The 72,089-nt window shown below is 34.6% G+C and overlaps 4 protein-coding genes, 1 long non-coding RNA gene and 1 pseudogene across 5 annotated transcripts; 1 reads left to right on the top strand and 5 right to left on the bottom strand.

Annotated features, from left to right (window-relative positions):
- Nucleotides 1-30,296: 30,296 nt before the first annotated feature.
- On the bottom strand, nt 30,297-32,517 carry LOC129879833 (uncharacterized). The gene is given in 4 exon segments (XM_055953554.1): nt 30,297-30,336; nt 31,072-31,347; nt 31,758-31,867; nt 32,467-32,517. Coding segments are annotated over 4 exon segments (477 nt in total).
- Nucleotides 32,518-33,520: 1,003 nt separating this feature from the next.
- On the bottom strand, nt 33,521-36,542 carry LOC129878256 (protein SULFUR DEFICIENCY-INDUCED 1-like). Its single transcript, XM_055953447.1, has 4 exons — nt 36,398-36,542; nt 35,299-35,511; nt 34,595-34,750; nt 33,521-34,166 (listed from the first exon to the last, which is right to left on the bottom strand). Exons 1-4 carry the CDS (start codon nt 36,506-36,508, stop codon nt 33,906-33,908), a joined length of 741 nt encoding a protein of 246 aa, XP_055809422.1. The 5' UTR covers nt 36,509-36,542; the 3' UTR covers nt 33,521-33,905.
- Nucleotides 36,543-37,417: 875 nt separating this feature from the next.
- LOC129873609 (uncharacterized) lies at nt 37,418-40,005 on the bottom strand (annotated as a pseudogene).
- A 3,474-nt stretch (nt 40,006-43,479) lies between these two features.
- Nucleotides 43,480-45,368, bottom strand: LOC129880948 (chalcone synthase 2). The gene is made up of 2 exons (XM_055955225.1): nt 45,057-45,368; nt 43,480-44,616 (listed from the first exon to the last, which is right to left on the bottom strand). Exons 1-2 carry the CDS (start codon nt 45,232-45,234, stop codon nt 43,625-43,627), a joined length of 1,170 nt encoding a protein of 389 aa, XP_055811200.1. The 5' UTR covers nt 45,235-45,368; the 3' UTR covers nt 43,480-43,624.
- An 18,401-nt stretch (nt 45,369-63,769) lies between these two features.
- Nucleotides 63,770-67,813, top strand: LOC129873581 (uncharacterized). The gene is made up of 5 exons (XM_055948706.1): nt 63,770-63,786; nt 64,884-65,390; nt 65,755-65,897; nt 66,410-66,772; nt 66,861-67,813. Exons 1-5 carry the CDS (start codon nt 63,770-63,772, stop codon nt 67,811-67,813), a joined length of 1,983 nt encoding a protein of 660 aa, XP_055804681.1.
- A 1,144-nt stretch (nt 67,814-68,957) lies between these two features.
- LOC129878245 (uncharacterized) lies at nt 68,958-69,415 on the bottom strand. Its single transcript, XR_008763877.1, has 2 exons — nt 69,332-69,415; nt 68,958-69,235 (listed from the first exon to the last, which is right to left on the bottom strand). It is a non-coding gene; the product is annotated as an uncharacterized LOC129878245 (long non-coding RNA).
- Between the last annotated feature and the right edge of the window lie 2,674 nt (nt 69,416-72,089).

Genomic DNA, 72,089 nt, shown 5'->3' with positions numbered 1-72,089 from the left:
TGTGTTGTCCACAGATTTTTTAGATACCGAGGGTCCAGGTAAAGTTTTCTTAGATTCTTCCTTTTTAGCATTCGTAACGACCTAGGGAATGACTCCAGTAGCCCAGTAACACTATTAACACTATTAACCTTCAAGTTTTTAAGTAGGCTTAACTGGTACTTCGGACAGACCTTCTTCCTTTTGCCCCCGAGAGGAAGACGACTCTTCTACCGAAAATATTGAACAAGGAAAAGTTCATGGAGTAGATTTCTCTCGAACCATTCCAAAGGCTTACTATGAAGCTACAACCCATAGAAGCCCCACTCTTAGTGAAATGAAACCCGATCACAAGAGAAAAGATTCTATAGGTGTTCTAACTTCTGACGAAACCTTTGTACCTAACAAAGGAAATCTTAACAAATGGTGGAAACTTCCTGAACACCAAAAGAAAGTTGACTGGTACAAAGCCACCTACTCCTTAGATCAAAGAACCTCTTTTAGAGATAAATGGTTTAGAGACATGGAAAGATTCAAGACTGAAATTGAATTTTTCAAATGGTTTGAACACTCAGGACAAATTGATGACACCCAATCGTCCCTCCAAGTCCTAGTTAACAAATGGTACACTAGAGAACAGGTGATAGAAAGTGTCACTCCCCCTCTAGAAGGACTTAGTAATCCCTATAGAAAAACTATCCTTAAAGCTTCTCCTTTCAAAAAAACTATTGAAAAGGATTCTTCTCTTCCAACAGCTGCTGATATTAATAGCATCTTTGAACAAAACAACTACACTAACCAGGTTCTTCATGTAGTTTCAAAACAGATAGAAGAATCCAAAAGCAGCTACAAAGGAATTACCCAAATTGGAAATAAACCCAGTACTTCTTACTCTGGTCCTCACATTGAGACTAGCCCCATTTTTAAAATCCCAGAATTTTCTAAGGAAGACTTTCCTAAATTAGAAAATCCCCTTAGTCAATCCAATGACATCCTTGAAAGGATTAATGACCAGCTCTCCAAACTCAATATCACCAAAGGAGATCAAGTTAGAGCCATTACTCTGAATTCCTCTGAGAATAGATATCCTAACAAAAGGAATTACTACTCCAGACCCTCCTTCCCAGATGTTCAGTTTGAAGAAGATACTCTTCACCCGTCTGGAGCCACAAACGGGCATGGAATTCAAGAATGGAATATAGATGGAATGGCAGAAGGTCAAATCTACAATAGACTCCAAGAAATAGGGATGAACATCACCGCGTATAAAATGAGAGGATGCAGTGATAAAAATGTTGTTATACGCCTTATTGTAGGTTTCACAGGTACTATAAAAAATTGGTGGGACAACTACCTCATTGAGCTAAATAAGGCTGAGATACTTAACGCAGTAACTATCAAAAGAATTGTGAAAGTAGAAAATAGAGTAAAGACTGCTTCCGAAGCAGTCGTCGAAGATGCGATGGCTACCCTTGTTTACTGCATTGCAAAACACTTCGTAGGAGAACCTAGGCTCTTTCAGGATAGAAGCCTAGAAATCCTTAACAATCTTTATTGCAAAAAATTGACTGACTTTAGATGGTACAAAGATATGTTTATCAACAAAGTCATGATCAGAACAGATTGCAACAGTGATTATTGGAAAGAAAGATTTCTCAGTGGTTTGCCCCCACATTTTGCTGAAAAGGTAAGGTCTAAAATCAGAGATAAATGCGAAGGAAAAATCCCCTATCCCCATCTCTCTTATGGAGACCTTATAAGCCTTATCAATGTCACAGCTATGGAACTTTGCACAGACCTTAAGTTAAAGGAACAACTTAAGAAAGAACAGAAAACCTACTCCTCAGAGTTAGGAAGTTTCTGTCAAGATTTTGGGTTCCCAGTGTTAAAACCCCTTTCCTCCAAAAAACTAGGAAAACGAGAAAGAACTTCTTCTAGCTACTCTCGCAAAAGAAGATCCTCCAAGAAAAGAGAATATAGAGATAAACCTAAAAGAAGGTTCAAGAAAAGATCCTCTAAAGGATCTTCTGAAGATACTTGTTGGATATGTGGTAAGAAGGGACACAGATCTAGTGAATATCCCCGAAACAAGAAGAAGAAGAACAAGGTAAATCTACTAGAAGTAGATGAAGAAACCAAGAAAAAACTCGTCTCCATCATAGAAGAAGAAGAATCTGACTCCAACTCGAACTATACCTGAGAGGACGAAAGTGATGATGAGTTCTTAAATATTGCTCATGATTCTCAGTCAGAGGAAGAATCAAAATGCAACTACAATGGAGCCTTTTGCATGTGTGATAACAAATCTATTAATGTTATATCCAAAAATTCGATAGAAACTTTATTTTCTACTATCAAACATATTCAAGATGAAGATACTAGAAGAAAGTATCTCATTGAATTATAAAAGTTAGATACCAGGCAGAAAGAAGAAAGGCCTGAAGTAACTCCCTTTAGCATGAAGCAAATCATGGGACGATTTGACTCAAAGAAGGAAGAACTTTCTATAGAATTATTAAGAGGAGAAGTCAAAACTCTCAAAAATGAAATCAAAGAAGTCAAAGCAAGACTTCATAAAATTGAGATCGAAAATCTCACTAATCAACTTCAAAAGGAGACCACCAGTCAAGAAAGATCTTCAAAGGCTATCCTCACAGAAGAAAATGATGAAGAAGATACTGAAACCGAATCTCACAGGTTTGAATCTGACGCGGGTATAAAAACTATTACAAAAATAAGACCTCAGAGTTCCCATATTTTGATAGAGCTTGTCATTAACAATGATTTCATTCTTAACAAAATTGCTTTGTTAGACAGTGGAGCTGACAGAAATTGTATTGTTGAAGGATTAATTCCTACAAAATACCTTACTAAGGGAACTACAAGGCTAATTATAAACTTACAGATGCCCATATCTGCAACAATGGTATTTGTCTTTCTAATAATTTTGTTATTACAAAAAATATTAATGAAGAAATCATTTTGGATATACCCTTTATTACTCAAATCAAACCTTATCTTTCAGATTTTGATGCTATACGCACAAATATTTTAGGAAAAGAAATTGCATTTCCTTTTATTAAAACTTTTTCTCAAGAAGAAAGTAAACTTCTTCATAAACAGACTGCTTTTAAAATAAATCTTATTTCTCAGCAAATTTGTTTTGTTAAAGAAGACATAAAAATTAAGCAAATTGAGCAAATTTTAAAAACCCCGGAAATGGTATCTAAGATTGCCAATCTCCAAAAAACTTTTGAAAAAGAAATTTGCTTTGATTTTCCTAATACCTTTTAGGATAGAAAATCCCACATGATTGAACTTCCGTATATTGATGGATTCAACGAAAAGGCCATTTCTACGAAAGCTAGGCCAATTCAAATGAACCATGAATTAATGGAAATTTGTAAAAAGGAAGTTAATACTCTGTTGGCTAGTAAAATTATTAGACCTTCAAAATCTCCTTGGAGTTGTTCAGCCTTTTATGTTAATAATGCAGCAGAAATGGAAAGAGGGTCTCCTAGACTTGTTATCAACTACAAACCCCTTAATACAGCTTTGAAATGGATCAGGTATCCAAATCCTAACAAAAGAGATCTTTTGAAAAGAACTTACAAAGCCAATGTGTATAGTAAGTTTGATATGAAATCAGGATTTGGGCAAATACAAATTGCTGAAAAAGATAACTACAAAACTGCTTTCAATGTCCCGTTTGGACAATATGAATGGAATGTAATGCCTTTTGGGTTAAAGAATGCTCCTTCAGAATTTCAAAATGTCATGAATTCTATTTTTAACCATATCAGCCATATATCTATTGTTTATATAGATGATGTGTTAATCTTCTCTGAAGACATCGATTCTCATTTTAAACATCTTAACATCTTTTATAATATTGGCAAGAAAAATGGTCTTGTAGTCAATGCTAAGAAAATTAAATTATTTCAAACAAAAATTAGATTTCTTGATCATGATTTATATCAAGGCACATATAAACCAATTTGTAGAGCCATCGAGTTCTCTGACAAGTTTCCTGATATTATCACAGATAAAACTCAGTTACAAAGATTCCTTGGAAGTCTTAATTATATTGCTGACTTTATTCCTAAAGTAAGGCAAATTTGTAAGCCTTTGTATGACAGGTTGAAAAAGGATCTAGTTCCTTGGAGCAAAGAACAGACTACTGCTGTTGTTAAAATTAAAGGAATTGTAAAAACCCTTCCATGTCTAGGAATCCCCAACCCTAGTCATTTTATGATTGTTGAAACTGATGCCTCTGATAATGGTTATGGAGGAATTCTTAAACAAAGAAAATCCCCAGCATCACCAGAACAATTAGTTTGATACACATCTGGAATTTGGAATTCTGCACAAAAAAATTATAGTACAGTCAAAAAAGAAGTTTTAGCCATAGTACTCTGCATTACTAAATTTCAAGATGATCTTATTAATAAAAAATTCTTGCTTAGAGTAGATTGTAAATCTGCTAAAGATATTTTGCAAAAGGATGTTAAAAATCTTGTTTCAAAACAAATCTTTGCCAGATGGCAAGCCTTACTCTAGTTTTGATTTCCAAATTGAATATCTTAAGGAAGAGGATAATTCTCTCCCAGAATTTTTAACCAGAGCATTTTTGCAGGGAAAACCATGAGGCCTGGAGCACCAGTAGCAAAAGGACCCTTCAAAGAGAAAGAAATAGCAGCTAAAACTACTTCGGTTAAACCCTTTAACATCCGGCCAGAATTTACAGGGCCTTCCAACCGTTATTCAGCTTTAGCCCAACTACCACCCATAAATCCTTCAGTGTTCCCTCCGTTTCCTCCAAGCACGTCTTCAAACATGCTTGTCATGAAAAAACCTTTTGCTCAAACCCCAGAGCCAAGCTCTCTCTCTTTTTCAGGAAAATAAAGATTTTCCCAGACTCAGACCAAAGACAGTTACACCATGAAATCTCCTGAGAGATTTGCTGAAGCAGTAACCCCAACCGTTTCTCCTTCTAAACCCAAAGAAAAGGAAAAAATCAATCTTATTTCTTTGCAAGTTATCCCAATCTTGGCTCTAGACAAAGAGTATGAGAACTACGAGATCAAACATCTCCTTAAACCCCTGTACACAAACAGGAAATACGTGGATACTGAAAGTTCTCTTAAAACCAGATTATTTTATGAGTTCATCTTAGTAGACACTGGATCTGTTGAGATAGAACATGAATTGACAGATAAAAACAATCCGGATAGCATTGCCTATTCTAAATTTACTATTAAAAAGATTTTAACCCCTTTTGAATGGCAAGTTGACCATTTACATACCCCCATCAATTTCTCCAGAGAACATAGGCCCCAAACTTACAACTGGTGGGACCATAAACAAGCCTGGTTTAACTTCATGTACTTACGACCTTCATCCTATACCTGGTTCGTAAAGTATAGCCCTGAATTAGCAAGATCCATCATCCCTAGATGGTTTTATGAATGGTGTCAATGTTTTGGAGGAAACCACCAAACTTTACCAAAATTATTTTCAGAAAAATTTAGTCAATTTTAAATTGTTCAAGGCATTTCTACTTTACCAAAACACATTCAATTGTGTAAATATTTTATTCAAAAAAAATAATTCATACATTTTAAGTTGGACTTTTAAAATTGGAGAATTTGAAAGGATCAAGTATTTATCCAAAGAAATCCTTATCAAAGGATGGTCCCCTGCCCCTAAAGAAATTCAGCAAACTTCTTCAAGAAGTTCCCCTTCTCTACATCAGTCACCAAAGAGTGATCTAAAGAAAAGACTTGAAAAAGCTCTATCAGATTTGGATAACAACACCAATGAAGACGAAGTCCTTCAGCTTCTAGAAGAAGCCTCTTCTCAAAGTGATGACAATAGGGATATGTTAAACCCTAAAGGAATAGCACGAGCTTATTTAAATCCTTATGATGATTAAATCCTAATTGAGTGTTTTAAAACACAGAATAATTAGTCTTCCAAATAGAGATACAAAGTATCGGAATTATTATGGAAGAAAAAGATGAGTCTCTAAAAGAGATGGAATATCTTTTGATTTAATCAAAATGGACCCCACTCCACCGAAAGTTCTCTAACTTATTCGGAAAAGAAGACTGACAGCTCCCGACAAGCCTGATAGTCTTTTTGACCACTCAAAAGAAGTGGACCCCTAAAGACAGACGTCCACCAACTAATGGACCCCTCTAAAGATAAGGTAATCCTCAGCAGCCAATCAAATGAAGGCCTTTAGGATTTTCATTACCTTGTTTAGTCTATATAAAGACTTGTATCATTTCGTTACAAGGCATCAGAAAAAATACTATTAAATTTTCTCTTAGTCTTGCTCATCTGTAATCATGTTTGTAATGCTTCCCTTTATCAATAAATCATTCAGCTCTATTATTCCAGTAAGTTTACTCTATTTTACTTAATATTCACTTACAGTATTTACGATCCGTTTTATGGTATCAGAGCCATGTTGTATTTGCTAGTCATGCATAGCTAAATAATCTTTGCCTAGATTATACTTATGTTTTGATAAGATTATAGTAGTATATAGTTCTTAGTATTGTTATGTCCTACTTATAATATATATGTCTCTTAGTCTTAATTTCATAAGTATGGAAATTATTTCTGGTGGTTAAGGTTGTTGACACCCAATTTTGACCATCCACAACGTAATTTTTAAAAAATAAATTTAAAAAAAACTAAAAAAACTACGCATATATATTATTATTTTAAAATAATTTCGGTGTATATATATATATATATATAATAATTATTGAACGTTAATATTTTTATTATATATCCCAAAAAGATTTTTTATTTTTAACTAAATATTTTGTTAATTAGCTTGACTTAATTAATAGATTCACATTTTTTAAGTTAATTCTAGCCTTCTTCAATTTTAAACAAATTAAAATAATTGGCTTTTATAAACCATGCATATTTTCAAGTGTATTGTAAATAATTTTGTCATCTTCATAGCATATGCATTTTTTGGTTATATAGTTGTTATCTTTTAGTAATATTTAAAATTGACTTATAAAAAGATTATTTATTATTATTAAATATTTCGTAAATTAATAATTAGTTACAATGAGGTTAATTATATTTTTTTTGACAACGTTTTAATTTTATATTAACAACGCTTTAATTCTTTTATTGAACACTACATCATGCAAATAATATCTATACCATCCCCCAATTTTACATCTCATTCTATCTATATATTGCACATAAATTAATTTACACATTGTTATAATAAGATAATTTCTCAATTTATGGACTTTACAATTATATTTATTTATTTTTATTTTTATTTTTTCATATATAAACACTCATCCGAATTTTTAAAATAAAAATAAATATATATAATAAACAATTCATCCGATTTTTTTTAAAATAATAAATAAATAAAATATATATATTATTATACTCATGCTTTGTCCCCCTTCCCATATCCCTATACAATTTTTTATTCCACGCTTGTCCCCCTACCCATATCCCCGTATTAATTTTATATTCATCAGATAACGTGTATATTAATTTATTTCCACGCGTGCACCCCTTATTTCATCCGAATTATTTTAAAAATAATAAAAAAAATAAAATATATATATAATAACAATCCTTCCCATACCCCTTTGTCCCTTGTTTTAAAATAAATAAATAATAATAATAATAATAATATAAAATATATATATACTCCATCCGAATTAAATAAAAAAAATATAATAAAAATATAAATAATAATAAAATAAAATTCGTCCGCATATATATATATATATATATAATATGTATATAATATATAATATAGGCACGCGTGTATTCCACCAAACCTTTCTTGTCCCCCTTTATTTATATTATATTCGTCCGAAATAAATAAAACAAACAAATAATTTTCGCCATAATCTATTTCAAAAAAAATATATAATAATATTCATTCCGTATTATTTTAATAATCCGTCCATTCCGCATTATTTAAATATTCCGCCCATTTCGTATTAATTATTATTTTTCTGCCGTTCCGCATTATTTTATATTTTCGCTCATTCCGCATTATTTTATTTATTCGTCACTCTGCATTATTTTAATCATCTATTTTCTTTCATTATTTTACTTAATCCGCATACCCTTATAAATAGAGGGATTATACAGAACAAAAGGGGGGCTTACACGGACACGGACAGGAGGAGAGAAAAAACGCAGACAAAAAAATAAACTCTTTCACTGATTTTGAATATTTCTTTCAAAGTATTTTTGAATTTGCACTTAGCTTTACTTTAAAAACGAGGGTAGATTCGTGACCAAATCACCCCGTTCACTGCCCTGCAACAAGTAATATTTACTTCATATTCCTCTCTTTTTTCGTTGTCATTATAATAAAAATATTGTCCTAAAAATGTTATCTTGCTAATTTCGTCACTTTCTTCTTGTTTGCATGAACACTTTGGAGCAAAAATGGAGTCTCGATATGATCTTCATTCCCTCACATGGAGCGGATATCACAGACTTTCTTGAATAGCAAACAAAAAGATGGCCTCACTCGGAATCATTCCGAGCTACTTATTGTTATAATTATTATTATTGTTATTTCCTCTGTTATTATTATTATTATTATTATTTTTATTACCATTATTATTAATGTTATTATTATTATTATTATTATTAATGTTATTATTATTATTAATAATATTATTACTATATTTTATTACCGTTATTATTATTATTATTTACTTATTATTATTATTATTATTTTCGTTATTAATATTATTAGTAGCTTTACTTGTATTTTTATTTTATTGTTATTATTATTATTATTATTATTATTATTATTATTATTATTATTATTATTTTCGTTATTATTATTATCATTATTACTAGTATAGTTTATTTACTATTATTATTATTATTATTATTATTATTATTATTATTATTAGTATTGTTATGAGTTGTAGTTGTATTTTATTTTACTGTTAGTATTATTATTACTATTATTATTTTCGTTTCTATTACTATTATTATTATTAGGGTATTTTGTTTACTGTTATTATTGTCATTATTGTTATTACCATTATTATTATCATTAGTAGTAGTAGTATTAGTAGTATTTCCATTTACTATTATTATTATTATTATTATTTTCTTCATCATTATTATTATTAGTAGTAGTAGTAGTATTTTCATTTACTGTTATTATTATTATTATCGTTACTATTATTATTCGTAGTATTTTATTTTACTGGTATTATTATTAATATTATTATCGTTATCTTTATTAGCATTATTAGTATTAAATTCGTTATCATTATTATCATTAGTATTTTTATTTACTGTTATTATTATTACTATTTTCGTCATTAGTATTATTATTATTATTTATTATTATTATTATTATTATTATTATTATTTACTGCCATTATTAATATTATTATTTCTATTATTATTATTATTATCGTTATTATTATTGTTATCGTTATTGTTATTGTTATTGTTGTTGTTATTATTATTATTATTATTATTATTATTACTATTATTTTTTACTGTTATTATTATTATTATTATTTATCATATTATTATTATTATTATCGTTATGATTATTATTATTATCATTGTTATTATTATTATGGCTATTATTGTTATTGTTATTGTTGCATTATTGTTATTATGATTGTTGTTGACTTGTTGTTATCATTAGTATTATTATTACTATTATTATTATTACTATTACTATTATTACTATTACTACTTTTATCAGTATTATTATTATTATCATTACATGTTAAATTTACTTTTATAATTTGAATATGTTCTTACTAATGCAATAGGTAACATTATATAGATATTTAGGTTTGTGAAACTTTAATTAAAATTCTTCATCATAATAAAAGAAACCAATATTTTTCTTAAGGCTTAGTTACTAAAAAATATATATCGCATTTAAACACTCACTTATTTCATGTGCAAAATAATATTCGCCTAATAATTTCAAGTTCGAAAATCTTTTCGCATGTAATTACTAAGCTTTGTTTTCAAAACTTTTGAGCAACCTTTTTTGTAATTTTAATTATTTAACCTAAGTTTGGCCGGTAATCGTTTTTTAACGAATCTTGAAGGATGCCTAACCCCTTCCCTTTAGTATAACTAGAACCCTTATCTAGAATCTCATAAGCTAAGTAGACCACTAATCGGAGATCATTTTTAGCATTAAATAAGTTAATTATTTAGGTATCCTAATTTACCTTAAAAATAATTAGGTGGCGACTCCTTAAAATTAAATAATTTAGGAATCATCAATATGTTGTACACCGTCTGACCTCGAGTTAAAATGGGGTATAACAAAGGTGAGGTGTAGAGACCTTGTCAAGTAGTTCCGATGCCGACAGACAGTCTTCTAGCCGAAGAAGAGGCGTTTTCAGACTGTAAGGTAGTTTATTTGACAAACTCTTATAAAATCCAAAATCCTTAGCATAAAATCTTTGTTATAATTCCATAATTATGCTTTCTAGACTTAGAAATATATGTATTATAATTTGTTCATAACTTTCCTAAGAACTAACTATTACTATTCACTTATCTTCTCACATAGTATAATCAAAGGCATACCCTCTTTAATGAATAACCATCAGTATACTGTTAATAGTGTTAATTTGTCTATCTCTAAGGTAGAAAATGATTTACAGAATTGGTCTATTCCCAAAGAACCTTTTGAAAAGATTTACCAGTTAGGAAATTTTTTCCTATTTAAAAAATATAATATTAAGACGTGTGAGTCTACTATTGCTATCAATAATTGCCTTGAAACTACCAAGTTGTTAATGGCTGCTGATATATATAGATACCAGAAGGAGTTTAAGTTCCTTCATATTGGTATTGTGCAAGTACCAGTTAAGCCTCTTTTCCGTAAAGGTCTCAATATCCCCATCTGTCTGCTTCTTAGAGATGACAGATTGCTGAACTTCGATAATTCTCTGTTAGGAGTCTTAGAAAGTAATCTAACCAATGGCCCTATTTACTTTAATTGTTACCCCAACTTCTCGGTTGATATCCATGATCCAAACATTATGGATACCTTGACACTTAATGTCAAAACCAAGACTATGAACAGCAAGACCGATACTAGAGAAATAGCTGTAATATATAGGGTATATTACAAGCTAATGAAGACCACTATAGCCCCAAAGGCTATATCTACTAGCGTTAAAGGAGTTACTATGCTCATGGAAGCAAACCAAGAGCACAGTACTACCTTCGTTACCTTCGTCCCCAGACTTCTGAAATGGGACGATATCTTGACTGACGAAGAATGGAAATTTGACTCCATTACCCATCATTTACCTATTTAACCCGATAGATCTCACATCGACAGGGTTATTCAATTTCCAGATGGATCTATTAACCTTAAGTTTTTAAGATCCAACTCTTATAGTCAAGCTTCTTCAAGTAGACACTATTAACCAAAGGCATCGCTATTAACTTGGGGAATGACTCCAGTAGCCCCAGCAACGCTTTAGAAGGGTTTAGAAATATTTTATTAGCGACGCAAAAGGAATTAAGTGATTTTACCCAATGGATTTTTAGGTGCCGGGGGTTCGGGTTGAATTTTCTTGGATTTTTGCATAGTAGCATCCGTATCGACCTTGGGAATGACTCTAGTTACCCCAGCGGTGCTTTAGAGGGTTTAGTGTCATTTTATTGGCGAGCAACAAGAATTAGGCAATTTTACCAGTTTTTCGTGTGTGTTAGCCCACGGATTTTGTATGTGTCAGGTGTTCGGATTGAATTTTCTTAGATTCTTCCATAGTAGCATTCGTAATGACCTAGGGAATGACTCTAGTAGCCCTAACGACGCTTTAGAGGGGTCCGGGTCGAATGTTCTTGGATTCTTCCATAGTAGCTTCTATAATGACTCAGGGAACGACTCCAATAGCCCCGGCGACGCTTAAAAGGTGTCTAGGAGTATTTTATTGGTGACGCAAAAGAAATTAGCCGATTTTGCCAATTTTGCGTATGTGTTAGCTCACGAATTTTTTGGGTGCCGGGGGACCGGGTCGAACTTTATTCGATTCTTCCATAGTAGCATCCGTAACGACCTGGGGAATTACTCTAGTAGCACCGCGGGTGTTTAAGAGGGGTCTAAAAGCTTTTTATTAGCGACGCAATAGGAATTAGGCGATTTTGCCAGGTTTTCGTGTGTTAGCCCATATATTTTTTAGGTGCCAGAAGTACGGGTTAAAATTTCTTGTATTCTTCCATAGTAGTGTCTTTAATGACCAAGGGAACAATTCCAGTTGCCCCGATGGTACTTTAAAGAGGTTTAGAAGCATTTTATTGGCGACGCAAAAGGAATTAGGCAATTTTGCTAGTTTTTCGTGTATGTTAGCCCATAAATTTTTTAGATGCTGGGGGTCGGGTCAAATATTTTTGGATTCATCTATAGTAGCATCCGTAATGACCTAGGGAACCACTCCTGTAGCCCCGACGATAATTTGGAGGGGTTTAAGAGCATTTTATTGGCGACACAACAGGAATTGGGCAATTTTGGTAGCTTTTCGTGTGTGTAAGCCCACGAATTTTTTAGGTGATGAGGGTCCGAGTCGAACTTTCTTTTATTTTTCCATAGTAGCATCAGTAACGTCCTGGGGAACGACTCCAGTAGCGCCAACGACGCTTTATAGGGGTTTAGGAGTATTTTATTGGCGATGCAACATGAATTAGGCAATTTTGCTAGTTTTTCGTATGTGTTAGCCTACAGATTTTTAGGTGTCGGGGGTCCGGTTTGAATTTTCTTGAATTCTTCCATAGTAGCCTCCGTAATGACTTGGAAAATGACTCTAGTAGCCTCGGCAGTGCTTTAGAGGAGTTTAGGAGCATTTTATTAGTGACGCAATAGGAATTAGGCGATTTTGCCAATTTTTCGTGTGTGTTAGCCCACAGATTATTAGGTGCTCGGTGTCCGGGTCGAACTTTCTTGTATTCTTCATTAATAGCATTCATTACGACTTGGGGAATAACTCTAGTTGCCCCGAAGGTGCTTTAGAGGGGTTTAAGAGCATTTTATTGGCGTCGCACAAGAAATTAGGTGATTTTGCCAATTGTTTGTGTGTGTTAGCCCACAAATTTTGTAGGTGTTGTAGGTTCAAGTTTAATTTTCTTGTATTTTTTTATATTAGCTTTCGTAATGACCTGGGAATGACTCCAGTAGCCTCGACAATGCTTTAGAGGGGTTTAGGAGCATTTTATTGGCGACGCAAATGGAATTAGACAATTTTGTCAGTTTTTTATGTGTGTTAGCCCATAAATGTTTTAGGTACCGGAGGTCCGAGTTGAACTTTCTTTGATTTTTTCATAGTAGCATCAGTAACATCCTAGGGAATGCCTACAGTAGCCTCGGCGGTGCTTTAAAGGGATTTGGAAGTATTTTATTGGCAACGCAACAGGAATTAGCTGATTTTGCGAGTGTTTCGTGTGTATTAGCCTACAGATTTATAGGTGCCGGGGGTTCAGATTGAATTTTCTTGGATTTTTCAATAGTAGAAACCGTAATGTCCTAGTAAACGACTCCAGTAGCCCCGATGGCGCTTTACAGGAGTTTAGGAGTACTTTATTGGCGACGCAACAGGAATTAGGCGATTTTGCCAATTTTTCGTGTGGTAGCCCACAGATTTTTTGGTGCCAGTTGTTCGGGTCAAATTTCTTGGATTCTTCAATAATATCGTCTATAACAACTTAGGGAATGACTCCAGTAGCCCCTATGACGCTTTAGAGGGGTTTAGGAATATTTTATTGGGGACGCAACAGGAATTGGGCAATTTTGCCAGTTTTTTGTGTGTGTTAGCCCACCAATTTTTTGGTGCTGGGGGTTCAGATCGAACTCTCTTGGATTCCTCTATTATAGCAACTGTAATGACCTGGGAAAACTCTAGTTTCCCTAGCGGTTCTTTAAAGGGGTTTAGAAGCATTTTATTGGCGACGCACCAAGAATTAGGCAATTTTGCCAATTTCTTGTATATGTTAGCCCACAAATTTTTTAGGTATTGGGTTTCTTTCTTGGATTTTTTCATAGTAGCGTCTTTAATGACCTGGGGAATGATACTAGTAGCCTCGACAGCGCTTTAGAGGGGTTTAGGTGTATTTTATTGGTGACGCAAATGGAATTAGGCGATTTTGCCAATTTTTCGTGTGTGTTAGCCAATGGATTTTTAAGATGTCAGGGGTCCGAGTCAAAATTTCTTAGATTCTTCCATAGTAGCGTCTGTAATAACCTAGAGAACGACCTCATTAGCTCCGACAGCGCTTAAGAGGGGTTTAGAAGCATTTTATTGGTGACGCAACAAGAATTAAGAGATTTTATCTGTTTTTCATGTGTGTTAGCCCACGGATTTTTAGGTGTCGGGAGTCCAAGTCTAATTTTCTCAGATTCTTCAATAGTAACATCCGTAATGACCTAAGAAACAACTCTAGTAGCCCCTATGGCGCTTTAGAGGGGTTTAGGAGCATTTTATTCGGGACGCAGTAGGATTTGAGCGATTTTGCCAGTTTTTTGTGTGTATTAGCCTACTGATTTTCGGTGCCTGAGGTTCGGGTCGAACTTTCTTGGATTCTTCCATAGTAGCATCTATAACAACTTGGGGAATGACTCTAGTAGCCCCGATAGCGCTTTAGGGGGGTTTAGGAGCATTTTATTAGCAATGTAATTTGAATTAGGTGATTTTGCCAGTTTTTCGTGTATGTTAGCCTATGGATTTGTAAGTGCCGGGGGTACGGGTTGAACCTTCGTGGATTCTTCTATAGTAGCATCCGTAATGACTTGGGGAACAACTTTAGTTTCTCTGTCGGTGCTTTAAAGGGGTTTAGGATATTTTTATTGGTGACGCACTAGGAATTAGGCGATTTTGCCAATTTTTCATATGTTTTATCCATAAATTCTTTAGGTGCCGGGGGTTCGCGATGAATTGGTTTTGGATTCTTCCATAGAAGAGTCCGTAACAACCCAGGACGACTCCAGTAGCCCCGACAGTGCTTTATAGGGGTTTAGGAGGATTTTATTGGCGACGCATCATGAATTAGACAATTTTGCCAATTTTTTGTTTGTGTTAGCCCATAATTTTTTTGGATGCCGGGGGTCCGGATTGAACTTTCTTAGATTCTTTTATAGTAGCATTGGTAACGACCTGGTGAACGACTCCAGTAGCCCCGACGGCGCTTCAGAGGGGTTTAGGAGCATTTTATTAGAGACATAACAGGCATTAGGCGATTCTACCAATTTTTCGTGTTTGTTAGCCTACGAAATTTTTAGGTGCCAGAGGTTCAGTTCAAATTTTCTTGGATTCTTCCATATTAGCGTCCGTAACGACCTAGGGAACGAATCTAGTAGCCCCACCAGCGCTTAAGAGGGGTCTAGGAGCATTTTATTGGCGAGGCAACAGGATTTAGGCAATTTTGTCAGTTTTTCGTGTGTGTTAGCCCACAGATTTTTTAGATGTTGAGGGTCTGGGTTGAATTTTCTTGGATTCTTCTATAGTAGCATCCGTAATGACCTAGAAAACAACTTAAGTAGCCTCGGTGATGCTTTAGAGAGGTTTAGGAGCATTTTATTGGCGATGCACCAGGAATTAGGCGATTTTGCCAATTTTTTGTGCGTGTTACCCCATGAATTTTTTAGGTGTCGGGGGGCCCAAAATGAATTATTTTTGGATTCTTCCATAATAGCGTCTGTAATGTCCTAAGGAACGACTCTAGTATCCTCGGCAGTGCTTTAAAGGGTTGTGTAGCATTTTATTGACGACACAACATGAATTAGGCGATTTTACAAGCTTTTCGTGTGTGTTAGCCCACGGAATTTTTAGGTATCGGGGGTCCTGGTTGAATTTTCTTGATTTCCTTCATAGTACGTCCGTAACGACATGGGGAACGACTCTAGTAGTTCTGACGGTACTTTAAAAGGGTTTAGGAGCATTTTATTGGCTACCCAATAGGAATTAGGCGATTTTGTCAGTTTTTCGTATGTAACGCCCATTGATTTTTTAGATGCTGGAGGTTCCGGTCGAGTTTTCTTGGATTCTTCCATAGTAGCATCCGTAATGAGCAAGGAAATAACTCCAATAGCCTCGGTGATGCTTTAGATGGGTTTAGGAGCATTTTATTGGTGATGAACAGGAATTAGGCAATTTTACCAATTTTTCGTGTGTGTTAGCTCACAGATTTTTTAGGAGCCAGGGGTATGAGTCAAAATTTCTTGGATTCTTCTATATTAGCATTCGTAACGACCTGAGGAATGACACTAGTAGCCCCGGAGGCACTTTAGAGAGGTTTAGGAGCACTTTATTGGTGACGCACCAGGAATTAGGCAATTTTATTAGTTTTTTATGTGTGTTAGCTCACGGAATTTTTAGGTGCTGGGGGTTCCGGTCAAATTTTCTAAGATTCCATCATAGTAGCATCCGTAATGACCTGGGTAATGACTCCAGTAGCTCCGATGGTACTTTAAAGTTGTTTTGGAGTATTTTATTGGCGATGCAAAAAGAAATTAGGCTATTTTGTCAGTTTTTTGTATATGTTAGCCCACAGATTTTTTAGATGTTGGGGGTCTAGGTCGAATTTTCTTGGATTCTTCCATATTAGCATCTCTATTGACCTAGAGAACAACTCCAGTAGCCTCGACGATGCTTTAGAGTGGTTTAGGAGCATTTTATTGGCGACGAAGCAGAATTAGGCAATTTTGCCAATTTTTCGTATGTGTTAGCCCACAGATTTTTTAGGTGTCAGGGGTTCGGGTCAAAATTTCTTGGATTCTTCTATATTAACATTCGTAGTAACTTGGGGAACGACTCTAGTAGCCCCGGAGGTGCTTTAGAAGAGTTTAGGAGTATTTTATTGGCAACGCAACAGGAATTAGGCAATTTTGCCAGCTTTTCATGTGTGTTATCGCACGAATTTTTTAGGTGTTGGGGGTATGGGTTAGACTTTCTTGGATTCTTCCATAGTAGCATCTGTAACGAGTTGGGGAATAACTCAAGTAGCCCTGGTAGCGCTTTTCAGGGATTTAGAAATATTTTATTCGTAACGCAATAGGAATTAGGCGATTTTACTAGTTTTTCATGTGTTAGCCCACAAAAATTTTATGTGCCGGGGGCCCGGGTCTAATGTTCTTGGATGCTTCCACAGTAGAGTCCCTATCGACCTAGGGAATGACTCCATTAGCCCCGGCCACGCTTTAAAGGGGTTTAGGAGCATTTTATTGGTGATACACCCGGAAATAGGTAATTTTGCTAGATTTTCGGGTGTGTTACCCACGGCGTTTTTAGGTGCCAGATGTCCGGGTCAAATTTTTCTTGGATTCTTCCATAGTAGCATTCGTAACGACCTAGGAAACGATTTTAGTAGCCCCGACGACACTTAAGAGGGATCTAGGAGCATTTTATTGGAGACGCTAAAGGAGTTAGGTGATTTTGCCAATTTTTCATGTGTGTTAGACTACAAATTTTTTAGGTGTCGGAGGTTCGGGTCGAACTTTCTTAGATTCTTCCATAGTAGCATCTATAACGACCTAGGGAACGACTCCAGTAACCCTGACAGTACTTTATAGGGGATTAAGAGCATTTTATTAGCGATGCAAAAGGAATTAGGCGATTTTGCAGTTTTTCGTGTGTTTAGCCTACAGATTTTTGGGTGCCGGGGGTTCGGTTGAAATTTCTTGAATTTTCCATAGTAGCATCTGTAACGACCTAAATAACAACTCTAGTAGCCCAAGCGGCGCATGAGAGGGGTTTAGAAGAATTTTATTAGCGATGCAATAAGAATTAATTGATTTTACCAATTTTTTGTGTGTGTTAGCCCACAGATTTTTTGGTGCCGAGGGTCTGGGTTAAACTTTCTTAGATTCTTCTAGAGTAGCATCCGTAACAACATGGGGAACGACTCCAATAGCCCCGGTGGGGCTTTAGAGGGATTTAGGAGTATTTTATTGGCGATGCAAAAGGAATTAAGTGATTTTACCCGTTTTTCTTATGTATTAGCCCACCGATTTTTTAGGTGTCGGGTGTCCAAGGCAAATTTTCTTAGATTTATCTATAGTAGCGTCCGTAACGACCTGGGGAATAACTCTAGTAGCCCCGACAGCACTTTGGATGAGTTTAGGAGCATTTTATTTGCGACGCAATAGGAATTAGGCAATTTTGCTAGTTTTTCATGTATGCTAGCCGACGAATTTTTAGGTGCCAAGGGTTCAGGTCAAAGTTTTTTGGATTCTTTCATAGTATCTTCTGTAATAAACTAGGGAATGACTCCAGCAGCGCCGACGGTGCTTTATAGGAGTTTAGGTGCAAATTACTGGTGACGCAAATAAAATTAAGCCATTTTGCCAGTTTTACATATTTGTTAGCCCATGGATTTTTTAGGTATCGAGGGTCTAGGTTGAAATTTTTTGGATTCTTCCATAGTAGCATCCGTAACGACTTGGAGAACGACTCCAGTAACCCCGACAACGCTTTAGAGGGGTTTAAGAGCATTTTATTGGCGATTCATTAGGAATTAAGAAATTTTGCCTATTTTTTGTGTATGTTAGCCCACGAAAATTTTATGTGCCGGGGGACCGGGTCGAATGTTCTTTGATTCTTCTATTATAACATCCATAACGACCTAGAAAACAACTCTAGTAGCTCCAACAGCGATTAAAAGAGGCGTTTAGGAGCATTTTATTGGCGAGGCAACATGATTTAGGTGATTTTGCTAGTTTTTCGTGTGTGTTAGCCCACAGAGTTTTAGATGTCGAGGTTCTGGGTCTTGGATTCTTCAATAGTAGCATTTGTAACGACATGTGGAACGACTTCAGTAGCCCCAGTGGTACTTTAGAGGGGTTTAGGAGTATTTTATTGGCGACGCAACAGAAATTAGGTGATTTTGCCAATTTTTCATGTGTCTTAGTCTACGAATTTTTTTGGTGCCGAGTGTCCGAGTCGAATTTTATTGGATTCTTCCATAGTAGCATCTGTAATGACCTAGAGAACGATACCAGTAGTCCCGACTGCGCTTAAGAGGGTCTAGTAGCATTTTATTGGCGACGCAAAATGAATTAAGTGATTTTGCCAAATTTTCGTGTGTATTAGCTCACAAATATTTTATGTGTCGGTGCTCCGCATCGAACTTTCTTTGATTTTTCAATAGTAGCATTTGTAATAACCTGGGGAACGACTCCAGTAGCCCCTACAGTGCCTTAGAGGGGTTTAGGAGCATTTTATTGGCGACGCAATAGGAATTAGGTGATTTTGCCGGTTTTTTGTGTGTTAGCCCACGTAAATTTTACGTAGAGGGGCCTGAGTCGAATGTTCTTGTATTCTTCCATAGTAGCGTCCGTAACGATTTATAGAACGACTCCAGCAACCCCAGCGACACTTTAGAGGGTTTAGGAGCATTTTATTGGTGACGCACCTGAAATTAGGCAATTTTGCCAGTTTTTCGGGTGTATTAGCCCACGGATTTTTTAGGTGTCGGTGGTTTGGGTCGAATTTTCTTAGATTCTTCAATAGTAGCATCCGTAACAATCTAGGCAACGACTCCAGTAGCTTCGATGATGTTTAAGAGGGATCTAGAAGCATTTTATAGGCGACACAAAAGATATTAGGCAATTTTGCAATTTTTTATGTGTGTTAGCTCACGAATTTTTAATATGCCGGGAGTCCGGTTTGAAATTTCTTGGATTCTTCCATAATAGCATCTGTAACAACCTAGAAATGACTCCAGTAGTTCTGGCGGCGCTTTAGAGGGTTTAGGAGACTTTTATTGGTAACGCAAAAGGAATTAAGGGATTTTGTCAGTTTTTCGTGTGTGTTAGCCTACAGATTTTTGGGTGCCGGTGTACGGGTTGAATTTTTTTGGATTCATCCATAGTAGCGTCTGTAATGACCTGAAAAATGACTCTAGTAACCCAAGCGGCGCATTAGATAGGTTTACGAATATTTTATTGGCGACGCAAAAGGAATTAGGTAATTTTTCTAGTTTTTCGTGTGTGTTAGCCCACGAATTTTTAGGTGCCAGGGGTCCGAGTCAAAGTTTCTTAGATTCTTCCATAGTATCATCCGTAACGACCGACAAAACAACTCTAGTAGCTGCAGCGACGCTTAAGAGGCGTTTAGGAGCATTTTATGTGCGAGTAAATAGGAATTAGGCGATTTTGCTAGTTTTTCGTGTGTGTTAGCCCATAAATTTTTTAGGTGTCGGGGGTACGGGTTAAACTTTCTTGAATTCTTCCATAGTAACATCCATAGCAACCTAGGGAATAACTCCAGTAGCTCCAGCGGTGCTTTAGAGGGGTTTAGGAGCAATTTATTAGCGACACAATAGGAATTAGACGATTTTACCATTTTTTTGTGTGTGTTAGCCCACAGATATTTTAGGTGTCAGGGGTCCAGATCAAATTTTCTAAGATTCATCCATAGTAACGTCTATAATGACCTTGGTAACTACATCAGTATCCCCGACAATGCTTTAGAGAGGTTTAGGAGCATTTTTTTGGTGACGCACCCAAAATTAAGCCATTTTGCTAGTTTTTTTAGGTGTATTAGCCCACGGATTTTTTAGGTGCCAGTGTTTGGATTGAAATTTTTTGGATTCATATAAAGTAGCATCGGTAACGACATGGAGAACGACTCCAGTAGCCCCGGTAGTGCTTTATAGGGGTTTAGAAGCATTGTATTGGCAACACAATAGAAATTAGGAGATTTTGCCAGTTTTTCATGTGTGTTAGCCAAAAGAATTTTTAGGTACCAGGGGTTCAGATCGAATTTTCTTGGATTTTTCTATAGTAGAATCCATAATGACCTAGGGAACGACTCCAGCAACTCCGGTTGTGCTTTAGAGAGGTTTAGGAGCATTTTATTAGTGACGCAACAGGAATTATGCAATTTTGTCAGTTTTTCGTGTGTGTTAGCCCACAGACTTTTTAGATGCCGGGGGCCTGGGTCAAATTTTCTTGGATTCATCCATAGTAGCGTCCATAATGACCTATGGAACGACTCTAGTATCCCTGACGATGCTTTAGAGGGTTTAGAAGCCTTTTATTGGCGACACAACAGGAATTAGGCGATTGTTAGTTTAACGTATGTTTTAGCCCATAAAATTTTTAGGTGTCGGGGGTCCGGGTCAAACGTTCTTGGATTATTCTATAGTAGTATCCGTAATGACATAGGAATGACTCTAGTAGCCCCGGTAGTGTTTTAAAGGGCTTTAGGAACAATTTATTGGTGACGCAACTGGAATTAGACAATTTTGCCAGTTTATCGTATATGTTAGCCCACTGATTTTTTAGATGCCGGGGGTCAGGGTCGAACTTTTTGGATTCTTCCATAGTAGCGTCCATAATGACCTAGGGAATGACTCCATTAGCTCTGACGGTGCTTTAAGGGGTTCAGGAGCATTTTATTGGCGACGCAACAAAAATTAGGCGATTTTGCCCATTTTTCGTCCGTATTAGCCAATGAATTTTTTTGGTATCCGGGGTTCGGGTTGAATTTTCTTGGATTTTTCCATAGTAGTATCTGTAACTACATGAGAACTACTCTAGTAGCCCCGGCGGCGCTTTATAGGGATTTAGGAGCATTTTATTGACGATGCAACAAGAATTAGGCAATTTTTTCAACTTATCGTGTATGTTAGGCCACGAATATTTTAGGTGTTGGAGGTTCGGATAGAAATTTCTTAGATTTTTTCTATAGTAGAGTCCATAACGACATGAGGAACGATTATAGTAGCCCCGTCAATGCTTTAGAGGGGTTTAGGAGCGTTTTATTGGTGTCGCACCAGGAATTAGGCAATGTTGCAAGTTTTTCATGTGTGTTAGCACATGGAATTTTAGGTGCCGGGGTTCTAGGTCAAAATTTCTTGGATTATTCCATAATAGCATCTGTAACGACCACGAGAATGACTCCAGTAGCCACGGCAGCACTTTACAGGATTTAGGAGCATTTTATTGGTGACACAACAAGAATTAGACAATTTTGCCAATTTTTCGTATATGTTAGCACACGGATTTTTACGTGCCGGAGGTCCGGGTCGAACTTTCTTGGATTCTTTCATAATAGCATCCTTAACGACATGGGAATGACTCTAGTTTCTCCAGCGATGCTTTAAGGGGGTTTAGAAGCATTTTATTGGCAACGCAATAGGATTTAGGCGATTTTGCTAGTTTTTCGTGTATGTTAGCCCACAAATTTTTTAGGTACCGAGGGTACAGGTCGAACTTTCTTGGATTCTTCCATAGTAGCATTCGTAACGACTCGGGGAATGACTCAAGTATCCCCGGAGGTGCTTTAGAGGAGTTTAGGAGCATTTTATTAGCGACGCAAAAGGAATTAGGCAATTTTACCATTTTTTGTGTGTTAGCACACGGATTTTTTTATATGCCGGGGATCCAGGTTGAATTTTCTTGGATTATTCCATATTAGCGTCCGTAATGACCTAGGGAACAACTCTAGTAGCCCCAACGATGATTTAGAGGGGTTTAGGAGCATTTTATTGGTGACACAACAGGAATTAGACGATTTTGCCTGTTTTTCGTGTGTGTTAGCCCACAGATTTTTTAAGTGCCGGGTGTACGGATATATTTTTCTTGGATTCTTCCAAAGTAGCATCCGTAACGATCTGGGAAATGACTCCAGTAGCCCCGAAAGTGCTTTATAGGGGTTTAGGAGTATTTTATTGGCGCCGCAAAAGGAATTAGGCGATTTTGCTTGTTTATCGTCTGTGTTAGCTCATAGATTTTTTAGGTGCCGGGGGTACGGGTCAAACTTTCTTGGATTCTTCCATAATAGCATCCGTAATGACCTAGAGAATGACTCCAGTAGCCTCGATGGAGCTTTAGAGGGATTAAGGAGCATTTTATTGGAGACGCAATAGGAATTAGGCGATTCTGCCAACTTTTCGTGTTTGTTAGCCTACAAAATTTATAGGTGTTGGGGGTACGGGTTGAATATTCTTAGATTCTTCCATAGTAGGGTCCATAACAACCTAGGGAATGACTCTAGTAGCCCCAACAGTGCTTTAAAGGGGTTTAGGAGCATTTTATTAGCGACGCAAAATGAATTAGGCAATTTTGCTATTTTTTTGTGTGTTAGCACACGGATTTTTTAGATGCTGGGGTCCTGGTCGAATTTTCTTGGATTCTTCCATATTAACGTCCGTAATGACCTAGGGAATGAGTCCAGTAGCCTGACGGTGCTTTTGAGGTGTTTAGGAGCATTTTATTAGCGATGCAATAGGAGTTAGGCACTTTTGCCAGTTTTTCTTGTGTGTTAGCCCACGAATTTTTAGGTGCCGGGGTTCAGGTTGAATTTTCTTGGATTCTTCTATAGTAGCTTCCGTAACAACCTAGGGAATGACTCTAGTATCCCCAGGAGCGCTTTAGATGGGTTTAGAAGTATTTTATTGGCGACGCAATAGAAATTATGCAATTTTGCCAGTTTTTCGTGTGTGTTAGCCCATGGATTTTTAGGTGTCGGGGGTCCGAGTCGAACTTTCTTGGATTATTCCATAATAGCATTCATAACGACCTGGGAATGACTGTAGTTGCCTCGGCGATGCTTTAGAGGAGTTTATGAGCATTTTATTAGCTACGCAATAGGAATTAGGCGATTTTATCAGTTTTTCGTGTGTGTGCCTATGGATTTTTTAGGTACCAGGTGTCCGAATAGAACTTTCTTGGATTATTCCATAGTAGCATCCGTAATGACCTAGGAAATAACTCCAGTAGCCCCGGTGGTGCTTTAGAGGGGATTAGGAGCGTTTTATTGGTAACGCAATAAGAATTAGACAATTTTGCCAGTTTTTCGTGTGTGTTAGCCCACAGATTTTTAGATGTCACGGGTCTAGGTTAATTTTTTTGGATTCTTCCAGAATAGCATCCGTACCGACCTGGGGTGACTCCAGTATCCCCAAGAGTGATTTAAAGGGGTTTAAAAGCATTTTTTTAGCGACGCAATAGGAATTAGGCGATTTTGCTAGTTTTTCGTGTGTGTTAGCCACAGATTTTTAGGTGTCGGGGGTCCGAGTCAAACTTTCTTGGATTCTTCCATAGTAGTATCTGTAATGACCTGGGAACGACTATAGTTGCCCCGACGGTGCTTTAGGGGAGTTTAGAAGCATTTTATTAGCAACGCAATAAAAATTAGACGATTTTGCAAGATTTTCGTGTGTGTTAGCCTACGGATTTTTTAGGTATCGGGGGTACGGGTCGAGATTTCTTAGATTCTCCCATAGTAGCATCCGTAGCGACCTGGAAAACGATTCTAGTAGCTCCGACGGTGCTTTAGAGGGGTTTTGGAGAGTTTTATTGGTGACGCAACAGGAATTAAGCAATTTTACCAGTTTTTTGTGTGTGTTATCCACAGATGTTTTAGGTGTTGGGGTCCAGATCGAATTTTCTATGATTCATCCATAGTAGCGTCCGTAACGACCTTAGGAATGACTCCAGTACCCCCGGCAGCGCTTTAGGGGGCTTTAGGAGTATTTTATTGGCGACGCAACATAAATTAGGCGATTTTCCTAATTTTTCGTGTTTGTTAGCCGATAGAATTTTTAGGTGTCAGGGGTACGGGTCGAATTTTCTTAGATTATTATATAGTAGCGTCCGTAATGACCTAGGAAATGACTCTAGTAGCCCCAGCGATGCTTTAGAGGGGTTTAGGAGCATTTTATTGGCAACGCAAAATGAATTAGGCAATTTTGCCAGTTTTTCGTGTGTATTAACCCACAGATATTTTTAGGTACCAGGGGTCCGGGTCGAATTTTCTTGGATTCTTTAATAGTAGTGTCCATAATGACCTAGGGAATGACTGCAGTAGCCTTGACAGCACTTTAGAGGGGTTTAAGCCAGTCACTTTTTAAGAGTTGATCTCGCCAAGATAAATGAATTGTTGGCTTCATCTTTCAAGGCATTTAAGCAACAAGATAGGAAACTTGGTGAGTTTCCAAGGCCTTCTTTGTGAGATCCAACTTTCTTTTTCATTGTTTTACTAACTTTTTGGCTCTATGCCTTGTCCTTGATCCTTTATATTTGTAAATCAAACTTTTATGTCAATTATGGATATAATATAGGCAAAGATGACACTATTCTATTAGATTTTAAGCCCTAAATGATTCGAAATTCCCAACTCTTCAACCCCCCAAATTAAATTATTGCTTGTACTCAAGTAAATTAAGAGACCAATCAGTTCAAACACAGTATCTACAAGTAGTGATCATTGAGAAACAATATGAAAGTGCAAACAAGGTTCAATTTAAACTTGCAATGTTCAATTATGCACTCAAAGATTCAAACGATGACTAGCAAATCTCAATTAGAGTTCATGCTCAGAAATGCTCACTTCAAATGCAAATTCATGCTCAACGAACGTATTAGAATGCCCTCGCATCAAGAATGAATCCATGCTCTCTCAAAGCCAATCAAAGACTATAATTAAGGAATCGAAGGGTCAAATTTTCTTGGATTCTTCTTTAGTAGCGACCGTAACGATCTAGGGAACAACTCTAATAGCCCTAGTGGCGCTTCAATAGCATTTAAGAGCATTTTAGAGGCGATGCAACACAAATTAGGCAATTTTTTTATTTTTTTTGTGTATTAGCACATAGATTTTTTAAGGTACCGGGGGTATAGGTGAAATTTTCATGGATTTTTTATTAATAACATCTGTAACGACCTGGGATTGATTCCAATAGCCTCGGCTGTGCTTCAACGATGATCAGGAGCATTTTAGGGGCGATACAATAGAAATTAGGCAATTTTACAGTTTTTCGTGTGTGAGAGCCCACATATTTTTTAGTTGTAAGGGTACAGGTCAAATTTTCTTGGATTCTTCATTAGTAGCATCCGTTAAAACCTGGGAATGATTACAGGAGCCCTGGCAGTGTTTCTATGGTGTTTAGGAGCATTTTAGGATCGATGCAACAAAAATTAGGTAATTTTGCCTTTTTTCATGTGTGTTACCCACAGATTTTTTAGGTGTAGGAGTGCGGGTCAAAATTTCTTGAATTTTTTTTTAGAAATGTCTGTAATGACCTAGGAACAATTCCAGTAGCCCCGATAACAGTTTTACTAGGTATAGGAGCATATTAAGGGCGACGCAACAGAAATTAGGCGATTTTGCCAGTTTTTCATGTGTGTTAGTCCACAAATTCTTTAGGTGCCGAGGTTCGGGTTGAATTTTCTTGGATTCTCCTTTAGTAGAGTTCGAAAAGATCTGGAAACGACTCTAATAGCCATGGTAATTCTATAACAGCAATAGGAGCATTTTAGGGGCGACGCAACAGGAATTGGCGATTTGAGCAGTTTTTCGTGTGTGTTAGCCCACGAATCTTTTAGGTGTCAGGGGTCCGATTCGAATTTTCTTAGATTCTTATTTATAAGCTTCCGTAACGACCTGGTGAATGACTCTAGTAGCCCCGGCAGTGCCTCTATGGTATTTAGGAGCATTTTAGGGGCGACATAATAGAAATTAGGTGATTTTGCCAGTTTTTCGTGTGTGTTAGCCCACGAACTTTTTAGGTGCCGGGGGTCCGAGTCACATTTTCTTAGATTCTTCTTTATAAACTTATAACGACCTATGAAACGACTTCAGTAGCCCCGGTAGTGCTTCTATGGCATTTAGGAGCATTTTAAGGGTGACGGAACAGTAATTAGGTAAATTTGCGAGTTTTTCACGTGTGTTAGCCCAAGGATATTTTAGGCGTTGATGGTCTATGATGAATTTTCTTGGATTCTTCTTTAGTTGGGTCCTTAATGACCAGGGGAACGACATGGGGAGCTATGGGGAGCCACTCCAGTAGCCCTAGAGGCGCTTCTACGACATTTAGGAGCATATTAGGGGTGGCACAATAAAAATTAGATGATTTTGCCAGTTTTTCGTTTTTGTTAGACCATAGAATTTTTAGGTGTTGTGTGTCCGGATCGATTGTTTTTGGATTCTTCTTTAGTAGCATTTCTAATGACCTGGAAACAACTCCAGTATCACCGGTTGCACTTCAATAGCATTTAGAAGCATTTTAGAGGTGACACAACAGAAATTATGAGATTTTGCCATTTTTTCATGTTTGTTAGCCACGAATTTTTTAGGTGTCGGGGGTCTGGATTGAATTTTCTTAGATTCTTCTTTAGAAGCTTCCAAAATGACCTAGGGAACGATTCTAGTAGCCCCGGTGGCACTTCTACGGTGTTTAAGAGCATTTTAGGGGTGATGCAACAGGAATTAGGCAATTTTGTCAGTTTTTTATGTGTATTAGCGCACAAATTATTTAGGTGCCGGGGGTCTGGGTTAAATTTTCTTGGATTCTTCTTTAATAGTGTCCATAACGACCTGGGTAATGACTTCAATAGCCCAGGCTGCGCTTCTACAACGATTAGGAGCATTTAGGGGCGACGCATCACAAATTAGGTGATTTGGCCAGTTTTTTCATGACCTAGCCCACGAATTATTTAGGTGCCAGAGGTTCAGATCGAATTTTTTTTTATTCTTCTTCAGTAGCTTTCGTAACAACTTGGGGAACGACTACAGTAGCCCCGACATCACTTCTACGACATTTAGGAGCATTTTAAGTTCAACACAACAGGAATTAGGTGATTTTTTATCAGTTTTTCATGTATGTTAGCCCACGGATTTTTAGGTGTCGGTGGTTCGGGTCGAATTTTCTTGTATTCTTCTTTAGTAGCGTCTGCAACGATCTGGGGAATGACACCAGTAGCCTAGGCGACGCTTCTACAGTCTTTAGGAGCATTTCAGGGGCGACGCAACAACAATTAGGCGATTTTGCCTATTTTTCGTGTGTGTTAGCCCAGGGATTTTTTAGGTACCGGGGATTCGGATCGAATTTTCTTGGATTCTTTTATAGTGGCATCCACAACAACTAAGTGAACGAATCCAGTAGCCCCGACGGCGCTTCTATGGCGTTTAGGAGCATTTTTGGGGCTACGCAATAGGAATTTGGAGATTTTTTCAGTTTTTCGTGTGTTAGCCCACAGATTTTTTAGGTGCCGAGGGTTCGGGTCGAACTTTCTTAGATTCTTCTTTATTAGCATCCGCAACGACCTAGGGAATAACTCTAGTAGCCCCGACAGTGCTTTTACGACGTTTAGGAGCATTTTAGGAGCGACGCAACAGAAATTAGGAGATTATGTCAGTTTTAGTGTGTTAGTCCACGAATTTTTTAAGTGTTGGGGGTTCGAGTCGAATTTTCTTGGATTTTTTTTAGTAGCGAGCGCAACGACCTGGGGAAAGACTCCAATATCCCCGGCGGCGCTTCTATGGCGTTTAGAAGTATTTTAGGGGTGACGCAATAGGAATTAGGCAATTTTGCTAATTTTTTGTGTGTGTTAGCCCACAGAATTTTTAGGTGACAGGGGTTCGGGTCAAAGTTTTTTAGATTCTTCTTTAGTAGCGTTCGCAACGACCTAGGGAGCGATTCCAATAGCCCTAGTGGTGCTTCTACAGTGTTTAGGGGCATTTTAGGGGCGACACAACACGAATTAGGCGATTTTGCCAATTTTTCGTGTGTGTTAGCCCACGAATTTTTTAGGTGTCAAGGGTCTGGGTCGAATTTTACTTGATTCTTCTTTAGTAGTGTCCGGAACGACCTAGGGAACGACTCATGTAGGCACGGTAGCACTTCTACTATTTTTAGGAGCATTTTAGGGGCGATGCAACAGAAATTTGGCGATTTTATCAGTTTTTCGTGTGTGTTAGCCCGCGAATTTTTCAGATGCTGGAGATCCGGATCGAATTTTCTTGGATTTTTCTTTAGTAGCATTCGCAACGACCTGGGGAACGACTGCAGTAGCTCTGGCGGCGCATCTACAGTGTTTAGGAGCATTTTATGGGCGATGCAACAGGAATTAGGCGATTTTGCCAGTTTTTCGTGTGTGTTAGCCAACGGAATTTTTAGGTGCCAGAGGTTCGGGTTGAATTTTCTTAGATCCTTCTTTGGTAGCATTCGAAAAGACCTGGGGAACGACTCCAGTAGCCCCGGCGACGCTTTTACGACGTTTAGGAGCATTTTAGGGGCGACGCAACAGGAATTATCCAATTTTTTCAATTTTTCGTGTGTGTTAGCCCACGAATATTTTAAGTGCCAGAGGTCTGGGTGGAATTTTCTTGGATTCTTTTTTGCTTAATGGCATATCAAAGACATTTGAATAAATAAAATCGAAAAAAAAATAAGATGTACAATAATATCTTTCAAGATATTATCTTTGGAAAACATATCAAAAACTCACAAAAAGACACAACACATGTCAATTTTTTTGGTCATATTACAAGCCCAAATATGATATAAATATAAATATTGAATGTTGTAAACCAACTTAAAAAAATACTTATAAAACATATTATAATAATATTTTTTATGTTTAAGAAAATAAAATTATATATGTATTATGTCGATTTGGTTTGGATTCGATTTGACTTTTTTCTGTTTATACCAAACCAAACCAACAATGATCAGTTTATTTTTTTCAACGCCAAACCAATCAAATCAAACCACAAGTCGATTTTTTTGATCGATTTAACTTGGTTCGTCGGTTCGATTTGACTTGACAGTTTGACTTGTACACCCCTATATATTAAAATCTAGATATAGTAAATTACTTATATTAATAATATAATTACTATAGGTTTAATTATAAAAAATAATAATTAACAATGACAACGTTCTGAGAACTAACGAATGTCATTAAAAATCACAAAGAATTAAAATCAAAAGTTATTTATTTATTTATTTTTACTTTAATGAACATCATCTTTTTTTAATCTCTCCAAAAAACAATACAAGTATAACAAATGTATGCAAATGAGACGAGCGTATTCCTATAATTAATCACATTTAAATTCATTTTCTTTGACAATGCTATATTACTGCATTACTATATCTAATACATTAAAATATTTGACGTTCCTCAAGTTGAAGCGTACATGTTATATGCTCTAAGCTTGTTGTAAATATATTCGAAATCAAAATTCATATGAGGGGTTTACTAAGAACATATATGCATGTTAATTTACTATGTTTTTTTCATATAAATATTTTTTCGTTATCTTATTTATTTCAGAATTTTCTTCGTTACGCTTTCATACGACACTTAATTATTCGATCCAAACATCATTCAAAGCTGAAATACATGCTTAATCTGATGAAAAAGAAATAAAAGAAATCTAGTACAAAAACCTACTCTCCTCCAATTTATGGCACTTTATTGACAACATTTAATTTATTGTGCCATGGGAGTAAAACTACATTAGAAAAAAAGGGAAATCTATTTTCACAATGGACTTTCCAACTTTGTCTCAAACTCCAACTGATTTCAAGGACTCAATTTTTCTTGGACTGCCATAAAAAAATAAAAAAAAATTAACATTTTAAAGGATTGGAAAGGAATTAATGATGGACCAACATATATACAAAAAAAAACATTCATGATAATTCCATAAATAAAATTTGGTAAGAATAAAATACAAGCCGATCTTACCTTTACCTTTGTGGGTAGAAATGTTGTTTAATTTGGACCAATAGATAATGCAAGTAAAAGTTCTTATTTAAAAATTCGCTAATAATAAGAATAATGAGCACCTACATAACATTTATGTATTGTTATAAATATGTCGGTCAAGAGTCTTTCGGAACTAGCCTCTTTATTTTCGAGGTAGTGATAAGATCTGCGTACATTCTATTCTTTTCAGACCCCGTTTTTGGCCCTATAGATCGCTATTGTTTTACGTAGCCCAATATACAATATTATACAACATTATAACTGGAGGATCATTATATATAATATATCAACCTCATATAAAGTGTATAAAAGGTATTATATACACCCACCCAATGGTGTGGCCTAGTGGTCAATAAAGTGGTTAAAAACCCTATGATCTCAAGATCAATACTTAGTGGAGACAAAAAAAAAACACTACGTTATTCTTTTTATCTATCCTAGTCTTGGTGGACAGAATTATCTAGTACCTGTTGATGGTGGGAAGTAGCAGAGTCGAGGTGCGCAAAAACTGGGTCGAACACCACGGTCATAAAAAAAAAGTATTTATACACAAGGAAAGAACAATTAACTACCTGGAGTAAGGATCAATGTCATATTGAGAATCAATAGGCTCTTGGATTCTTCCAAATTTCCTCAACACAGACTTGTTAATATACTTGCTACCAGACATAGCTGTTGCATCTGGGAAATCAACTTCAGCAAGATTTTCTCTCTTTTTTTTAGTAACAAAAACTCCAGGACCATGAAACAATTGTTGTTTCATTGTAAAGATGCATAGTCCTATTGCCACTGATAATGTTCCACCCAATACATACACTGGTGCCATATCCCCATTGGTCATTGACAACCTTTCAAAATGATCAAATATCGAGTTTAACTTTTATATTCTGACAGTATATTTACATAATCGACAAATCCCTTGACAAAGAATAAATATTAGTAGTAAAAAAAGGTTAATTAGTCTAGATAACTTAAATCATTAGTTATAACTAGAAGAAGTATGTATACACTCATGTTCATTTAAAAGATATCTACAGATAAGATTCCTTAAAATATAAAATTTATAATCTTAAAAATAAGGCATATTACACATTAAAATGGCAGATCAAAAACTTGTTTGACAAATCAAATGAATTTTTTTTTTTAAAGTTATATACGCCATTAGTATAATTTTCTTTTACATTATTAACATTGCTCAAATGATATTTCTTTTCAGAATATGAAATTTATAATCTTAAAAATAAGTTAAGAGACAAACTTCTTAGGATTGACATGAGTAGAACCACCAGCACTGGAAAATCTTGGAGCAGTAGAAGAAGCAAATGATCGATTCGCGACGGAGGCATTCGTCATGGATTTCCAATACCTCTGTCGCAATAACGAAGATAATAATAAATACAGAAGTTAACATCAATATTAAAGAGAAAAAAATATATTGTGTGTTTGTAACTAAAAATTAATTGGGATAAGAGAATATTACGACAACATTATAAGATTTCAATTGAACAATTGAATCAATTTGATCTTTTAATAGATATCGAGACTATAGATTGAAAATCAAATACCTAGTTATTCAAACTATAAGTCACAAAAAGAGTTTCCCATTTAACACTTGTGATTATATATCACTCTACTTTAATCTTAAAAGAAAAATAACAAAAAAGATTTCTAGTACCTTTGTCGCAACAATGAAGGCAATAATAAATACTGAAGCTATGACAATATTAAAAAAAGATGATTTTTTTGTGCTTGTTATCAAATAAGGATTAAATCAAAGAATGTAATTACATTATAAAGTATCAATTCATTTTAAAAAATGGTTTGATTTGATCTTTCGAATAGATATCATATATTTAATTGAAATCTATAAAAATCTAGTAATTCCAACTATAAGACACACTCTTGATTATAACTCGATTTTAATTAGCTAAAAAAAGAAAAAAATAATAATGATTTTTTTCCCTTACCATTCTGAAGGCCATTTTCACAAGGATGGAATGTGGAAGAAATTATTTCATACACAGAAAAAGAAATTTACTTTTATTGAAAAAGGAAATGGATCTAATATAAAGGGAAAAAAGAGGATGAGAGATTTTTTATTTATTTTTTAATTATTTATTTGGGTGGTTATTTAGGTCCTAAAAGAATGGGACATAAGACATGTAAGTTTAAATATTCGATAAGCATGGAGAATTTATGGGATTTATGGAAGGAAGTTATCCTTCTTTCTTCCAATAAATTTAAACTGATCTGAGTATTAAATAATTAAAATTATTTATTTATATATTTGAATGCATAAAACTTATTTTAATTTAAAAATTAATAAATATAAAATTTGATTAAAACTAAATTCATCTAATACATACCAATAAAATATTTTTAAAAATTATATGGTGGTTGATGGTGATGACGATTAGTGATAGTGGTTATAAGGGTTGATCGGTGATGTTGTTGGCTAATAGTGGTGTTATTGGTTGTAGCTAGTGGAGGCTGGCAATAATGGTTGATGGTGGGGGCTGATAGCTAGTTATGGAGGATGTTAGTGATAGAACTAATGTCGTGGTGGTTTGTAATAAATAGTGATGACTAACTGATGTTTGATTGTCATAATTGTCGATAATGATTGATAATTGTTATAGTAATAGTAACTAATGGTGATGATTTCAAATGGTGGCTAATAATGGTGACAATTGATTGTAGTGATTGACAACAATGATAATTGTGGATGAGTATGGTGATAGTTGATAATGATCAGCGGCGTCGATGATAGTTGATAATGATGAGTGTGGTAGCAGTGAAAGGATTAGTGAACTAATTCTATCTCTGTTGACATTCTTGAACACACGTCACAATAATATTAAAACTTTATACATATCTTAATCATTCAGACCCATTAAGTATATTTTAAACACATAAAAGACAAATGTGCCTCGCATTAGCAATAAAAAAGTAACACTATATAATATTTCTAAAAAGTGGCAATGTAGGTCAAACACTATCAAGAATTGATCATAGGTCTCAAATTCGAAAAAAACATTCAAAGTAAGGAGCATTTCTCCTTTAATAAGTCTTACAAATCAATATTAATCGAAACTCAGAATAAATATAGAATATCGAAGAGTAAATAAATAAAAAAAAAAGATCAAACAAAAAAAAAGCCACTACTCCAAAGGAACATTGCACTACAAAACATTCAAATTGATACAATAGAAAACCTGTCCCTAAAAACTTATATGCATCTACACTCACACTGTACTATAATTTAACAAGCCAATTGATCTCTATAAGCTGATATTTCTTCCAAAATGGGAAGTCTTCTCGATCGAAACGGGACCATTTGGTTCATCAAGTGATCAAGATTTTCAATAAACACATCTTCTAATAATACTAATTGTGAAGAATTAGATCAAACAAATTTAATTGATTCCAACTCCTTCAATAGCTCCATAGCACGATTTTTCGACTTGGGATCATCTGAACCGGGGAGTTTATCTCGTAAAATGTCTTCAAGAACCGTTCTTGCTTCATTCAATCGCGCTAATTTCATAAGACATAGGCATAGATTGCAACCCTTATTGGCGTCAGGGTCGATTTGCTGAGCTTTTTGATAAACAATTTCAGCAGCTGCATAGTTTGTTTGTTGCATGTATGCCCATCCCAAGTTGCCCTGCATAATAATTCAAAATGTAGAGTCAGTAGGTTCAATATGTGTATGATCGTAAATGTACACATAGTATATAATTTTTTTGCTTATATGCATGGTTAGGTTGAAAGAATTGAATTCAGTTGAACTCACACAATCATCCCGACCTCTTATTACTTATTGTGGTGGTTGCGAAGTCATAAAGTACATAACACGAGATACATAGTATTACTGTTAAGAAAATTGATCTTGGATCTAACTCAACCCAAAAGATAACTCCTAGGGCATATAAGGAGATCACGCATTACATTAGCCACTAATGTGTGACTTCTTCAGGTAGATAAGGCATAAGGAGATTTTCTAAATTCAAACACAACTACCCCGTGTGGTTTCAATAAGTTTGTCCTACTTTGACTTTGACATGGAATTTAAGAAAGTAAAGAAGTTGGTACCAGTATCCTAGAGGTCTCTTGTTTGATGGTAACTTGGAATTTTTTTCCATGAGATCGAGATGTCTTTGTAGGTTTACCATTGAATGCTTCTCCATGGTATATCATTTGTAGCTTCTGCTTCAACAATTCAATCTGCTCCTCTAACTTTCCACTTTTCTATCACATATTCATCAATTCAGTAATTAGTTTATTGGGATCTAACTGTTAGGAACGAAAATAATTAGGTGTCATGCGGAAGCTAGCAAAGCAAACCTCGAATAACCATGAATAAGAAGACAAACGAGAAATATACCAAAAGAGACACAAGCATTTAATGTGGTTTGGTCAACCGACCTACATCCACAAGAGGAGATGAGCAATCCACTATAAATATGAGAGTACAAATAATCGAGAGAAATAACCTTACACAATTCACTCGGAATAAAAAGAGGTTCACACAAGTGCTAACGCAACCATATCAGGAGACCAAAATACATATGTTCAACCAATGTGAGAATCCTGACATAAAAGATTGATGAATATCTTCACATTACGAGAAATAACAATAACAACAACATTAATAATCTAGGTAAGAAGCATATAAATGAATTAACCAAGAATTGATTAAATGCCACTGAATCTAGAGTTGTTAAAGTCTTTAGAGACATTTATATATACCTACACTTGACATAATTGAAATAAGAGTAGTTTTTGTTTATACTCACCTTGTATAAATCGATAAGGACATTGTCTAATGATTCTTGAGCCAGTTTAGAACATCTATCTCTAACGGATTTTATAGCTTCAATGGCTTCTTCAGCTCTATCTTGTTGTTTCATTACTGCAGCCATATCTTTTAAGGCACTCTCTACTCTGTCTCCTTCATTTATTGCCTTCCAAAATAGTACTATTGCACCTTCTGCATCTTTCTCAACCAGCTGTAATTAGTCACATCACACACAAACAAAAGCAAGATTAGCCATGGCTAATCGAAAAATCCCCGAGGTCTAATAGGACACGACTCAAAAATTCAAAGGAAAATAGGCTCGTTATATCATTCTTCACTTTTTGTGTCAGAGTTAAAACTCGTGATGTGCGCCTAATTCACACTTGTTACACCTTTACCAATTGTTCATCACATAACTTCAATAATTTGGATTTAAAACAACAATAGAAGTAAGGAATTACAGTAAATTCCTCACAATAATAACATATCCAGTAAAATTCCACAAATGAATTTTTGGGAGGATAGAATGTACATAGACCTTACCACTGCCTCATGGAGGTAGATAGGCTGTTTCCAAAAGATCATCGGTTTAAGTGCATTAAATTCAAGTATAAAAAAGAAAAACAATATAAAGCACATAGCAACTACCACGGGAAGCAATATAAAGCCTACAAGAAAGGAACAAGAACAACAAAATAGTTACGATAATCGAAACTAAGTAATCAACATGCATTACAATAAATTTCTCAACAAATATATATAATTTGAAACAAAGTTACTAAGTTCTGCAAATCTATACTTCTTATACTAGTTTCGCCCCTGCTAGTGAAGCAATCATTCGAATCACTTAATTCAAAAAAATAAATTATTATGTATACATAATAAATGTTGAACTGAAAATTCAAATTTCGCCACTAATGCACATCAATTAATACTACATACTCCTCCATCCAATTAAACATTTGATATAAACATTTATATATTCCAAAACAATGTTAGAATATTACATACATGCATTATACATACCTCGTAATTGTCTAACCTAATAACTATTAGTTGATTGATCAAAATCGAATCGATATCAAATTATAACAAACCTGTGCATATTTTGCTCTGACGTAAGGACTATCACCAAGAGGAAGCTTCTGAATAACACGATAATTGGAATCAATTTCTTCTACCTTTTTTGAGCAGCTATTATTTTTCATAATTTGAAATTATGAATTAATTTGAAAGATGAAATTTTCTTGGAGTGATGAAAGAGTTAGAGAAAATGGAGGAAATTTTTATAATATTAGGATCAGAATGAATCTGGATGGAAAAGAGTACAGGTTCATTGTTTGTAATTTTTTAGGCTTGGTTGTTCCATTTTTTATTTTTTATCTTCATTTGTTTTGATGTTTGATTCATTTAGGCTCATGTCAAAAAATCTTATTTTAAGGATGATTTTGATACGAAGAAAAGATGTTTTTAGTAGAAAACAAATGAATTTTTAATTTTTTTAAACATTATTTAATAAGTAAGCGGAAATATTATATCGAGAGCATTTATAATTAATGGAGCAAATTTTTTTTTGGCAAGAAGTGACCTTCGGAGGTTGGTTTTTTTCAAAAAAGAAAAAAAGGACGTCGTTGGTAATTTCGGACCTCAGGAGATCTTATTTTTAATATTTTTTTAGGTCAGGTGTCAGAAAATCATTTATTTTGAAAAAAAAATACCTAACAGGACATTATCGACCTCGGTTTTGAGGTTGAGTTTTTGATAGATTGGTTTTTTGGATTAGTTTTTGACAGTTTTTTAAGTAGTGGAAAAGCCTTAATCAAACTATTTGCTTAGCTTATAGCCTTGTGCCGAGGGGTTCATCCGAATTTTCTTTCGGCGAAAAATTATACTATTTATATATGATTAAAATATTTTTTTATATATATAAAGTAAATATCGAACCCTCTTTGACTAGCTCGTGTGTCTACTTATTCTGATTTTGAACCCTCTTATTTAAAATTCTGGCTCCGCCACTGCTTATAGATACGACACAAGTAATAGTGACGGAAAGAAAGAGTGATACATCTTCATCGCGATTATAAGCATCCTACTTAGTGTAAGAAGTCTTAGATGTACTACAGTACTAGAACTACAACTTTCATGCAGGCATTGGTTCTCCTGAAACATCACAATTGCCACTAGCAAATATATCAATGACAAGAAAGGCTTAACCTAATTAAACAACGAAGGTTCTTAAGCAAATTTCATATTAGACTAAAGATGTTGGTCTCTAACTAAAAAAAGTTAATGTTTGAGCTTGAAAAACTTCTGATCTAATAAGTTCGTAAAATTGACTAGGCTAAGAAGTTTTATTATACTACACAAAATAACAAGTAATGAAACCAAAAATAGAACATTTGATCCATCAATATTCAATCATCACCAAAATAGATAACAAGCAAAGGTTTGGTGAGGGTTGTGTATCGATCAGTTCAGTAGGATTTTGAAGTTTATTGGTTTAACTTATCTAGATTAGTTGATACCTTAAAGGAACTTTGTTTTTACAAATAGGAGATAGAGTCAAAATTGAAGTAAGTCCTTATGATTCAACCAAAGGGCATATAATTTATTGACTCCACAACAAAGATTTTAAGTATTAGGTTTTAAACTTCACCATTCCTTTCGCGGGAATACAATTCTATATGACAAATTTCAAGAAACTTATTTTCTTCCAAGAAATAGATTCAGAATTAAGGTAAGGAATGATAAATATGAAAATAAGAGCTTTCGTTCGTAAAATTTGTGGAAAATGTCGACTAATCCGTAGGCGGGGGCGCATTATAGTAATTTGTTCCAACCCGAGACATAAACAAAGACAGGGCTAATCAGACTTGCCAGAAGAGCCGATGTACAAATAAAGAATCTGTTTTGACATGAAATGGATATATCCATATATCTCTAACTCATATTTACGAGATGATAAAATATGGCAAAAGCTATACCGAAAATTAGTTTGCGTCGGAATGGACGTATTGGTTCACGTAAGAGTGCACATAGAATACCAAAGGGAGTTATTCATGTTCAAGCAAGTTTCAATAATACCATTGTCACTGTTACAGATGTACGGGGTCGAGTAGTTTCTTGGTCCTCAGCTGGTACTTCTGGATTCAAAGGTACGAGAAGAGGAACGTCGTTTGCTACTCAAACCGCAACAGCAAACGCTATCCGTACAGTAGTGGATCAAGGTATGCAACGAGCAGAAGTCATGATAAAAGGTCCGGTCTCGAAAGAGATGCAGCATTATGAGCTATTCGTCGAAGTGGTATACTATTAACTTTCGTACGGGATGTAACTCCGATGCCACATAATGGCTGTAGACCTCCGAAAAAAAGACGTGTGTAGAACTGAACATTGAAGAAATCTCAAGAGAAATAAAAGATTCGATGATCTAATCAAATAATAGTACTATGGTTCGAGACAAAGTAACAGTATCTACTCGGACACTACAGTGGAAGTGTGTTGAATCAAGAACAGACAGTAAACTCATTTATTATGGACACTTTATTCTGTCTCCACTTATGAAAGGCCAAGCCGACACAATAGGCATTGCAATGCGAAGAGCTTTACTTGGGGAAATAGAAGGAACATGTATTACACGTGTAAAATCTGAGAAAGTCCCACATGAATATTCTACCATAACGGGTATTCAAGAATCGGTACATGAAATTTTAATGAATTTGAAAGAAATTGTATTGAGAAGTAATTTATATGGAACTTCTGACGCGTCTATTTGTGTCAAGGGTCCTGGATATGTAACTGCTCAAGATATCATCTTGCCACCTTATGTGGAAATCATTGATAATACACAACATATAGCTAGTTTAACGGAACCAATTGATTTTTGTATTGGATTACAAATAGAGAGAAATCGGGGATATCTTATAAAAACGCCACATAACTTTCAAGATGGAAGTTATCCTATAGATGTTGTATTCATGCCTGTTCGAAACGCGAATCATAGTATTCATTCTTATGGGACTGGGAATGAAAAACAAGAGATACTTTTTATCGAAATATGGACAAACGGAAGTTTAACTCCGAAAGAAGCACTTCATGAAGCATCAGTTATCGGTTTATAGATATGTCAAACCGTTATAAAATCATTAAGATATTGACTTAATGGTTATCGGTTTATCAGTTATTGATCATTATCGGTTCGGTTATCGGTTTAACTGTTAAGATTTGATTATAAAAACCATTGAAAATGGTGACAAACGAAATGAACCATGCACATTAGTTGATAAATTGCATCTTGCTCAAAAGAAAATGTAAAACATTGTATAATAACCAAGAGTTTGGGACAACAAGAAATAAAAGTATGAAAACGAAACCTTAAGTGAAAGACTTTATTAACCAAATCGTAATTAATATAAAATATTAAGTTACTATCGGGTTATCGGCTAACCCATTAAGAAAAAATCTTAAGCTGTTAAGAAATGATAACCCAATAACAAAAAAAATTAACACCATTATCAAAACTATAAACCAATAAACCAATAACTTTTTTTTGATTCGATTTCGAACAGGCCCTAGCTCTCTCACGTTGTGACATATTTTCATCAAAAGCATCTGTATGGAGTTCACAAGTTTTCAAGATATCAATGTTGAAAGATCCCTCCTTATCAACTATATACATCACTTCTCCAAGAGATGGATAGTATATGGTATTTTAGACTTTTCATTTTTATCATTAATGACATGTCGTTACAAATACAAAAATATCATGACATATTTGACTTGATCGATCACATACTTCAAGGTTTTTTATATTTTATTTTCAGTCAAATGCTGTAACATAGTAAACGAAACGAATGATATGTTATCGACATGATGTCGACCGTGAATATCAATAGTTATTATTTTCATATTTTGACACTAAGGTAACAATTTTTTTTTTAAAAAAGTATCATGCATTGACATCATTCAAGGAATACTATTCTTGAACCCAAACCTTTTGTTCAAAGTCATGCTTGTGGATATTTTCAAAAACTCTTACAATGTCTTTAGGGGCAGCAACATTAAAGCCAATATTCATTAGCTCAATCCATTTCAATTCATAAAAAAATAAGTTGATATGTAATTTAAATTGGCTCATGAGAAATCTTATTAAAATATTCTTAAAAAACTTTTTTTTTTCAATTTGATATGTTATATATATGTAACGACCCATTAGGTCATTTTGAGTATTAGGAATTTTTAGTTCATAAAAGACTCATCCCGTGAATTTTTAATTGGGTATTTTGGACTTTTTGATAATTACAGTTATTTAGTTGAGGGAAAAACTTAGATAACTTATTTAATTAGTGGGTTAAAGTATTAATTTAATTAATATTTTATACCAATTATTAAGGGAAAAGGATGGGGTTTATAAATTTTTATACATAATTCATTTGAGAAAAAAAAGAGAAGAGAACAGCGACGACGAACAGAACACAGAAGCTGGGGAAAAAAATTACGGAGGAAGAAAGAAAAGAAAGGGGAAAAAAAAATAAAGGAGAAGAGAAAAATAGGAATTTTCATTCCAAAGCGTCAAGGTAATTATTCTCATCATTTTCATTAAATTTTTATGTGATTATGAACATATTATTTTAGGGTATATTGGTGGAGAAATAACGCTGAAATAAGAAAATATGACCCTAGGGTTCTTCACATAAAATCTTGATTTTGGGGTCGAATAACGATCCGTTTTAGCTGAAATTTGACGTGTGAGTTTATTTTATCATGAATGAACATAATCAGAAAGAAAATTTCAGATTTGACTTCAATGACTCGGGATGACTTTTTGATCCAATTTTTTATCCGAAAATAAATATAGCAATATGGGTGTCATTGGATTCGTATTCTTATGAAGATTATATATTTGAACAGATTTTGATCATTCGAAAGCGTTACGAAAGGATCAAGTTTTAAAGGTATTATTTAATTTAATTGATATTTAACCCTAGTTTTGAAATTCAAAAAAATATGGGAGTTGACATGTTAAGTGACATCAAAATTAGGAACGTGTTTACAGAATTGGGTGAGTTATTGGGTCTAGGTTAAACATATATATAATATTGGTATTTACGGATTAGTTTACTTATAAATATTATATATTTGATAGATTGAATTGGTCTGAGGCATTGAAGAAAGGAGAGACATTGGTGGATTAGATTGCTTTACTTCGGTTCTTCGGTTGAGGTAGGTTATGGTTTTTTATTCTATATCATAGATAGACTCTTAATAGTGATTGATAGTCATTGAGTAATGCGTGAAGTTTACTATGCATTTAATTATTGTGGTTTGGATGGTTGATATGTTGTTGTGATTGGTCTGAAATCTCAAGGCCATAAAATCTAAAATCTTGAACTTGCCCTATCAAAAATGGTGCCTTGAATATAGAAGGCTTGATGAAATATTATTAATGAAGTCGAATATAATAATAAAGAATGATAAAGTAATTATATTTAGATCGGGTGTCATATTTCGACACGGTATATTTGGATCGGGTGTCACATTCCAACATGGTAATATTAAAGGAAAACAAATTCAAATGACTTAATACTACCCAATCTCCAATAACTCATTTCCAAAAGAGTGTGATGTAGAGGCTTGAGTCCTCATGTGTGATCTTGATATTGCTGACTGGTTATGTAATTGTTCATTGGTTGTCACCTGTTAAATGTTATTGTTGATTTCCCGCTATTACTTTATGCATATTGATTTCTTTTTTGAGTCGGCCGATGATACCTATTCAGTACATATTGTCTTGTACTGACCTCTACTTGTATCTTTTCTTGTTTTATTTTGTAGAGTGCAGCGAGTGTTCCACCGACTTCGACTCGACCTCAGCTCTAGTCAGTCTCCAGTTCATAAGATTTCAGGGTGAGTTACCCTTCTAGCTGGCGATGGAATCTCTTGTCATGGCATGGTGTCCTTAGTTTTCGGACACACTATGTTAATTGTTTATTATGGTGCTGATATTTTCGAGATTTAGTTTTAGAATTTAAATGTCCTTCATGTGATGACTTTCAGGTTTTGGGAAAAACATATTTATTTGAGCTTCCGCATTATTGTTATACTTATTAGTTGGGGTTTGTATCGTTGGTTCTCCCACCTAGGAGGTTAAGTGTGGGTGTCACTCATGACCCATTTTGGGTCGTGACAATATAGCCATAATAAAGGGAAAAAATAATTTTATTAGGTACTAAAATAATTTTAAAAAATAAATAAAATAATTAAACTTAGTAAAAATTGGATTAAATTGGGTCTTTATCCATTATCTAGAGCTGTACAGGACAAACCGATAAATCGCACCAAACCGACAAACCGAATCAAATCGGAAAAAAAAACCGACTAGTGGTTTGGTTTGACTTGGTTTGGTGTTTGAAAAAAAAACCCGACCATTATAGGATTGGTTTGGTTTTAACTAAAAAAAGTCAAACCGAACTCAAACCGACCCGATTATAGATATACTACTTTTAAATTATGTTATACATAAAAATATTTATTAAAATGTAATTTATAAATATTTTTTAAATATTTTTTATAATTTTTATTTTCTTTCTTACATTTAGATTTGGACTTGAGTAGCCCATCTAAATAATATACAAAAAAAACATATCTTATAAAGTTAAAACTTCAAACAATGTTGTGCCTCCATCTTATATGTTGATATTTTGTACTAGAACTCTTTTTAAGAAGCACTGCTCTGTGCTTTTTATTAGATACTATGAGAAACCCAAAAAAATCCAAAAAACCCGAGAAACCCGAAAAACCCGAAAAAACCCGAAAAACCCGAGAAAAATTGATATCAAAAAACCCGACTTTTATTGGTTTGGTTTGATTTATAGATTTAATAACCCGACACAAATGGTTTGGTTTGGTTTGTAAAAAATCCGAACCAACCCGGTCCATGTACACCCCTACCATTATCTATCCGTTTTGACCTAAACTAATTTGGGTTGAATTGAATCTTGACCCATTTGCTGTCTTAACCTATTATGATCCGTCCAAACTTGACCTAACCCTCCCAATTGTCACCCGCAGTGGTCTTGTTTACTTGCTTGTCCTCCTCTATTAAACAACTTCTCTTTTAGCTTAGATTTTAGAAACTTTGCAATGGACAATGTTTATTATATCTAGAAGGACAAGAGGAGAGGGAGAAATTAAATGGATTTCTTTACACAGAATATGCATTACAAAGTGCAATTGAAAACAAAACAAATAGTACATGATACATCAAATTAAACAAATTTAAGATTACATAGATAATCAATTTAATTAATCACCCTCACAATATACTAAGTAGAGACACTATGGAGCACAACAGCCTCAACTGTAAGCCCAGGCCCAAATCCAAAAAGTACACCCCAATCAAGGCCTTCACCAGTAGTACTAAGCCCTTCTTTGGCTGAGGCCTTCCTCATTTCATCCAAAATAAATAGAACACAAGCACTAGACATATTTCCATAGTCACTTAAAACTTGCCTAGTAGCCCGAAGTTTTTCAGGCTTTAGGCCCAACTTTAATTCAACTTGGTCCAAAATTGCCGGCCCACCAGGGTGCGCAATCCAAAAGATAGAATTCCAATCAGAAATGCCCAATGGTTGGAATGCTTCTATCAAACTCTTTTCAATGTTTTTTGAGATCAATCCAGGAACATCTTTGAGTAAGTGAAATGTTAGCCCAACTTCACGAAGGTGACCATCGATAGCGCCTTCGCTATCTGGGAGAAGAGTTTGGGCTGCAGAAACAAGTTCAAACAAAGGCCTTTCGACTTCTGGTAATGGATCTGAACCTATAATCATCGCGGCTGCCCCATCACCAAAAAGGGCTTGTCCAACCATACTATCCAAATGAGTATCACTTGGGCCACGAAAAGTAACTGCAGTTATTTCTGAGCAAACAACAAGGACTCGAGCATTCTTGTTATTTTCAGCCAAGTCCTTTGCCAGTCGGATTACAGTCCCACCGGCAAAGCAACCTTGTTGGTACATCATGAGCCGCTTGACAGAGGGTCGAAGCCCGAGAAGCTTAGTGAGTTGGTAGTCAGCCCCAGGCATGTCCACCCCACTAGTGGTGCAAAAGACCAAATGGGTAATTTTAGACTTAGGCTGGCCCCATTCTTTAATGGCCTTTTGGGCTGCTTCTTTCCCAAGTTTTGGCACTTCAACCACCACTATATCTTGCCTAGCATCAAGAGAAGGAGCCATGTATTCACAAATATTTGGGTTTTCTTTCAGAATTTCTTCTGTTAAGTGCATATACCTCTTCTTAATCATTGATTTATCACCTGCATTAAATGGAAAACTTAATTAAAAAAACAATAATCATTGATCGAGAAAGCCCCATAAAATTCATTTTTGTTGTATGTTGTTGCCATAGAGTTCCATTCTTAGCTCCACCATTCCTATTTCTTAACTTCTTCTTTTTAAAAAAGTATGCTCCTCCACCACCAAGGAGCCAAAAAAACAATGTTTTTATACGTGACATCAGAATTTGTATCTATCTAGTAATCAATCCACTAGTTTCTTTGACTCCACGATTTAAGTTCAATATTAAGGAAAATAGTATAAAATTATAACATCAAGGAGAGTGTATCATGTGTGACACAACTTAGGAATGAGGCACACGCGCACACACAATAGAATAATCAAGAACATAGTTTTGGTCATCAAAAATGTAGTTATAATACTATATGATAACAATAAAAAAAAATTATATATATCTTACACATGCGCTTGAATTTCTCTTTAAGCTCAGTCATATGCTCACTATTAGTAATTCGAAAATAATAATCAGGATAGGTACACTGATCAACACAGTTCGAAGGAGTCGCCGTGCCTATGGCCATGATGGTAGCTGGCCCCTTTGCACGCTGCGCCATTCGAACCTCCTCTACAGTCACCATTTTCGCTTCTTTTTTTTTTTTTACTAAGATTTACTTATATGAAATACCAAATATTGTATAAATGTATTATAGTAAAGAAGGAAAAATGGCTTGTATTGAAGTACACTGAAGTTTGCATGGAGGGTTTGGATATTTATAGAAGAAATATACATAACAAACTGGTAGCTAGTATTCACGTGGTTGAGCAACTTTTTTAGGCCTAACTGGCACATGATATCCCCCTCCTCCCCCCAACTCTCATTAACCGACAAGAGGAGTTGCTCGAATGATAAGTATTTTTTATTTTCAATTTTAAAGTTGTGGCTAATTAATAACGAGAAAAATAAAGTTTACGTTATTTATCGTTAGTATAATTTTTTAAAACACTATTAGGTTACTCGAAGAATTTATAATCTTGATTTAAGATAGATGATTTGTTCTACCAGATAAAAATGATCTGATGATACAAAAAATTATTACGTTAACGGTGTATATAACTTACATCTTGTTTGGATGGTTGTTACATGTTGTATGTATTGTTACTTTAAATATCATGTTTGTTTTGATTGTTATTTAAATTGTATTGTATCGTATCGTTTAAATTTATTGTAAGTAAACGATCGATTTGATATAGTCACGTTGTAACCTTGATATTTTTGTTCTCATTTTATCTTTACTTATTATTTATAATTCTATTTTATCCTTTGTTGTCTACCTCGTACTTTACTTTTGCGTGTATGTTTATAATTCAAATTATTAATGTGTGACACTATTAAACAACGGATAACAATACAATCTAATCAAATAATATATTCATTAAAATAATATAATACGATATAATACAATACGATACATTATAAAATAATAGGTAACAACATTCGTTGTACTTTTATCTAAAAGTTCCATCCACCACTGATGCTACCAACTTCTCAAAATCAAAACGTCATTGTTTTTGGTCAATATGTTCATATAAATCCAACGGATATTTTATATTTTAAAAAAATCATTTTAAGACTTTATAACAAAAAATCAACGTCACAATAAGAGTACAACACGTATAATAGAAGTGTTCTAATTAATGTGGTAAATAAAAAAGTACCTTTAAATTATTCTAAACTTGGACACTAATTATATATACAAACATGTTCCAATATAGTTGCGTACAATAATATTATTGGCATAATATATAAATATGTCATTTAGCTTAGTTAGCTTAGTTTTAGTTGACATCTATATCCTTCAATTTTGAATGTGCATAAGTAGATATTTAAACTTGTATAAAATTGAATAAGTAGACACATGTATCCTATGTGGCATAATACACGTAGAACACAAATTTGCCATGTAGGATGCCATGCAGGACGAATGTGTCTATTCATTCAAGTTTTGGATAGTTAAAGTATTTGTAAAGTTAGAGATTATAATTGTCAGTGAATCATATTTATGAATTATGTCTAATTTTAAATTAACATTGCAATATCGATCCAATTAAGACGTAACCACCGTAATCAAAAATAAAAAATAAAAATTATCCGCATCAAGTATTTACACTGACAGTTAATTGAGTACTTGAATCTTCTAGTTGTTAGGTATTTTTTCGAATTTTATAAATCATATTTGGATTTTCCTTTACTTGAAGAAAGTTTACCACAATTATTATTTTAGTTTTCCTAAAAAGAAAAATATAAATGCTCTCTCTATATATTTGGCTAATTCTTTTCTTGGAAGGAAATAGTTTAGGCATCTGGTAATTGAGTATTCCTTCTTCTTACTTTACGACTTTGTTTAGATTTTTCTTTGTTGTCTTGTACATAGTCAATTCAGATTTGTTTTAAATATTATTTTGTTCTTAATACTACTTTCTTATTAACTCTGCAATAAAAACACTTTCAAAAAAATTAAATATAATGAGTTAAGATTTTTATCTAACAATTAATGCAACGTTGGGTTGTGAATGTGATAAATAAATACAATTTTATGGAATTCCTTTTTTATGATTCACTTGTGGAAGCGATCGCTCTCCATAATTTTTTCCTTCATGAAATCGAACTTGAGATTTCTGATTAAGTGTGAAGAAATCTCAAATCACCTCATCATAAATTCTAGGTAAATTAAAATTTGACAAAGTTATGAAGGTGTTTGGTACAAAAGAAAATAATTAAGTTAGGTTTATTTAATTTGTTGTGTTTGATTGTTAAGTAGGTATATTGTGTGGTGTTGGGAGATTTGGTATGATGTGTGGACTACAAATTAAATAAAAACGTCATTTTTTTTTTCCCATAGTTTACGTATCTACATCTTCTTTTTCTAAAATTAAAAATAAATATAAATAATCTCATTTATGAGAACAACAATTAAATTTCATAATTCTTTTTTAAAAAAATTACATTCAAATGTTGAATATTTATTGTAAAAAGTATAACAAAATACAATTTTAATTTTAAAAATTTATAAAGCGGTTTTTCTTTTCATGACTAAACGTGCATTTAGTGAATTTTGAGTTAAATACTACACGAATAGATTGAGATTTTTATTTTCTCGTGAAAAAAGGATTTTCACATAAAAATATTTGTATCTTATTTATTTTCGCATAATATTTTCTACATAATTTACTATTTTAGGATCCCTAATTCCAACCAAGAAAAATAACGGTAACAAAATATTTCGAAAGAGGAGAGTGAGTTCATAGAAGTATATTATAGGATGATGAAAAAAATACAATATGGATACAGACCTCAGATAGGAAACAAGTCACTAACACATACAAATGACATATAAATTTAGCATGCTTCAAATAATGAGGTAATTCCGCCTTTTGATTCATTTTAATCCATCAAAATTATGATCGATCAGCATATCTGACACCCCTTGTCAAGATCTATCCTCCCTTGGGTAGAGATAAGTGTTTTTCTAAAAGTAAAATAAAATGGAAAGGTGTTAGGTATAATATAAGGTCAAGTTTTTGCCACCAAGTGAGTTTTGGCAAATGCATTCATCTCTTATTTTATAAAGTTTTGGTAAATTCAATTAATCAGCCAATAGACAATGATCCTTTAACCAAAAGCTTGATATAGAGTCACTTTAATTTCCATGGATTTTAATTTTTACATGTTATTATTGTGTTTGGAATTGATTATGTTATGACTAGAAATTGTTGTTGAACTGGATTGAAAACTTCATAGGAAAAATTATGTGATGCAGCTTCTTTTTTATTTATTTTTAATAGTGGTACTTTTAAATAATTATCAAAACATAAAGTGATTATGAAAATATATACATATATCTATGTATCTAGGGATGGCAATGGAGTGGGACGGGATGGGATGGGGCGGGTTTAGAGTTAGGCGGGGGGGGGGGGGGGGGGAGGAGGGGGATGCGGAGTTGGTTGAAGTAATTTTTATCAAAATTAATGTGGGGCGGGGCGGGTTGCGGATTTAAGGTATCAAATAGAAATCCAAAGAAAAATTAGATCTTTGTAATTAGTAAAAATCAAAGATATAAACTTTTTATATTAAATTTTGATTTAATTTTAACTTTTTTAAAAAAAATAATTAAACTAGACAAATGTTAATTAGAGTTAATTAGTGATTAAGAAACAATTGTTGAAATGTTAATTAAAAACAATTAATTAGTTGTTGAGATGTTAATTAGCGAAAAATGAAAAAATAATTATGAATTTTATTTTTTATATGAAACTCACTTAAAAAAAATATAAAAATTTATGCGAGCGGGTTTATGCGGAGTGGATCTATATGGTACGGGGCGGGGCAGGTTGAAAAGAAAAAAAATTGTCATGCGGGGAGGGGCAGTTAAAAAAATTACGGGTTGAGCTCAACCCGCCGTGCCTGCCCCATTGCCATCCCTATATGTATCTAAACCATCATTATCCCCTGACCCTCACCCATTCTTTGTCACTGGAGTTCGTCGGTGTTTCAGTTAGCCGCTGAAAAATCTCTATGAACTATGCAAACTTTAAATGTGTGGAATAGATCAAATCCTAAGAAAATTTGAAAATCAAGCAAGGAAAAACCTATTCCTGCATCCAGAGGGGAGTCCGTTAGCTTTAGTCATCGTTAAAATCAGTGAAAACCTTTAGTTGATAGTGAATCCTAGTTGACAATACTTAGGTGAAGGAATTAGTCTCACATGACTTTTCACGTCACTAAAAATTTGGGTTGTTAACTCTTGTGGATATTTGTGATCTCTTGAGATAATGGCGGAGACATTTTTGATCCCAAAGTGTAGCGAATGGTATAAATAATATAGGCATAATACATATATTGGACCCTTTATTTGGCTTCGAATTATAAGTTAGACCTTTAATTTTGATAGTGCACAAGTAGACACTTAAACTATCCAACACTTAAACAAAAAAACACTCGAATCCTACCTGACAAAATGCGTGAAAAACACTCAAGTTACGCGTGTCAGAGATAAAATTGAGGGCAATATTCGAGTGTTTTTTGTTTAAGTGTTGGATAGTTAAAGTGCTTACTTATTTACTGTCAAAGTTAAAGGTTATTTTTAAAATCCTCATGTATTTATTTTTATTAAGTGGCAGTCACTGAGTGGCTCAATAATTCACATCGGAACGTCTACGTATCAAGTGTTTGGGCTATAATATTCGAGTATTTTTTCTTTAAGTGTTGGATAGTTAAAGTATCTATTTATTTACTATCAAAATTAAAAATCAAAATTATAATTTAAAGCTAAATTAAGGGTTTTATTTATTTATTATGCCAATAATGTATTTTCATATAATTTAGGGGCAATTTAACCCTTTTCTATAAATATAATAAATTTAGGGGCAATTTTAACCCTTTTCTATAAATATAAATAATAAACAAACAAACAAAATATGTGTTTATCCCTTGGAAAGCCAACAACAGAAAGCATTTTGTGTGATTCTCTGCAAACTTTTTCTTGTGAGCTGTGAATGGACGCTCTAACAAATAAAGAATTTTACGATAATAATATAATTATCGCTATTTTATAGTTAGCAATAATAATAAATATAAATATTTATAATTAACATTTTATATAAATATCGCTAAAGACTTTAACAGTTCTAAATGCAATAACAATATATTAACTTATTTATCGTTAAATATTTTTATAATAATATTTAAAAATTTGACATCACTGAATATATCTATTCTAGCATGATTGAAGGCATACAAATTGGCAAGTGATGGCCGAAAGAGAATTAAAAACTAATTTTTTTTAGCAAGCCAACATTAATTAATGACATTAATATACCGGTAATTAACATAGAATTTGGCCACATTAAATTAGTTAGATCAACGAATAGTATATTGAGCCTAATTAATTAATAATTAGGCTAAATATAGTAGACTAGATCACCGAATAACTAGTATAATACATAAATATGTCTTTTAACTTGACCTCAATTAACATTTATATCCTTCAATTTTGAGTGTGCACAAGTAGACACTTAAATTTATATAAAACTGAACAAATAGATACACACATCCTACGTAGTACAATGCATATATGACGTGCGTTTACTTGCTCAATTCTATACAAGTTTAAATATTTACATTTTAACAACAACATAATTATATGGAGAAATCTTCATGGTGACTCATAACCATGCAATCCCCCCCCCCCCCCTTTCAACCCCCCAAAATGAACTGCATCTTATTAGCATCTTAAAATGAGTATACATTTGAATTTTATATGTCCATTTTTAGCTTATACAAACAATATATTACTGAGGAATAAATCTGAAATAATTTTTTTAATCATAAAGATAAACTCTGCACGTTCGATTATTAATCCTACTTATCAGATCACATTGAACAAGCTATTGTTGTTATTGCATGGTAGGCTAGTAATTCTTTCCAATATTGACGTACCACTTTTAAGGGTGACTTTTAAAAGGTTGGTAGTTAATTTTTCATCTTGTTAAAAAAAATTGCTAATATATATACGCTCGTCTAAAATTTATCCTCCCCTTTTTCTTTTTCTCCTTTTTTTTCGTTTTCTTCATATGTCGTAGAAAATTGAAGATCTGCTGCTTTTATAGAAAAAGGTTTTAAAATATCTTTTATTCAGTTTTTGGTCAAAAAATATTATTCTACTTATGATAACTCCAGCAGTGGGGTTTGGTCTGAAGGAAAAATGAAGACGAGGAGCTAGAGAACTAACGAACAGTAAAGGAGAATGTACAGAGAAGAAGAAAGAATGAAGAAGAAGGTTGTAGAGAGAAAGAAGAGAAAATGTATATAGAGAGGAAAATATCTTTTCAAAAATGAGTAGGTTCACTTGTACACTTCAGCTGTACATATACACATATTTATAATTTGTACATGTACAGTATTTTGTATTCATACCAACTACTATGTAATTGAATTCTAACTACTCATAACAGTCAACTAACTACTTTTAACCCCTCATAACAATATTCCAACCAACTCTAACAACTCTTCAATTCATGAAAGCTTGCTATGTCAACACTCCTCAAGCTCATGGTTTGAAGAGATTCATCATTCCAAGCTGGTTCAGCAATTGTTGATGTTGAGATTTTCCTAGACTTTTGGTAAGTATATCAGCTAGTTGGGTGTGTACGAAGTTAGTTTTCAGCATTCCTTGGCATATTCTTTTCCTTACAAAATGGCAATCTATATCAATATGTTTGGTTCTCTCATGAAAGATGGGATTTGCAGCAATCTGAATAGCAGCTTTGCTATCACAGAGCATATTGACAGACAATTCAATTTGGACTCCCAGCTCTTTAAACAGGCTTACCAACCAGGTGATCTCAGCTGCATAGTTGGCCATGCTTCTAAACTCAGCCTCTGCTGAGCTTCTGGACACTGTCTCTTGTTTCTTAGATTTCCAAGAGATTCGTGATCCTCCAAACTTTACTAGGTATCCAGTGACAGACCTTCTTGTTTCCAGACAAGGACCCCAATCTAAATCACAGTAGGCAGTCAGTGTATTTGTATCTTTAGATGACATTAGCAACCCAAGACCTGGAGCTTCCTTGAGGTACCTGACAACTCTCAATGTTGATTCCATATGTGACTGCTTAGGACTGTGCATGTATTGGCTCAACACCTGAACTGGAAAGGCTATATCATGCCTGGTCATGGTGAGGTACAAGAGTCTTCCCACAAGTCTTTGGTACATTTCAGGTTGCTGCAGTGGCTGATCATCAACTCTGCCTTCATATGAAATGTGTTCATCATATTTCACTGATGTAAGCCTTTTATTTTGTTCCAGTGGTGTTCCTGCAGGCTTAGCTCCTCCTAGCCCACATTCAGCAATTAATTCCAGTGTATATTTTCTCTGAGACATGTGGATTCCTTGATTGGATCTAGCACACTCTATGCCTAGGAAGAACTTCAGCTCACCTAAGTCTTTCATTTTAAATTGCTTTTGTAGGTCTCTTTTTGTATTCTATACTAGGCCAGTGTTACTACCTGTAACCAGTAAGTCATCCATATAGACAAGTACAATGAGTATATCACTATTAACTTGTCTGGTAAACAGGGAGTAGTCATAATGGCTTTGATGAAATCCCAACTTCAGCAAGGACTCAGTCAGCTTTAAGTTCCACTTCCTGGGGGCTTGTTTGAGTCCATACAAGGACTTATGGAGTTTGCAAATCTTGGTATTGGACTCCCCCTTTCTAGTAAACCCATCAGGGACAGTCATGTACACCTCTTCCAGCAGGTCCCCATTGAGAAAGGCATTGTGGACATCCATTTGATGAATGAACCACCCCCTAGAAGCAGCAAGGGCCACAATAGCTCTGACAGTGACCATTTTTGCAACTGGACTGAAGGTTTCACTGTAGTCTAGACCTTCTTGTTGATTGAACCCTTTGGCCACCAGTCTAGCTTTCATCCTTTCAATCTCACTTGTGAATTTATATTTGACTTTGTATATCCATTTACAGCCAATAGGTCTCTTGCCAGGAGGTAAATCAATCAGGGACCAGGTATGATTAGCCTCCAAAGCATTAATTTCCAACTGTATTACCTGAACTCATTGAGGATCAAGAGAGGCAACTTTATAGAATATGGGTTCAGTGATGGCTGAGTATGCAACTAGACAAGTGTTGTAAGAAAGAGATACATGAGAATAGGATATATGTGCAGAAATAAGATAGGAACAAGAGTTGCCTGTAGGGGTTGTGATAAAGTCTTGAAGCCAAGATAGTGGCTTACTCTGTCTGGAGGATTTTCTAGAAGGGATAAGTGGGGACGGAGGCTGAGACTGGAGGTTTTCAGGAGGCTGAGACTGGAGGTTCTCAAGAGGTGGTTGGATGGAGTCTAAGTGTGGATGTGGAGAGGTATAAGAGGAGTCTAGAAGTGTGAGAACTGGGAATAAGGGATTAAAGAATACTTGGACATCTTTGAAAGGGAAAATGTCTTCTTTGAACATTGCATGTCTGTTTACAAAAAAAGACTTGGAGTGGAGATCATACAAGAGGTATCCTTTTTTGGATGGGGAGTAACCCATAAGGACAGCTGGTATGGCTCTAGGAGAGAGTTTGTCAAGAATATGTGGGCATGTGGCATAACAGAGACAGCCAAAGACTTTAATGTGGGCTAGAGAAGGGGGATGTAGATGAAGTAGCTCAAATGGGGTTCTGAACTGAAGTAGTTTTGAGGGAATTCTGTTAATGAGGTAGACTGCAGTGGTGACACATTCACCCCAGAATTTTAAAGGTATAGAGGATTGGAACCTGAGTGCCCTGGCCATCTCCAGAATTGTTCTATGCTTTCTCTCAACAACTCCATTATGTTGAGGAGTATAAACACAGGTACTCTGATGGAGAATGCCAAGTGTAGACAGCATGGTCTGAAATGCAGTGCTAAGGAATTCACTTCCATTATCAGTTCTCAGAGTTTTCACAGTTATGGAGAACAAGTTGTGAACCTGTGTGAAAAAATTTCTTAACACCACAATTGTGTCAGACTAAGAAGTTATAAGAAAGATCCAAGTACACCTGGAGTAATCATCAACCACAATCACAAAGTATTTCTTTCCATCATGAGTGGGTACCCTATAGGGACCCCAAATATCACAATGAACAAGTTCAAACACAACATTGGACATATGAGAACTTACAGGAAAAGGGAGTTTAGTTTGCTTAGCAAGTGGGCAAATAATACAGGTAGAATGTTCATTGTCTAGAACCTCAATACTGGAGGATTTCTTTATTACATCTACAAGAACATGACCTAGTCTTAAATTCCATAGAGTGGCTGAGACAGGTCTACTAACTGAGGTGATACTGCTACTTGTGAAGAGTTCAGGAGGTACACTTGGGAACTGAGTTGAACTACCATTGGCAGCTACCTTTGGAATACCTTCCTTCAAAATATAGAGCCCTTGATCCTCTTTACCAATCCCCTTGACCTGACCACTAAAGAGATCATGGAAAACATAGAAGTCAGGGAAGAAGGTTGTCATACATTTGAGTTCTTTGGTGAGTTGTGATATAGAAAGGAGGTTACACTTGACGCCAGGAACAAATAGAACATTGCTAATAGATTGATTCCCAAGAATATGTGTACTACCAACATGTGAAACTGACACAACATTTCCAGTGGATAACATTACTTGTCTTCTCTCCGATGGTGGTACAGTGTGAAAGTTATTTAGAAGTTCAGTCTTAGAAGTCATATAATTTGTTGCTCCAGTATCAACTATCTAACTTTTGTCTACATATTTAGATACTAAAGCAGATAGAGCACTACCTGTTGTAGCCGCTTTAGCTGAGTGTTCTCCTCCATTTTCACCTCCTTTGGCTAGCATCTGTAGGATCTGATGATACTGATCCTGTGTGAAGAAGGCTGTAGGTGTAGATGTGTCAACTTGTGAACCTCCACACTGAGTAACCTCAGCCTGATTGGCATATGAACTGGAATTGAACTGTTCCCTCTTCTTCTTTGACTTCTACCCAATCGGATAGTCTTTCACTTGAAAACATTGTTCCTTGAAGTGTCCCCTGTAACCACAGACCTCACATACAAGGATTGACTTCTGGAATTTTTGTGGCTTATATTGGTTGTTATAGTGTCCCCTTCCTGGGTTGCCATCACCTCCTGGTTGATGGCCAAAGCTGCCTCCTTGATTAGAACCATTTCTTCTTTTTTTACTGAATAGAGCAGTGTATTCAACTGTTCCAGAATTAACACTTTCATGACCTGTACTTTCCAGGTTTCTTTGGCTTTCATGATTTACTATCAGAGAGTAGGCCTTGTTTAGGTTGGGAATTGGAGTCTGCATCAATATCTGACCTCTAGCAGCTGAATATGATTCATTGAGTCCCATAAGAAACTCAAGCAATTTCTGGTATTCAAAGTGTTCTTGAAACCTTTTTGATTCAGCACAAGAGCACCCTGGGCATGACATGATAGAGTCAAACTCATTCTACAGTCCTCTTAGTTGAGTGTAGTACTTTGTAACAGTCATAGTTCCTTGAGTGAAACTATGAATTTTCTTGTGCAGTGGGAAGACATGTGCGCCATTAATTTTGTCAAATCTCTCTTTTAGATCACTCCATACCTTGTGTGCATCACCAGCATAAACAATACTACTCAATAGGCCGGGTGAAACAACATTCATTATCCAAGACAAAACTATAGCATTACACTTTTCCCACATATCAAACAGCTCAGGTGCAAACTGAGCCTTAGGAAATCTTTCATCAATGAAGCCTAATTTACCTTTTTCTAGGAGTCTAATTCGCATAGATCTACTCCAGATAGCATAGTTCTCAGAGCCGGTGAGCTGTAGAGAGATTAGAGAGCTACCTGGAGTGTCGTTCGGATGGAGATAGAGGGGATGGTTGTGACCTACAATCGAAACTTCATAGCTGGTTGGACCAGCTGTTGCATGTGCTCCATTTAGGTTTGCACCTCCAGTTTCCATAGATCCCGACATAGCTTCAGTTGTATACATCTCTACTGACAGCTTGAACTTTAGATCGCCGGTTGACCTCTTCTCCTAGATTCTAGGTCACCGATTGAGCTTCTTCTACCCTAAGGTCCTTGATGGCTCTAATACCATGATAACTTCATCAGTGGGGTTTGGTCTGAAGGAAAAATGAAGACGAGGAGCTAAAGAACTAACGAACAGTAAAGGAGAATATACAGAGAAGAAGAAAGAATGAAGAAGAAGGTTGTAGAGAGAAGGAAGAGAAAATGTATATAGAGAGGAAAATATCTTTACAAAAATGAGTAGGTTCACTTGTACACTTCAGCTGTACATATACACATATTTATAACTTGTACATGTACAGTATTTTGTATTCATACCAACTACTATATAACTGAATTCTAACTACTCATAACAGTCAACTAACTACTTTTAACCCCTCATAACAATATTCCAACCAACTCTAATAACTCTTCAATTCATGGAAGCTTGTTATGTCAAAAACTTATTATTTGGTTTAAAAATACCTTTTCATTCATATTTTTGGCTAGTTATAACTCTTAAAACTAACAACTCTCTCTTTATTTTTTATTTTAAAAAAATATTTATCATGTGCCATTTTCTTATTGAATGAAATAAAAATCCCACCTCCATTAAATTTTTTTCATAATTATCTAAGCCAAAAATAATATACCTCTTCAAGACTCCCCCTCCCCCACCCTTCCAATTATTATTTTTTTTAAAAGCTACATTGATGAACAAGATTAGAATTTTTTTAATCTGGTTAACTAGAAAAAAAAAAGACTCAATTTTTTTAGTTATTGATTTGATTTTTCTTTTCTGTTTAATAATACTGATTTATTTTACAATACATATAAATAAAATAACTAAAATATTTTAGTTTTACGTATAACTAAATTATTTCTTAGTTATTACAAGACAGTTAAAAATAAATAAATAATTTTTTTAGTTATTACAAGATAGTTTTTAGATAGATACTGTAAAATTATCTTGTAATAATACATATCACTAAAAGATTTTTCAAAAATATTTTTCAATTTTTTTCTCATAATTTATCCAAACCAAAAAAATATGCATGTTTGATGTGTTGGGGTAGAGGAAGCACCACAACTAAAATTTGATATGATAAAAATAATGAAAATAAATTGGACACGACAATTTTACGTGGAAATCCCTCTAACTGATAAAGGGTAAAAACCACGGGATAGAAGGATCTCACTATTAAATATGGAGTACACTGCTCTCAAATATAAGGAGAAAACAACAATTAACACTTCTCTCTTGTAAAAGGAACAACTACTAAAGAGGACACTCAAGACTACAATATTTATCTTGGTGTATAACTCTCTTTGTATTCTTACTCTCTCTTTTTGGGATGCATTAAATGAGGGCTCGAGGCCCTCTATTTAGAGGAAACAAAAATGCGTTAAATTTCTACGCATTTTTGTTTTTCAAACAACGCGTAATGTTTCTTTTCAAACAATGCGTAATTTCTGCTAACTTTTGAAATTTGCTTTTCAAAAGTTGCATACTGTTTCCTTTTCAAATTTTGAAAAAATTGCATTTGGTAAAAGTTGTGTAGTGTTTCCTTTTTGACTTTGAAACAGGAATGCTTTGAAAATCTTGCATTCTCCAACTTGAAGATTTAATTGAGAATCAATTAAGTCTTCACACCATCCTTTCTATCCAATTACTGCAATGTTACGTTTCTACTAGGCCAATAGAAGATCAACACCATATGAACTTGTTACTGTTGATTTGCTTTGTAAATATATCTGTCAGGTTGTCATTAGTGTAAATTTTCTGAATATCCACACTGCCTTCTTCCACTTTCTCACGGACAAAGTGATACTGAACTCGTATGTGCTTTGTCCTTAAATAAAATGTCAGATTCTTTGCAAGATGCAAAGCGCTCTGATTGTCACAAAATAAAGCAATCTTGTCTTGTTTGTGTCTGAGCTCCTCCAGTAACATCTGCATCCATATTGCCTCTTTGCTAGCTTGTGTAGCAGCTACATATTCTGTTTTCGTCGTAGATGTAGCCACGATAGATTGCAGTTTTGAAACCCAGCTTACAACTCCTCCAGCAAGAGTAAATACATAATCTGTGGTGGACTTACTTTTATCAAGATCACTTGCATAATCTGAATCAACATAACATTTAACAGTAAAGTATGATCCTCCATAACACATTGCAACATTTGAGGTACCCTTGATTTATCTCAAGATCCTCTTAATAGTATTCCAATACTCTCTACCAGGATTAGCCATGTATCGACTAACCACTCCCACTGCTTGTGCAATGTCAGGTCTTGTACATACCATGGCGAACATTAAACTTTCCACTGCTGATGCATACGGTACTCGAGACATCTCCATCCTCTCTGCTTCATTGCCAGGACACATACTTGAGGATAACTTGAAATTAATAGAAAGTGGGGTGGAAATTGACTTACAATCTTGCATCTTGAAGCGTCTCAAGATTTTCTTCAAGTAGTTCTTTTGAGAAAGCCAAATCTTCCTATTATTTCTGTCTCGGTGAATTTGCATCCCTAGAATCTTGTTTGCTGGTCCCAAGTCCTTTATTTCAAACTCCCTACCCAACTATGCCTTTAAATTTGTGAGACGATCTTTGTTGGGGCCTGCTACCAACATGTTATTAACATACAACAGCAAAATAACAAAATCATCATCACCAAATTTCTTGTAATAAACACAAGGATCTGAACTATGTCTGTTGTATCCAAGGTATATAATAAAGGAATCAAATCTCTTATACCAACATCTCGGTGCCTGTTTGAGACCATATAGAGATTTCTTCAACCTGCAAACCAAGTTCTCTTTTCTCTGTTCTTCAAAACCTTCTGGTTGAAGTATATAAATTTCTTCTTCAAGCTCTCCATGAAGAAATGCAGTTTTGACATCTAACTGCTCCAAGTACAAGTCAAATATAACACACATTGCCAGGACCACTCGAATTGTTGTGAGTCGAACCACCAGAGAAAATATCTCATTGAAGTCTATACCTTCTTTCTGAGCGAATCCTTTCACCACCAATCTTGCACGATACTTCTCCACTTAATCATTACCATTGCATTTGATCTTGTAGACCCATTTATTTCCAATGGCCTTCCTTCCTTATGGTAATTGAACAAGATCTCATGTTTTATTTTTATGAAGAGCTTCAATTTCTTCTTGCATTGCTGCCATCCACAGAGATAATTCTTGGCCTTTCATAGCCCCGTGAAAAGTTGAAGGATCTTCATCCTCTATTAATAGACAGTATGCAATATTACTCTCCATAGAATAATCTGAGTGTCAAGCTGGTTCTCTTCTCTCCCTAGTTGACTGTCGAAATTTTGGAGTTTTGATCTCAGCTTGCTCTTGTTCTTCGTGCTCTAGTGCTGCTTCAGAAGAAATTGGAACTTTTTTTATTTCTTCAACTTCAACTGTAGTAGTCTCTGATTTTTCTTTTGAAGTGCTACCTTCTTTTGCTTGTATTTTATTTTCAACAAATACAACATCCCTGTTGATTACTACCTTGCAGACTGTGGTATCCCACAAGCGATACCCCTTGACTCCATCAGCATACCCTAAGAAAATGCATTCTCTGGATTTTGGATCCAACTTTGATTTTTCTTGGGTGTTGTACATAACATAAGCATGACTTCCAAATATATGTAAGCGAGAATAATCAGCTGGTTTTTCTGTCCACATCTTCATTGGCGTTTTCAGATCAATTGCGGTTGATGGTGATCGATTGATCACATAACATGCGGTTTTGACTGCTTCTGCCCAGAATAGTTTTTCCAACCCTACAGTTGCTAACATAGCTCTTGTCCGTTCCAACAAGGTTCTGTTCATCCGCTCTGCTACTCCATTTTATTATGGAGTATATGCCACCGTGAACTGCCGTTTAATACCTTCTTATTTACAGAAGTTATTAAATTCATCACCAGTGTATTCTCCTCCATTATTTATCCTTAAACACTTGATCTTTTTCTCAAATTCAAGTTCCACTCGCGCTTTGAATTCTTTAAAAATTGGAAAAACATTTGTCTTTCTCTTGATTGGATACACCCAACTTTTCCTGGAGTAATTATCGATGAATGACATGAAATATTTTGCTCCTCCTAGGGACTCCACTGGTGCTTGCCAAACATCAGAGTGGACCAGATCTAATATTTCCTTGCTTTTAGCAGACGAGCTGCTAAACTTTAGTCTATTTTGCTTACTAGTAACACAATGCTCACAAAAGGGTAGTGAAACTGTTTTGAGCCCTAGAAGAAGCTTTTGCTCAGCAAGAATCTTCAAACCTCATTCTGACATATGACCAAGTTTATGATGCCATATCATCGTTGATTCTTCAAATGAACTTTTTGACGCGGTTGATGCTTCTCCTTCTTGGTGTGTTTTACTTTTAAGCATATATAGGTTTGCAGCAAGTTTTTACGCTTTCATCACTACAAGCGCTCCTTTGAATATTTTCATGACTCCACCATGAGTCTTATATGAACATCCATTATCATCTAATTATCCCAAAGACAATAGATTCTTCTTCAAGTCTTTCACATGTCGTACCTCCTGGATGGTGCATACCGTGCCATCATACATCTTTATTTTGATGGACCAAATACTAATAACATCCAAAGCATGATCGTTTCTCATGAACACAGACCCTCCTGAGATAGGGTTATATTGATGGAACCATTCTCTTGAAAGTCATGTGCCATGTTGCTCCTGTGTCCATGATCAAAACATTAGCGAAATATTTTCTGCCTTCATTATTTGATATTGCCTCACTACATAAAATATCGCCATCATCTGAGGTACATGCAACATTCCCTTGAGCATTTGATGGCTCAGGGTGTTCACTCTTCTTTTTGAACCGACAATCATTCTTGAAGTGCCCTTTCTTGCCACAGTTATAGCACTTGATATTCTTTTTATTTCTTGATTGAGATCCGTCATGATTGTGACTCCCACTAGGGCCACGTTCTGTTGGTCTTCCTCTCACCATCATTAAAGCTTCAGCTTGCTGTGAACTTGCCTGTCTGTCTTCCTTATTTTTGCGCCGATTTTCTTCTTCCAAGACAGCGGCTGCAATTTCATTAAAAACTAGACTGTCTGTATTGTTTATCAGGTTGATGATGAGTTGATCATGCGACCCCAAAAGTTGGATATTTGGTATCATGTGTACGATGAAATCAGAATTTTCATCACTAATTCTTGAGTATCTATGTATAATCTGATTCTCTAACAAAAGAAATTCAGATAACTATAATCTTTTTTTTTCTTGTTTAGCTTCGCCCTGATTATGTAACTAAATAATTATATATATATATATATATATATTATGTCATATAATTTGAAATTTTATGTCGAGTTAAGTTGAATCAATATGTGTATCAAGCCACCTTTTTAAAAATAGCTCGTCATACTTTATGTACGTAGAGAACGTAGGTACCATTTCAATTAGTAGAAAGCATTTTTCACTTGGATTTGGTTTCAATTTTGGTTTTTTTTTTTTTGTTTAATCATTGGTACGTGAGAGTCAGATTTTTTTTACTAATTAAGACTTAAGAGATTCAAAATATTAAAAGATAAATATAGGGGGAAAAAAGGTTAATAAAAAGATTTTACATCAAATACATATATACATAAAATATAAATTTGACCAAATGTATATATTACTTGAGCAAGCGTTCGACTTAATTTTTATTGATAACAGAACCAATAATGTTACCCTTTATCTGTATTGAAAAAACATACCGATTGATAACAATCAGTACATGTAAAATAATCAAAGTACACACAAATAAATTGAGTTGAATAATTAATGTTATAACAAAAATATAGTTAATAATAGAATAGTTGAAGTCTTGAAGAAACCATGATACTCATACTCACCAACACGTCCATTTACGTCATAGCCTCATAGGTGTCCAAATAATGGCAAAAGTCAATCAGTGACCCTTAAAGTTGACACCAAATTTCACTTAGATACCTCAACAGACCTTTATTTATTTTAAACACCTATTGTCAGATTTCGTTGTGTCATTTCGACATTTTTTTGACAATCATCAAAATATGTAATTTGTGTATAACACACTCGTCAATGATGTGTCAAAGTAGCAAATTAAATGAAGACACGTGGCATATATATCAAAAATAATTCTTAAGTGATGAATTTTGAGTAGGAAAATAAGGGCCAATGATTCAGTGACATGTTACAGCTTTTAAATTCAAATAATTAAAAAAACAATTAACTACTTTTTCAAAAAACAATAAAAATACGAGAAGCACAACCCCACCCCAAATCATCTTCTCCACTAACCCCCACCCCCCAAAACTCTAACTCCTCCCCCACCCAAATCATCTTCTCTATCACCACCCCCTTCCCTCACACACCCGACCCTCCCCACCGAAATGTGTTAAAGGAGGAAGCTTTTTTTTGTTTGTTTTTGTCACTTTGTGAATGTTGTGAGATAAGAAGCTGTTTGAATACTTGATTTGGTAAATGTGGTAATGCATTTGCTCGACATTTTCTGGGATTTTCTTTTTTGTTGGATTTCTAAGTCAATGCAAGTCAAAAATCAATGCTTTAATACATCATATGGAGTCCTGATCTTTGTACTAAAAATTATATGGCTTATCTAATAGATTTGGAGATTTTCTATGATTATGATGTGAGAACGCATTCAAATGGATTGGAATGCTAAAACTGTTTGATGTGAATGCAGGATTTGATTATTGAAAATATGTTTTCTTTCCCTTTCTGAGTGTCTTTCTTCTTTTTAAAATTTCTGTCGATTTTTCTCAAACTATTTCGAGGAGGAAGAAGGGCAACAAAATAAGAAATGGCATTTAAGTTTGAAATTTCTGGGCACTTGAATCTGCTTCTTTGTCTGTGGCATCATCAAATTTTATTTCACCATGAAAAGAGTTTAAGCTTGGAAAATGATAGCTAGAAAATGGAGAAGAAGAAAAAAATAAAATAAAAATTGGCATAGTGTCACTAGGCCATGTCGGCAAAAAGTGTCAAAATGACACAGTAGAGCATGACATAAGGTGTTTAAAATGAACAAAAGCCAGTAGGTGTCTAAGTAAAACTTGATTTCAACTTTAAGGGGCTACTGATGGCTTCTGCTAGGGCTGTTTATCGAACGGATATTAGATATCGATTTTTAAATTTACTAATCCGCCAGCCAACCTATAAAATACCGATTGATTTGGTAACGAATTAGTAATTATCGGACGATTATCAGACAGTTATTGGGCGATGTATCGGTGAACCTCTAATCTCTATGACACCTTTTTTTTGATGAACGCACCTTATAGAAAAGATAACTTCTTTTCACTATTTTAAAAGCCGTGAGTCAGGAACTTCTATACGCCTTTACCTCTTTTAAACTTAAGTGTTTTTTGAGTTTGGTGACTTGCTCTCTATTCTTTAAGGCAAAATATATAATTATAAAAAATTAAATAAGTTTTTCTGGCTTTATGGGTTTAGCTTTTAAGAGTTAGGACTAACAAAGGAAAAATATATAATTACTCTTGCATATTATGATAAAATATTAAATAAGGCTAATATACCTAAAATCAAAATGTAAGTATGGTAATTCTTAACAGGTTAACGGTTTAGCCGATAAGAAAATTGAATAATCCGCCCCCACACCAATAAGCCATTAATTATGAAATTTTAATCCGCTCCCCAACCGTTTATTCGATAACCCAATACCAATAAGCCAATTTTGCGATTGGCTTATCGATTATTGTTTGGTTTTGAACATGGGCCCAAATAATTAATATTGTTGTAACAAAAATATACATATAATAGAATAGCTTATGTTACTCCATTCATTTTGTTATGCGTTTTAGTTTAATTGAAAACAAATTTTTTTAAAAATGAAAAATATTTTTCATGAATTAATACTATTAAACTAAAAGAAATACTATAATATAAAAAATGACCTTTGAATTATCTAAATTCAAATTAATTTTATATCGACTTTCCTCAAAAAATGACAATCAAACAGTTATCCATACAATGTACAATTTTATTTCTAAATATTTTTTTCTTTTCTTTTCTAGTTGAAATTGCTACATCTTACGCCAAGTCATTAAATCCAGAAATACACATCCTATCTCTATTAAGGAGCAGGCACTTAAGTAAAAGGAGCAAAGGTGTGATAAGGAGGTCAATAGTCATACTTCGTAGACAAGTGAGGCTTGCTCAGTTGGTTAAGCACCTCCACCCACGACCGGTAGGTCCTGGGTTCGAGTCACATTGGAGGGGAAGTGTGGAAACACTATAAATCCTTCAAAATAAGGGGTAAAAAAAAAAAAAAGTCATACTTCGTATCAGAACTCTTCCTTAGAGGCTTGTTGCCTCCAAATCAAATCATCAATGATGAACAAAATTCTATTTTGGAATATAAGATCAGTCAATACTCAACAAGCTTTTGAGAGGTTGACTAATCTGAATAGAAGAAATCAATATTGGCTTATTGGTTTGATGGAACCTTTTAAAGATTCATCAAATATTGATACATATAGGATAAATATAGGTCATCATACAGCCATAGCAAATTGCAATGGGAAGATTTGGCTATTTGCTAACGAGGAATTACATATTAGTTTGATAGCAGACACCAATCAACATCTGACAGTTTTGGAATACCATCAAAGTTGGAGTGAAAGAATTATTTTCACTGTGGTATATGCAGCTTGTATGTCAATAGGAGAAAGGAGTTATGGGAATCACTGGGGCACATAGCTGAACAACACTCTCATCCTTGGCTGATAGATGGTGATTTCAATGTTATATTGTCATGGGAGGAGAAGCTCGGAGGTCTTCCTGTTTTCTACCAAGAGATAGAAGATTTTACAAATTTCATTACTGTGTGTGAATTGACAGACATGGGTTACATAGGCAGCACTTATACATGGTGGAATGGGAGGACAGATGATGCATGTATTTTCAAAAAACTTGATAGAGTGTTGACAAATCAAAAGTTACAAGATGAATTCCCCAATACTAGTGTTAAACATCTTATCAAGAAAGGATCAGACCATTCCCCTTTGGAGATTCAATGTTCACAGACTCACGAAGAAATCATAAGGCCATTTAGGTTCTTAAATTTTTGGACAAAACATGCTGGTTTTCTGGACATGGTGAGAACACATTGGCATACAGATTTCACTGTTGCATCAGAAACTAAAGAAAATGAAAGGTATTTTAGCAAAATGGAGTAAAGATACAAATGGAAACATTTTTCAAAAGATTGCTACTTTGGAAGAGGTGATCCAGGTGCAGGAGACTCAGTTTGAACTAGACCCTACTCAAGCTAACAGGGAAGACTTCATCAATCACAGGCAGACCTAGCTAAATACCTTCACTTGGAAGAGGAGTTTTGGAAACAGAAATCAGGAAAGAAATGGTTCTCAGATGGAGAAAGAAATACCAAATTTTTCCATGCATGTGTTAATGGGAGGAGAAAGAGATTGCAAATTAACAGAATGCAGGATGCAAATGGAGAATGGATAGATGATAAAGGGGATCTGGATACAAAAGTAGTTAATTGCTTCACCAAGCAGTTTACAGAAGACTGCTTTCCAGAAAATTTTCGCACGAGTTATCAGTGAAGAGCAAAATGAGTTAATTCGCAGAGAATCATGTGAAGATGAAGTAAAGAATGCTGTTTTTGCCTTGAATGGGGAAAGTTCCAGTGGTCCAGATGGTATACAGGAGCCTTTTATCAGATTTGTTGGGAAATTGTAAAGAAAGATGTTATAGCAGTGGTAAAGGCTTTCTTTGGAGGATACATATTACCAAAAATTTTTGACTCATACAAATTTAGTATTGTTACCCAAAAAGAACCAAGTCAACAGTTTTCAGATGTTAGACCCGTCAGTTTAAGCAATTTCATCAATAAGGTGATTCCTAAAGTGTTGCATGAGAGGTTGGGGAAATTGCTTCCTTCTTTGATTTCCATGAACCAAACGGGTTCTGTCAAAGAGAAGAGTATAGTGAAAAATGTGTTGTTGGCTCAAGAAATTATTAGAGATATCAGGTTGAGAGCTAAGTCTGCTAATGTAGTGATAAAATTGGACATGACAAAGGCTTATGACCGACTATCATTGTTATTCATCACCAAAGTGTTAAGGAAGTTTGGTTTTAATGAAGTGGTGATAGATTTCGTGTATGGACTGTTGTCTAACAATTGACACTCTGTTCTTTTGAATGGTCAAGCACAAGGTTTTTCCAAGTTGACCAGAGGAGTGAAACAAGGAGATCTTTTATCCCCTACTTTGTTTGTCATAGCTGCAGAAGCCTTAACTAGGAGCTCGAATGCTCTTAATGGGAATGAGGATTTCAAAAGATTTGGAATACCAAAATGGAGTCCAGAGGTCAATCACCTTGCATATGCAGATGACACTATTTTGTTTACTTCAGCAGATAAAAAGTCAATGAGGCTAATGACTAAAGTTCTGAAGAAATATGAAAGGGCCTCCGGTCAGATGATTAATCTTGAAAAAAGCAATTTCTCTGTTCATGACAAGGTTCTAGTAGGTATAATTTCCAGAATTAAGGTGATGACTAAAATCAAGCAAGGTACTTTTTCTTTCACTTACTTGGGCTGTCCTATTTTTTATGGGAGAAATAAGATATGCTACTATGATAACATGATAAAAAAAGATAGGAAACAGAATTCAAACTTGGCAAGGAAAAATGCTATCTTATGGAGGGAGAGCAGTTTTGATCAAACATGTCCTACAAGGCATGCTAATACACCTGCTATCTGTTTTAAACCCTCCTATTGGAGTAAGTTGTTTGCATAGAATTTTGGCAAGATTTTTCTGGAAGCATACAGAGGATACCCAAGGAAGAAGGAGATCTTTGATAGATGTTTCAAATGCTCTATTTTGTAAGCTGTGGTGGAACTTTAGGAGTAAACCTTCCATATGGGGATCTTTTATGGCAAATAAGTACAGCAAGAAACTCCATCCAGTTATAGCACAGAGCACACAAGCATCTACAATCTGGAAGAAGATGATTCTGGTGAGGGAACTTGTTGAACATCGAATATGGTGGCAAATGAAGATGGGATGTTCTAGTTTCTGGTTTGACAACTGGACATCATTGGGGGCTCTGTATCATATCCTACCAGAAGCAGATGATGAAGAAGTAGAGGGGTGGAATATTCAGAAGTTAAGAGGATATCTTCCTAATGAATTTGTCCAGCAAATCATAAGGAAAATCCCACCACTAAAAGTTATTAATGCCAATGAGTCACCCTGTTGGATGCTTGAATCAAATGGAAAATTCTCAGTTAAAAGTGCTTGGGGGTATATCAGACGGAAAGAGGAAAAGAGGATATCTTCAGATACATTTGGGCAAAAAATTACCTTACAAGATGTCTTTTTTTGTATGGAGGGTTGGAAATTTAGGATCCCAGTGGATGATCTACTACAGAGGATGGGAATTCATGTGGTCTCCGGGTGTTGCCAGGAACCTAAACAGGAGACACTGTCTCACATTTTTCTAACCTCCTCCATAGCCTCAAAACTATGGAGGTCTTTTGCTAATTTTGCAGGTATAAACATTGATGGATTACAACTTTTTCAGGTCTTTCACAAATGGAGGACAATCTAATGTAATCCAAAGCTGAAGAGGATTATGACGGTTGAACCAGCCATCATCATGTGGCATCTTTGGAGAAGAAGGAACAATTTAAAGAATGGGAAGAACGTCTCCTACAATAGCCTCTTATTCAATGTGAATACTGATATTTGGAGATTGGTCAAAATTATCTATCCTAAGTTAAGGCAGATTCCTACCCAATGGCCAGAATTGGTGGACTATTTGGAGATGTACAAACCCAAATTGTACTATGTGGCAGTGAGATGGAAACCACCAGAGCATAGCAAGTTAAAATGTAACACAGATGGATTCTCTAAAGGCAATCCAGGGAGGAGTTCTTATGGTTTTTGTCTAAGAAATCATGATGGAGACCTAGTTTATATGCCCAAGGAGAAGAGATAAATGAAACTACAAATATGTAAGCAGAGGCAATCGCATTAAGGGAAGCAATTTATCATTGCATTGCTATTGGAATCACGTGGATTGCTATTGAAACTAATTCATTAGTTTTAGTAAAAATCTTATCAGGAATCCAGGAAATTCCATGGAAAATTGCAACAGTAATAGAAGACATCAAGGAAATGGCTCAAATTTAGCAGGTTAGATTAAATCATTTCTATAGGGAAGGTAATTCTGAGCCCGTTTGGATGAAAACCAACTTAAAGCCCCTTTTTAGCTTTTGAACGTGTTTGTCTACTGCTAACTTTAAGTCATAAAGTTCTTAAAGTCAGTCAAAAATAAAAAGTTAGGATTCCTAACTTTTTTTTTCTAAATGCTTAAAGTCATTTTCTTTGACCATGGAAATTACTTTTATATCCCTTATATTTTAACTAAATTCCCAAACTACCTTTTTTATTCTTTTAACCCTAAAATTCACATCATTTTCCTCATTTAAGCACTTTTATCCAAACACCCAACTACTTATTTATAAAAATAAGTTTCAGCACTTTAAAGTTCTAAAAACACTTCATACATGAAAGTTACTTTTTTTTAAGCACATCCAAACGGGCTCTCTATGGCTGACTTTATAGCTAATCTAGCTTTTAACAGAGCTGATAGATTCAGTTATACTAATTTCATGGATATTCCTACTAAAGCTAAGCAAATTCTCGACTTAGACAAGCAGCAAATAGCTAATTTGAGGATCAATTCAACAGAAGGCAAGGAGAAGGCATCAACATTTAATGAATACAGAACCAGTGTCAACAATCCTGGAGAAATAGAGAAGTCACAGACTTATTACATTTACAAATCTATAGCTTGTCTATCTATACACAGGAATAATACGATTCATAAAGCAAAAGATGAGTTCAGAGGTTTAGCAACGTCAAATTTAAAATCAGATGGATATGCGTTCTCCAGAAAAGGAAATTCAACGACGTACCAAGGAGAGAAACATCATCATAACATGGAGAAATCTACAAAAATCCAGATCTGATGGTATCATTAGTTCACACAAAAGTAAGCTTAATCAAAGGATATTCAAGTGCGATAATGGAGAAATAAAGTACAAAGGAGGTCCGAACTTACATAGCAAACTGAAGCTGAACATGGCGATTCAAACTTCAACAAAAACGAATATAACAAGGGAGAAGATGGAGAAATGACATTATTGCAGCTTCATCAATCTCTGTTCAAATTATATTTGTTGTTGATGGGCCGGTCAATTTTAGGCCGATCCTTTTGTCATGACCCGACCCGTCACTTGATCATCAGAACGGGGAAGAAGTCTAAGTACATTTTAGTTTCTTTTTTGAACCTTAATTATATTTGCAAAAAAAATTAATAAATAATTATTAATTTTAGCAATACTTTTTATTTATTAACATCTATAGTAATACTATGATAAATTTGTTAAGTTTTAAAAGTGAATTTTGAATGCGATATAAATGTATTATAAGTGTTTTAAAATATATTATGTGTTCTATAAATTTCTTCGTAATATGTATTAAAACTTTGAAGGGGAGCCTTGGAGTAACTGGTAAAGTTGCTGCCATGTGATCAGGAGGTCACGGGTTCAAGCCTTGGAAACAGCCTCTGGCAGAAATGCAAGGTAAGGCTGCGTACAACAGACCCTTGTGGTCGGGCCCTTCCCCGGACCCTGCGCATAGCGGGAGCTTAAGTGCACCGGGCTGCCCCTTTTTTTTATGTATTAAAACTTTATTATAAATTTCTATAAATATTTTTTTAATACAACATATTGACGTAAGTTTTCCATTATATTTAATGAAATGATAATTATGGCCACCATTTTAAGTTTTTAAAAAAAAAAAAATTACACATTTATACATAAACTAAATCAAAATTTATGTTAGATGAGTCAGACATGGGATCATGCATAAGTATCCCCTGAATTATGATCGAAATTTCAGTGACAAACTTTGCCTTAATTAGGGTCATATTACCCCTCCTTCCCTAAACTATTTTAAAATAAAATAAATACACCTTAAAAGTTGATGTGGCACAAAGAGAGTGCACACTTTCTTGAAGACAAGTAATAAGTGAAAAAATTGGACAATATCAATTTTTAATTGGTAACTTTATATATATATATTTAATTATGTTCATTTATTTTTATGTAAAATATTTATTTAATTTTTTCCTTACTTTAAAAAAAATCTTATCTTTTCACTTTTAATTTCACATTTTAATTTTTTATGTTTTCTTTGATTTTTTTCACTTATTTTAATATCTATTCAAAAGTAACTTATTTTAAATACAAGAAATTTAGAATTAAATTTGAAATCGAATCAAAAAGAAAGACAAAGAAAATAAAGAGAATAAATAAAATAAAGAGAAAAATAAAGAGAAAAGACAATGAATTAAGGTAAAAAAAATTAAAAACTTTAAATACAAGGATTTTTTTTAAAAAAATACGTGGATTAACTTAATTTAAATAAAAGATAAAGAAAATAAGAAGATTTAAAAAGAATTAAAAACTTTAAAAATTAATATTCTATAAAAAATTAAAAATTATTTACTAACGTGATGGCGTGTGTACAAACACATTCAATTTACTTGGTTGAAGGTCTGACATCAGCACGAAAATGCAAAAAAGATAAGTTTGAAAAGGAAGGAGGATAATAAAACCCTAATTAAGTTAAAATGTATCACTGAAATTTTGATCATAATTTAAAAGGCTAACCACGTATTCTTTTTACTCACGAAAATGATGCCTTTAAAGTAAACTAAGACCAGGAAAGTACTTATCCATTATCCCGTCAGACACGAGCTAACAATTGTATCAGCGGGTGTTACACTTGTAAGGTGTTGGCTCGTTCCCCAAGGGTAGATCCATAATTGTAATTACGAGTTGGACAAAATACATTAATTTTAATTCAAATTTGATATTTGTGTTAAAACTTCATTTAATATATATAAATAATATATTTAAAACTTAATAAATGATATAATTATAAGGCGAATTAAAATTCATAAATTACGTTCTAATTTTATGTTATGATACGAACAACTCTGTTGGCAGCACAACACGCCAAGGCAAGCCACCGCATGGATGCCACTTGGTAAGTGTCTATATCTATCTGTCACAAATCCTTAATTCACTCGGAGACGTTATTTGGCATTTTCGAATAAAATAAAATTTATTATGAAAAAAAGTGAATCTTACTTTTTATAATCAAAAGAGAACTTAAAAATGAAAAAAAAAAAAAAAGTGATCACACAAGTAACTTTTTATCTTTTCATGTCAATAGAAAGAACACACAGTTGTTGGTGGTTTTAAAGATATGAATGGAAAATAAAAGATTGTGATTTTTACGAAAGATTGTGTTTTTTTTAAAGGGTTGTGACCGTTTTAAATGGTTGTGAATTTTTTAAAGGATTGTGACTTTCCAGAGTTATGATTTTTTCAAAGGCTTGTGACCGTTCCGAAATGTTGTGACTTTTCGAAAGGTTATGCCTTTTTTAAAGGGTTGTGACTTTCTGAAAGATTGTGACTTTCTCAAAGGGTTGTGACCGTTTCGAAAGGTTGTGGCTTTTTCAAAAGATTGTGACCGTTCCGAAAGATTGTGACTTTTTCAAAAAGTTAGAATTTTTTTGAAGAGTTGCTACTTTTCAGAAGGTTGTGACTTATGCGAAGGATTGTGCCTTTTTCCGATATGCCACAATAAGCATATGTTCACACTACCATTTGTTGTCTATAAATAGAGGATTTTCCTCTTATTTTTGAACATTGAATTTCTCTCTCTTCTACATATATTTTCTTACAAACAATGTTGAGTCTTTGTGTGATTTTGTTGCTGACTTTTGAGTTCGCTGAAATTATTGA

Source organism: Solanum dulcamara, chromosome 2 (assembly GCF_947179165.1).
Source record: "Solanum dulcamara chromosome 2, daSolDulc1.2, whole genome shotgun sequence".
NCBI lineage: Eukaryota > Viridiplantae > Streptophyta > Magnoliopsida > Solanales > Solanaceae > Solanum > Solanum dulcamara.
The sequence above is the reverse complement of the archived record's forward strand: the minus strand, read 5'-3'. Positions and strand labels throughout refer to the sequence as shown.

Excerpts from the sequence above, each read along its gene's own strand:
- LOC129873581 (XM_055948706.1), top strand. Across the intron at positions 65,898-66,409 it reads AAGTTCCAGTGGTCCAGATG|CACAAGGTTTTTCCAAGTTG; the intron begins GTATACAGGAGC and ends TGAATGGTCAAG. Across the intron at positions 66,773-66,860 it reads GATGACTAAAATCAAGCAAG|GAAACAGAATTCAAACTTGG; the intron begins GTACTTTTTCTT and ends AAAAAAAGATAG.
- LOC129880948 (XM_055955225.1), bottom strand. The coding sequence starts at position 45,234 with ATGGTGACTGTAGAGGAGGTTCGAATGGCGCAGCGTGCAAAGGGGCCA. Across the intron at positions 44,617-45,056 it reads AGAGAAATTCAAGCGCATGT|GTGATAAATCAATGATTAAG; the intron begins GTAAGATATATA and ends CATTTAATGCAG.
- LOC129878256 (XM_055953447.1), bottom strand. The coding sequence starts at position 36,508 with ATGAAAAATAATAGCTGCTCAAAAAAGGTAGAAGAAATTGATTCCAAT. Across the intron at positions 35,512-36,397 it reads TCAGAGCAAAATATGCACAG|CTGGTTGAGAAAGATGCAGA; the intron begins GTTTGTTATAAT and ends GACTAATTACAG. Across the intron at positions 34,751-35,298 it reads TCCTTATCGATTTATACAAG|AAAAGTGGAAAGTTAGAGGA; the intron begins GTGAGTATAAAC and ends AATATGTGATAG.